At 46.8% G+C, this 71,337-nt stretch overlaps 3 protein-coding genes across 3 annotated transcripts; 1 reads left to right on the top strand and 2 right to left on the bottom strand.

Annotated features, from left to right (window-relative positions):
- Positions 1–41,752: 41,752 nt before the first annotated feature.
- On the top strand, positions 41,753–44,204 carry LOC123141400 (adenine nucleotide transporter BT1, chloroplastic/amyloplastic/mitochondrial). Its single transcript, XM_044560560.1, has 4 exons — positions 41,753–41,836; positions 42,498–43,079; positions 43,168–43,329; positions 43,422–44,204. Exons 2-4 carry the CDS (start codon positions 42,498–42,500, stop codon positions 43,965–43,967), a joined length of 1,290 nt encoding a protein of 429 aa, XP_044416495.1. The 5' UTR covers positions 41,753–41,836; the 3' UTR covers positions 43,968–44,204.
- A 2,404-nt stretch (positions 44,205–46,608) lies between these two features.
- Positions 46,609–49,015, bottom strand: LOC123144360 (uncharacterized protein At2g34160). The gene is made up of 5 exons (XM_044563462.1): positions 48,699–49,015; positions 48,407–48,455; positions 47,138–47,200; positions 46,997–47,061; positions 46,609–46,905 (listed from the first exon to the last, which is right to left on the bottom strand). Exons 1-5 carry the CDS (start codon positions 48,840–48,842, stop codon positions 46,807–46,809), a joined length of 420 nt encoding a protein of 139 aa, XP_044419397.1. The 5' UTR covers positions 48,843–49,015; the 3' UTR covers positions 46,609–46,806.
- A 3,429-nt stretch (positions 49,016–52,444) lies between these two features.
- LOC123144359 (uncharacterized) lies at positions 52,445–56,580 on the bottom strand. Its single transcript, XM_044563461.1, has 9 exons — positions 56,237–56,580; positions 55,712–55,838; positions 55,484–55,612; positions 55,269–55,384; positions 53,781–53,862; positions 53,548–53,607; positions 53,353–53,460; positions 53,203–53,248; positions 52,445–52,980 (listed from the first exon to the last, which is right to left on the bottom strand). The coding sequence occupies exons 2-9, from the start codon at positions 55,805–55,807 to the stop codon at positions 52,763–52,765; spliced, it is 855 nt and encodes a 284-aa protein (XP_044419396.1). The 5' UTR covers positions 55,808–55,838; positions 56,237–56,580; the 3' UTR covers positions 52,445–52,762.
- Between the last annotated feature and the right edge of the window lie 14,757 nt (positions 56,581–71,337).

Below are 71,337 nucleotides of genomic sequence, written 5' to 3'. Positions count from 1 at the left end.
TCGACAATTTCGAGACTCCTCGTCATGTCTATGATCTCATCCGGGACTCCAAACAACATTCGGTCACCAAATCACATAACTCATAATACAAATCGTCATTGAATGTTAAGCGTGCGGACCCTACGGGTTCGAGAACTATGTAGACATGACCGAGACACCTTTCCGGTCAATAACCAATAGCGGAACTTGGATGCTCATATTGGTTCCTACATATCCTACGAAGATCTTTATCGGTCAAACCGTAATGACAACATACGTCATTCCCTTTGTCATCGGTATGTTACTTGCCCGAGATTCGATCGTCGGTATCTTCATACCTAGCTCAATCTCGTTACCGGCAAGTCTCTTTACTTGTTCCATAGTGCATCATCCCGCAACTAACTCATTAGTCACATTGCTTGCAAGGCTTATCATGATGTGCATTACCGAGAGGGCCTAGAGATACCTCTCCGATACTCTGAGTGACAAATCCTAATCTTGATCTATGCCAACCCAAGAAACACCTTCGGAGATACCTGTAGAGCATCTTTATAATCACCCAGTTACATTGTGATGTTTGATAGCACACAAGGTATTCCTCCGGTATTCGGGAGTTGCATAATCTCATAGTCAAGGAATGTGTATAAGTCATGAAGAAAGCAATAGCAATAAAACTTAACGATCATTATGCTAAGCTAACAGATGGGTCTTGTCCATCACATCATTCTCCTAATGATGTGATCCCGTTCATCAAATGACAACACATGTCTATGGTTAGGAAACTTAACCATCTTTGATTAACGAGCTAGTCTAGTAGAGGCTTACTAGGGACACTGTGTTTTGTCTATGTATCCACACATGTATCAAGTTTCGGGTTAATACAATTCTAGCATGAATAATAAACATTTATCATGAAATAAGGAAATATAAATAACAACTTTATTATTGCCTCTAGGGCATATTTCCTTCATCCATAAGCTCGAGTGACATTTCCGTTGGATTTGTCCCTGTTCATGCTTAGGTACACAACATCTAATAATACCATCTACTCCTTCTTTATAAAGATGTGGGTCATCCCAAAAGTAATGTCTTAAATCATAGAATAGTTTTTTCTTTTGTTGATATGTGAAGCTAGGTGGTATATATTTAGCAACAATGTAATTACCATAGTCAGCATACCAAGGAGTATTATGAGAAACATTTATTGTAGCTAATTGCTCATCGGGAAAACAATCATTAATAGGTTGTGGGTCATCAAGAATATTCTCAAGCCTAGACAAGTTATCAGCCACGGGGTTCTTAGCTCCCTTTCTATCAGTGATATGTAAGTCAAATTCTTGTAGCAAGAGAACCCACCTAATGAGTCTAGGTTTAGCATCTTTCTTTTCCATAAGATATTTTATAGCAGCATGGTCGGTGTGAACAGTTACCTTAGAATCAACAATGTAAGATCTGAATTTATCACAAGCAAACACCAATGCTAAGAATTCTTTTTCAGTAGTAGCATAATTTCATTGAGCACTGTTTAGAGTTTTACTAGCATAATGAATAACATTTAATTTCTTATCAACTCTTTGTCCTAGAACAGCACCAACATCATAGTCACTAGCATCACATATAATTTCAAAAGGCAAGTTCCAATCAGGTGGTTGAACAATAGGTGCGAAAATCAAGGCTTTCTTAAGTGTTTCAAAGGCTTCTACACAATCATCATAAAAAAGAAATGGAACATCTTTTTGTAAAAGATTTGTAAGAGGCCTAGAAATTTTAGAGAAGTCTTTCATAAACCTCCTATAGAAACCAGCATGATCGAGGAAACTATGAATACCTTTGATATCTTTAGGACAAGGCATTTTCTCAATTGCATCAACTTTAGCTTTATCCACCTCAATACCTCGTTCAAAAATTTTATGTCCCAAGACAATACCTTCATTAACCATAAAGTGGCACTTCTCCCAATTCAAGACAAGATTAGTTTGCTCACATCTCTGCAAAACTCGATCAAGGTTGCTTAAGCAATCATCAAAAGAAGTTTCGTAAACGAAGAAATCATCCATGAAAACCTCAACAATCTTTTCACAAAAATCAGAGAATACAACAGTCATACATCTTTGAAAGGTATCAGGTGCATTGCATAAACCAAAAGGCATACGTCTATAAGCATAAGTTCCGAAAGGACAAGTAAAGGTAGTTTTCTCTTGATCAGGTTGTGAGACATGTATTTGAGAAAAACCAGAATATCCGTCAAGGAAACAAAAATGTGTGTACTTTGATAGTATTTCTAGCATTTGATCAATAAAAGGTAAAGGGTAATGATCTTTTCTAGTAGCTTTGTTTAATTTTCTAAAATCAATTTTCATTCTATAGCCAGTGAAAATTCTTTGCGGAATAAGTCCATTCTTATCATTAGGAACAACAGTAATGCCTCCCTTCTTAGGGACACAATGAACAGGACATACCCATCTACTATCAGCTATAGGATAGATTATACATGCTTCCAAAAGCTTCAGTATTTCAGTTCTTACCACTTCTCTCATCTTACGATTTAAATGTCATTGGTGATCAACAACGGGTTTAGCATCAGGTTCCATATTAATTTTGTGCTGACAGAGAGTGGGACTAATGCCCTTTAAATCATCAAGATTATACCCAATAGCAGCTTGGTGCTTCTTCAGAACCTTTAATAATCTTTCTTCTTCATGTTCTGAAAGGTTAGCACTACTAATAACAGGATATATCTTTTTCTCATCAAGATAAGCATATTTCAAAGTGTCTGGCAATTATTTTAATTCAAACACAGGATCACCTTTAGGTGGAGGACCTCCTAGAGTTTCAATAGGCAAATTGTGTTTAAGTAGAGGACGTTGTTCAAAAAAAATCTTATCTATTTCATTTCTTTCATGCATATGCATATCATTCTCATGGTCTAGCAAATATTGTTCTAGTGGATCAGTAGGAGGTACAGCAATAGAAGAAGGACCGATTATTTCATATTACTAGGCAATTCTTCCTTATGATGCTTTCTACTAAACTTAGAAAAATTAAACTCATGAGACTCATCACCAAAACTAAGACCGACAGTTTGTTTTTCACAATCTATTTTAGCATTAACAGTGTTCAAGAAAGGTCTACCAAAGATAATGGGACGAAAGTCATCTTGTGGGGAAATAAGAACAAGAAAATCAATAGGATATTTTATTTTCCCACACAAGACTTCAACATCTCTAACAATCCCAAGTGGTGTGATGGTGTCTCTATTAGCAAGTTTAATAGTAACACCTATGTCTTCTATTTCTGCGGGTGCTATATCATTCATAATTTCTTGATATAAGGTAAAAGGAATAGCACCCACGCTAGCACCTAAATCACATAAACCATGATAACAGTGGTCTCCTATCTTAACTGAAACAACGGGTATGCCAACAACGGGTCTATGTTTATCCTTTTCATCAGGTTTGGCAATTCTAGCAGCTTCATCATAGAAATAAATAACATGCCCATCTATATTTTCAACCAGGAGATATTTAACCATAGCAACACTAGGTTCTACCTTGATTTGCTTAGCTGGTTTAGGTGTTCTAATATAGCTTCTATTAACCACAGTTGAAACTTTAGCATGTTCCTTTATCCTAACAGGAAATGGCGGTTTTTCAATATAAGCAGTAGGAACAACTGGATCAACATTATAGATAATAGTTTCATCTTTAGCTATTATCGGTTCTTTAATAGTGGGTGATATTTAAACCACTTCTCCTTAGGGAGATCAACATGAGTAGCAAATGATTCACAAAAGGAGGCCATTATCTCAGAGTCAAGTCCATATTTAGTCCTAAACTTTTGAAAAGCATCGGTATTCATAAAAGATTTAACATAATCATACTTAAGCTTAATACCTGACTCTTTACCTTCGTCGAGTTCCCAATCTTCAGAATTGCGTTTAGTTCTTTCTAAAAGATCTCACCTGAATTCAATAGTATTCTTCATAAAGGAATCAGTACAAGAAGTATCGAGCATGGATCGATCATCATGAGAAAGCCGAGCATAAAAATTCTGAATGATAATTTCTCTTGAGAGCTGATGATTGGGGCATGAATATAACATTGAGTTAAGCCTCCCCCAAGCTAGAGCGATACTTTCTCCTTCATGAGTCCAAAAATTATATATGTAATTCCGATCACGATGAACTAGATGCATAGGATAATTTTTTTGGTGAAACTCCAATTTCAATCGATTCCAATTCCAAGATCCAATATCATCGCATAGCCTATACCATGCCAATGCTTTTCACTTCAAAGATAAAGAGAAAACCTTCTTCTTAGCTTCATCTCCGGGTAAACCTGCAAACTTAAATAATCCAAAAATTACCTCCACATATATCAAGTGCATATCAGGGTGTTTGGTTCCATCTCCTGCATAAGGATTAGCTAGCAGTTGTTCTATCATACCCGAAGGAATTTTATAACCAATATTTCCAGTAGGTGCAGTAGGTTGAGGGGTGACTAATTGTGGTTTTGTTCGAGGTTAAGATACCCCGAACAAACCCCTCAAAGGATTGTTTTCCATAGTCACAAGTGACAGTAAATTTCAGCACATAGTAATAATTTTTCCTTACCAAGAGCGCTTCAGTCCCCGGCAAAGGCGCCAGAAAAGAGCCTTGATGACCCACAAGTATAGGGGTTTAATCGTAGTCCTTTTGATAAGTAAGAGTGTCGAACCCAACGATGAGCAGAAGGAAATGACAAGTGGTTTTCAGCAAGGTATTCTCTGCAAGCACTGAAATTATAAGTAACGAGAAGTTTGATAGCAAGATACTTTGTAACGAGCAAGTAATGATAGTAGTAACAAAATTGCAGCAAGGTAGCCCAATCCTTTTGAGGCAAAGGACAGGCTAAAACGGTCTCTTATGATAAGCAAAGCGTTCTTGAGGGTACACGGGAATTTCATCTAGTCACTTTCATCATGTTGGTTTGATTTGTGTTCGCTACTTTGATAATTTGATATGTGGATGGACCGGTGCTTAGGTGATGTTCTTACTTGAGCAAACCTCCTACTTATGATTAACCCCCTCGCAAGCATCCGCAACTACGAGAAAAGTATTAGAATAAATTCTAACCATAGCATTAAACTTTTGGATCCAAATCAGTCCTTTACAGAATAGCGCATAAACTAGGGTTTAAGCTTCTGTCACTCTCGCAACCCATCATCTAATAACTACTCCACAATGTATTCCCTTAGGCCCAAATATGGTGAAGTGTCATGTAGTCGACGTTCACATGACACCACTAAGGGAATCACAACGTACATACCATCAAAATATCGAACACATAAAATTCACATGATTACTTGCAACAAGATTTCTCCCGTGACCTCAAGAACAAAAGTAACTACTCACAAATGATAATCATGCTCAAGATCAGAGGGGTATTAAATAGCATAATGGATCTGAACATATAATCTTCCACCAAATAAACCATATAGTAATGAACTACAAGATGTAATCAACACTACTAGTCACCCACAAGTACCAATCTATAGTTCTGATACAAAGATTGAACACAAGAGATGAACTAGAGTTTGAGAGGAGATGGTGCTATTGAAGATGTTGATGGAGATTACCCTCCCCAATATGGGAGAGTTGTTGGTGATGATGATGACGATGATTTCCCCCTTCGGGAGGGAAGTTCCCCCGACGGAATCACTCCGCCGGAGGGAAAAAGTGCCCCCGCCCAAGTTCCGCCTCGAGACGGCGGCACTTTGTCCCGAAAGTCCTCCCCTTTTTTCTAGGTCAAAATGACTTATATACCAGAAGAGGGGCACCGGAGGTGGGCCGAGGAGGGCACAACCCACCAGGGCGCGTCTGGGCCTCCTGGCGCGCCCAGGTGGGTTATGCCCACCTGCTGGCCCCCCTCTAGTACTTATTGGCTCTAATATTTCTTATATATTCGATAAAAATTCCCCGTAAAGTTTCAGCTCATTTGCAGTTGTGCAGAATAGGTAGCCTGACGTAGCTTTTTCAGGTCCAGAATTCCAAATGCCGGTATTTTTCCTCTTTGTGTGTACCTTGCATATTATGAGAGAAAAGGCATTAGAAATACTCCAAAAAGCATTATTATACATAAAAAATATGAATAACAGTAGGTAAACATGATGCAAAATGGACGTATCAGGCTCTGATATGTCTCCAATGTATTGATACATCTCCATTGTATCTATAATGTTTTATTGTTCCATGTTGTTATATTATTATTCTTGGATGTTTTACAATCATTTTATAGCAACTTTATATCATTTTTGGGACTAACCTATTGACATGGTGCCTAGTACCAATTGATGTTTTTTCTTGTTTTTTACTTCGCAGAATATCAGTACCGAACGGAGTCCAAATGCAGCGAAACTTTTTGGAGAATTTTTCTAGACCAGAAGACACCTGATGGGCCAAAGAAGTACTAGAGGGTGGCTCCTGCCCACCTCAGTGGACTCCTACACCGCCTCTTCGCCCTATAAATTTCCAAATATTCCCAAAACCCTAGGGGAGTCGATAGATCAGAAGTTCCGCCGCCGCAAGCCTCTGTAGCCATGAAAAAACCAATCTAGACCCCATTCCGGCACCCTGCCGGAGGGGGAAATCATCACCGGCGGCCATCTTCATCATCACGGCGGCCACCATGATGAGGAGGGAGTAGTCCACCCTCGGGGCTGAGGGTTTGTACCAGTAGCTATGTGTTTAATCTCTCTCTCTCTCTCGTGTTCTTAATCTGTCATGATCTTGACGTATCGCGGGCTTTGTTAATATGGTTGGATCATATGGTGTTTCTCCCTCTCTACCTTGTTGTGATGAATTGAGTTTTCCCTTTGATATTTTGTTATTATCGGATTGAATACTTTTATGGATTTGAGAGCACTTGATGTATGTCTTGCTATGAATACTCGTGGTGACAATGGGTATCATATTGATTCACTTGATATATGTTTTGGCACTCAAGTCGCGGATTACCGAGGTGACATTGGGGTAATCTATGCATAGGGGTTGATGCATGTTCTCATCTTTGTTTCTCCGGTAGAAATCTTGGGGCACTCTTTGAGGTTCTTTGTGTTCAATTGAGTATTATGAAATTGAAATTGTTTGATGCGTATCGTATAATTAACTCATGGATACTTGTGGTGACATTGGAGTATCTAGGTGACATTAGCGTTGGTTGATGCGTATCATATGGTGTTATTTTAGTACGGACTCTTGGATAGATCGAATGGAAAGAAAAACTTTGCATTGTTTTAGTACGAACTCTTGAATAGATCAAACGGAAAGAATAACTTTAAGGTGGTTTCGTACCCTACAAACAATTCCTTCTTATGTTTTCCGCTAGATAAGAACTTTGGAGTGATTCTTCATCACATGTTGAGGGATTGTTATATGATTCAATTAGATTAGCATTGTTGAGAGATTGCACTAGCGAAAGTACAGACCCTATGCCTCATTTTCAAGCATTGCAATACCGTTTGTGCTCCATTTTATCAATTGCAACCTTGCTGTTTTTATTGTTCCTATTACAAAAATCAATATCTACTATCATTACTACACTTGTATCACCATCTCTTCGCCGAACTAGTGCACTTATACATTTTACCATTGTATTTGTTGTGTTGGGGACACAAGAGACTTTTTATTATTTGGTTGCAGGGTTTTTCGAGAGAGACCATATTCATCCTACACCTCGCACGGATTGATAAACCTTAGGTCATCCACTTGAGGGAAATTTTCTACTGTCCTACAAAACTCTACGCTTGGAGGCCCAACACGAGTCTACAAGAACAAGTTGTGTAGTAGACATCGTGTATCTATATTTTTTATTGTTCCATGCTATTATATTATCAATCTTGGATGTTTTATATACATTTACAAGCAACTTTATATCATTTTTTGGAACAAACCTATTTACTTAGTGCCTAGTGCCAATTGCTGTTTTTTGCTTGTTTTTTTACTTTGCAGAATACCAGTACCAAACGAAGTCCAAATGCCACGAAACTTTTTGGAGATTTTTTTCTGGCGATAAGAGACCCTAGGAGCTTCTAGAGGCCACGAGAAGATGAATGTGGGGCCCACTAGGCACCAGGGCGCGCCAGGGGCCTCTGGCATGCCCTGGTGGGTAGTGGGGCCCACAGGCACCGTATTGACCTACCTCCGCCTCTATAAATACTCTAAAATCCCAAAACCCTCAGGGGAGTCCACGAAATACTTTTTCCGCCGCCGCAAGTTCCAGAACAACAAGATCCAATCTAGATGCCTTTTCCGGCACTTTGCCAGAGGGGGCAGCGATCACGGAGGGGTTCTTCATCATCCTTCCCGCCCCTCCGATGATGCGTGAGTAGTTTACCACAGACATGCGGGTCCGTAGTTAGTAGCTAGATGGCTTCTCTCTTTTTTATCTTCAATACAATGTTCTCCTCGATGTTCTTGGAGATCTATTTGATGTAATGACTTTCTGCAGTGTGTTTGTTGGGATCCGATGAATTGTGAGTTTATGATCAGATCTATCCATGAACATTATGAGTTTTCTCTGAACTCTTTTATGCATGATTGTTATAGCCTCGTATTTCTTCTTCGAATTATTGGTTTTGTTTGGCCAACTAGATTGATTTTTCTTGCCATGGGAAGAGGTGCTTTGTGATGGGTTCGATCTTGCGGTGCTCAATCTCTAGATTGATTTTTCTTGCCATGGGAAGAGGTGCTTTGTGATGGGTTCAATCTTGGGGTGCTCGATCTCAGTGACAGAAAGAGATATGACACGCATGTATCGCTTCTATTAAGGGTAACAAGATGGGGTTTATTCATATGTGAGTTTATCTTGTCTACATCATGCCATCTTGCTTAAAGCATTACTCCATTTTTTCATGAACTTAATACACTAGATGTATGCTGGATAGCGGTCGATGTGTGGAGTAATAGTAGTAGATCCAGGCAAGAGTCGGTCTACTAATCTTGGACATGATGCCTATATACATGATCATTGCCTTGGATATCGTCATAATTATCTGTTTTTCTATCAATTGCCCAATAGTAATTTGTTTACCCACCGCATGCTATTTTCTCGAGAGAAGCCTCCAGTGAAAACTATGGCTGTAACATCCCAAATGTTATACATTAGATCATCATTGCATAGCATATTTTATTGCATTTTGGCAAATCCTCGAAAAATCCTAAGCAACTCAAGGACCCTCGGAGAGAGTTGGGGATTTCCAGGTTTTCATATTTGATTTTATCAAATAATAAGACGAGGATTTTTTTTCGTTTTAATTATTTTCCCTCCGAGAAATATTTCATATTAAAATAAATGAGAGGAGAAAATATGACTTCTCCAAAATAATTGAAATATTGGAGAAAAAATATTAAATTCAAATATTTGATTTTATTCGGATTTTATTTGCAATTTTAATTGCATTAAAAAAATTGCACGTTTTCAAAACTGCATTTTTTTGGGCCAAGAAAATGTTCATCTTGTTCTAATTATTTTAATTATACGGTGAAAATTTGTTTAGCATTTTTGGATTTTTATTTATTTTTCTATGATTTTTTTTAGATTTGGCGAAAATTATTAAAAAAAAGAAAAAAACAGCCGAGCGCGCCGACTGGGCCGAAGCCCAGCCGACGGCCCAGCCAGCCCCGCGCCTCGTCTCCCTCCTGGAGTCGAACGCTGCCGCCGCCGTGTCCCGCTAGGACACCGCCGCCGCCGCCTTGCCCCCTCCCCCACGCCACCCCTCCCCTCCTATAAGTACCCCCGACCCCGCCCCCTCTCCCTCACCCCGTTCCCCACCCCGAGGAGCCCGATGCCGAGCCGAAGCCCAACGCCGGAGCCGAGCCGCCGCCGCCGCGGGAAGCCCCGAACGCCGCCGCCCTCGTCGCCCCTCGCCGCCCCCGACGACCCCGCAGCCCCGCCGCCCCTCGCCGCCCTCTCCCGAGCCCGCCGGAGCCCCGCCCGACCTCGCCGGAGTCCCGCCGGACCGAGGTAGCCGAACGCCGCCGCCGTGCCGGTTTTTAAAAAAAACCGCTCGGTTTATTTTTTTTCTGAACCCTAGATTTTTTTAATATATCGGGTTATTTTTTTCCGGTTTAATTAATTAGTGAACGTTCACCGATCCGTTCGTTTTAACGAACGCGTTCGTCGGTTAGTCGCTGTTAACGAACGTCCGTTCGTTTAACTGTTCGTCAGTTTTCTTTTTCGTCGGATTTTCCGCGATTATTCCAGATCGCGATTTCTAATCGGATCTTCGTTCTGGTCTATCTTTTCGCTCGTTTATCGGAATCAGGCGATTCAAGCGCCTAGAGTTTCGTCTCGAAATTCTCTTTCCATTTAACCTACTCAAACAAGTTTTTGCTACTGTAAAATTTGACCTAGATCCAGATTAGTAAACGAAGCTTGTTTCTTTCGCCGTTTGACTTTCGTTGCTTCGTTCGATTTGTTTCTTTTTGCAAACCGGAGTTCTTAAGTTGAACTTTCTGGTTAGATTGTTATTTGAGTTTTACATGTGCATTTGATGAGTGCTTATTGTATGCTTGTTTGTTTGCGATAGAGTACCCGGAGTGCGCCGCTTGCTACTTCGAATCGCTAAGTTTCACGGATCATCAGCAAGGCAAGTAACACGTTGATCATACCTCTTTTACTACCCAGTTTTATTGCATTAGACCAACCCTCAAACATTGCATGGTTAGGATCTAATTAAATTGTGGGTATTGGGAAGTAGTGAGGTAGTACCTATTGCCCTGTTTATTATCAAACCCTTGGGAGTTACTTCTACGTTTGCTTATATTGCTATGCTATGCTCGTAGACGTGGATTGGGTTTGAGTGAATTTCCATGACAGATGTGAGATTGTTAATTAATGGTTTACTTAAGGTGGCAACTAAAACTCACATCTGGGTGGATTGAGGCACCTGGAGAACCCAGTGTTGCCTGTTTTTCTAAGGACCGCCACCCAGGCTCAAAGGGATCATAAGATTATTCATGCTAGAAACTTCCGTGTGCAGCCACAAGCTATTATGGGCTCTAGCATAGTTGAGTAGGTTACATGATCTCTTGAAGAGGTGGGCTAGCAGATGTAGGGGAAAGTAGGTGTAACTGTCCACCCGGAGTAAAGAGTTATTGTTTCTGAAAGACTGTGTCTCGGTCATCCGTTTCTCAAACATCATGTAGTGCGAGAATCAAGCGGAGGCGATCGAGTCTTGTGGGAAAAAGTGGGCAAACCTCTGCAGAGTGTACAAACTAATCATGGTTAGCCGTGTCCCCAGTTATGGACATCTTGAGTATCTAGTACTTGGATTATCATGTGAATCTCATCACCATGTTACTTTAATTAATTTTGTTGGGTTAATGATGATACTTAATTGGGATTGAGATGCTGTCAACCATCTCAATGTTTAACAACCACCATGATAGTTAAAGAAAATTTATTCCTTTGCAGTAGGGAAAAATTGGCTTTTCGCAAAACTGTAACCATAGAGCCTTCTACCAGCCATATATGCATGTAGTATAGCATTATTATGCTCATTACTCTCTATGTGTTACATTGCCAGCATATTCCATGTGCTGACCCGTTTTCGGGCTGCAACGTTTTATGTTGCAGACTTTTCAGACGACGAGTAAGGTGCCTTAGGTCGTGGTCTTATACTCAGTGATGCCGTTGGAGATGATGGACTCACTTATCTTCCAAGTCTTCCGCTGTTATCGTATTTAGATGGCCTTAAGCCATAATTATCATACTTATTTCTCTTTTGAGATACTCGATGTAATAAGTGTGTGATTGCTATTCTGTTATAAATCCTCCATTTGTACTGTGCGTGTCAGCATTACTGATCCAGGGATGACACTAAAGCACAGAGCACAGACTGTTTGAGGTCTGGTCGCTACAAAGGTGGTATCAGAGCACACGTTGACTGTAGGACACGACCACTAAGCTTAATCCCTAGAACACTATTCTCTTCTCATTTCTGACTCCTCTCCACTTTCTACTCTTTTAGGAATGGCGGATGCAAGGAACAAGTTCATGCAACCGAATGAAGAAACACCTTTTGGACGACACTTGAAGGAAGTCACTAAGTACCTGAACATCGGAATACCAAACTTCACCGGGACCTACAACGCCACACTACCAGAAGAGGAGCGCTGGAAGATTCAAGTTCAAGTTCCAGGAAGGACGTTTACGCCAGTCACTGAACCTATAGAGCTTTCCTTTGATGCACCAACCTGGAGTTTAGGGAAGAGCATGGCAGCCCACATCTCTATGGGACGCATTGGAGAAGTCTACCACAAGGAGCTTAAGGATACTATTTATCAGATTTGTGGACGCCGAGATGAGCAATGGGAGATGATCAGCACCAAGAGGGATGGATCAATTGCAGCTTTCATCCAGGAGCAAAACCAACACATTCGTCGCCAGGAGAACCAGATGTGCTCAGACATGATATATCTGAAGAAGGCATTGACCAAGATCACGGAGTTGGAGGAAGAACTCAAGTCTACGCGCGATGGATATGAGGAGGAGATCGCCACGTTGTTGGAGAAGAACGGCGAACTGACACAGAAGATCGAAGTATTCATGGGAGACCCATCACCTGGAGGACAAGACGACGATTCTACTTGCCGGGATAACTACATCCTCATCGACGACACCGACTCAGACCCCAGTGAGGATGACTTTGTTGATGAAGCTGGAGCAGATATCATGGAGTCTTCGACCGATCAAAATTTCTAGTAGACCACCATAATCAGTAGTAGTATTCCCCCATGTATATAGTATAGTCCGAGCACTTTTGTAACGATAGTTAGATCGATTGTATGCCTTGTTTGATTTGATTGAGTGATATTGATTGTGTTTGTCTCATGAGCATATGGGTAGTGTTTTCCCTCTAGACCTCATTCTATTCTAAATTCTCATCTTTTCTAAACCTATCAGATGCCTCCTAGACGCGACACCGGATTTGTTTTCCCACCGGAGATCACTCAGTTGATTCAGCAGCAGAATGCCCTGATGCAAGTGTTAGTACAGAACCAAGGCAACAACAACAACAACCCACCACCACCACCTGTTGATCACTTAGCCCGTTTCTTGAGGTTGAATCCCCTTGATATGTATGAATGGATTTGTGGATAAGTATAAATTGCCCACCAAAGTTCTTAGAACACCTATGTTAGTAACCTCGCCAGGAGCAGAGTATATGGCAAGCCAAGGATGTTTTCAGATGCCATTGGCCATAGGTAGGCATGTTTTCCCCTCAGACCTAATAGTTTTGTTGTCGCAAGGTTTGGATGTGATTTTGGGAATGGATTGGCTATCAATGTATGGAGGAAACATCGATTGCACCAGTAAGACGATTTTGCTTACCACCCCAGAAGGAAGAAGGATTAAGTATGTATCCCGGCATATGCCGAAGAGGACTCAGGTGAATTCATTATCAGGAGTTGTACAAGAGGAAGTACCAGTGGTGAAGGATTACCCGGATGTATTTCCAGAAGAGTTGCCAGGCATACCACCAGATAGAGACATTGAGTTTTTGATTGAACTTTTGCCAGGCACAGGGCCAATATCTAAGAGACCGTACAGGATGCCCGCAAAAGATTTGGAGGAGATTAAGAAGCAGATTAAGGAGTTACTGGATAAAGGCTATATTCGCCCAAGTTCGTCACCTTGGGGATCACCAGTACTTCTAGTGGAGAAGAAAGATGGATCGTTGAGGATGGTTGTTGATTATCGTGGATTGAATGAAGTGACCATCAAGAACAAGTACCCACTGCCAATGATCAATGATCTGTTTGACTGATTACAAGGAGCTAAGGTATTTTCCAAGATCGATCTACGATCAGGATACCATCAGTTGAAGATTCAAGAGCAGGATATACCTAAGACGGCTTTTACCACCAGGTATGGGCTATCTGAGTATACCGTTATGTCATTTGGTCTGACTAACGCACCTGCCTATTTCATGAACCTGATGAACAAAGTGTTTATGGAGTTTTTGGATAAGTTCGTCGTGGTGTTCATTGATGACATTTTGGTCTACTCAAAGAATGAAGAAGAGCATAAGGAGCATTTGCGTTTGGTACTTGAAAAGCTCAGAGAACATCAGTTATACGCCAAGTTCAGCAAATGTGAGTTTTGGTTGAAGGAAGTTGGATTCCTCGGACATGTTATATCCGGAGAAGGAATAGCCATAGACCCCGCCAAAGTTGACACAGTAACAAACTGGGAATCACCCACGTCAGTTGGAGAAATCCGGAGTTTTCTTGGACTTGCAGGATACTACCGGAGGTTCATTGAGAATTTCTCGAAGGTTGCTAAGCCCATGACAGAGCTGTTAAAGAAGGACACCAAATTCAATTGGACTGAGGAATGTGAAGCTAGTTTCCAAGAGTTGAAGAAACGTTTGGTTACATCACCAGTGTTGATTCTGCCAGATCAACGCAAGGATTACGAAGTATATTGCGACGCTTCACGTCGAGGACTTGGAGCAGTGCTAATGCAGGAGGGAAGAGTTGTTTCATATGCTTCTCGAGAACTTAAACCCTGTCGGGTGGTTGGTGCGACATATGCCAACGGGTGGCTTATCATTGTGGGTGCCAATAAGACGTCGTCGGTGCCTGGAAACGGGATGAGGCGAAGACATGCACGCCGGCGGATCTTACCCAGGTTCGGGGCTCTCCGAGGAGATAACACCCCTAGTCCTGCTCTGCGGGGTCTCCGCATGATCACTAGATCAGTAGAAGTAACTACAATCGCTCCTAGAGCTGTTGGGTTCAAGGGAGAAGAAGAACAAGGCTAGCTCTCACTTCTCTCTCTCTATGGTGTGTGTGCTATGCTTAGAAGCCAACCCTTTGCATGGGTGCTCCGGGGGGTTTATATAGGCCTACCCCCGGGGGTACAATGGTAATCCGGCTGGGCACTGGTCCCAGCCGTCAGTGTCTACGCTCGCCGGCTTCTCCGCCGGCTGTTGGGTCCCGCCGACTGGTGGGTCCCGCCGGCTGCCGGCTTCTTGGTCGACAGGCCGGCCCCACCGCCTAGGGTCTTGTCGGCGGCTGCTTACTGTAGCCTCGCCCTTGATGATGAGGGCTTCGTTGAGGTAAGCGTGGCTACAGTGGGCCGCCTCGGGGGCTCTCACTGTAGCCTTACCTCGTCTTGTCTCCTTAATGTGGTGCATACTTCGAGGGAGGGGGTAGCCGGCTTCTGGGGGCCGGCTACGCCCTTGGCCGACTGGGGGAGGCCGGGCCGCCTTCACGCCTCTCTCTGGCTGAAGGGGCCCGCCGCCCGTGGGCCGTACGGGAGTCTGTCGTGGATGACGTTGAGGCTAGCATGGCTACAGTGCCGAGCCGAACGGGAGACGGCCGTCCCGTACGGCCTCCTGTGGCCATGCCTGCCTCGGGCTTCGGGGGTAGTGGGCCGCACTATGGCCACACCCCGTCTTGTCACCGTTATGTGGGTGTAGCTTTGGTGGTTGTGGTCTCGGCCGGCTTCTTGGAGTCGGCGCTCTTCGAGGCCGGCTTCCTGGAGTCGGCCACCCCGCGGATATCCTGGGAGGTTGCTGAGGCTGGGCCGCCTCCCGTGAGTCGGCTTCGGGGGTAGCCGGCCAGGGGAGGCGGTCCAATGCTTGGAGTGCTTGGAGGCCCAAAGGCCTGATAATTTTTTAGAAGAACCAGGGGCAGTCGGTTAGGCTACCCGTGGCCATTTACTCCGACAGTAGTCCCCGAAGCTGATTGGGCTTCGAGGTTGAGTAGGAGTTGAGAAGCTCGATCAGCTTCCTATCTTGACAAGCCGGCAGCTGGGAGCCGGCTTTGGTTAGGCGTGCCGCCTTGGTCGAAAACTCCGGAGTCGGAGGGCGGGAGCTCGCCAGTGCGTGCACCGGGCCGCGGGCCGGCCACTTGCCGTCTGCGAACCACGTGGCCCCTCTTGGCCGGAAAGCCTGCCAGCCCACGCGCGCGACGGGACGTCGCCGCAGGGCAGGGGCCCGCCACGTCCACGCCCGGGCCCAGGCGCGGATTGTCTGCATCCCGAAGCCGCCCGCACGTCTCCTTGCGGCAGTTTCGGCTCGCCTTTAGGGCGTAATAATCGCGAGGCATGGGGGGAATGGGTGCAGTTAATCCCATGACTCCCCCCACGTTCGGCCTCCCCGGCCTCGCCTCGAGAAGCTATAAGTAGGGGGGATGGAGGGCGGCAGGCTCTCGCACGCTCCTCCTCCCTCCACCGTCTTCCTTCGCTCGCCGTTTCTTGCAGCAGCGCTTCGCCGCCGCGCTCTTCCACCACACGCTCCTCCGTCGCCGTGCTTGTTTTCGCCATGCCTCCCGCCGCGGAGCAGTATGGCGGGGATTGGGACGGCTCCAACGTCCACGATGATCACGTAGAGTTCCTCCGCAATACGCGGCGGTTGCCCAGCGCGGACAAGGTGGAGGTCCGTCTTGCGCCGGCGAAGGAAATTACGCCGGAGCCGCAGGAGGGCGAGCGGGTGGTCTTCCGCTCGCATTTCTTGCGCGGCATCGGCCTGCCGGCGAGCGCCTTCTTCCGCTCCTGGCTCGACTTCTACCAGCTCCAGCCGCACCACCTCACCCCGAACGCGGTGGTGCTGCTGTCAGCCTTCGTCACCCTGTGCGAGGGCTACCTCGGCGTCCTCCCCACCCTCGAGCTCTGGGGGGAGTTCTTCCAGTCCAAGCTGGGCACGCGCATGCAAGGCGTGCCGGCTCAGACTAGCGCCTTCATCGCGTCGCGGAGGTCAGTCGCCGACAACCCCTTCCCCGTCATCCCGCTGATCCAATCGGTGAAGAAGTGGCAGAAGTCGTACTTCTACGTGCGGAACATCGCCCCACGGGGCGACTACATCAACCTGCCGGCTTACGTAGCTGGCCCACCGGCGGGCAGGCGGCCCCAGTGGTCCTTCCGGGCCGTGACTCTGATGCCGGCTGGGTCCGCAGCCGTCGCCCGAGTGCGAGTGATGACCTAGTCGGAGGGCCTAACGGGGCCCGACCTTCTGGCCGCCTTCGTCACGCGCCGGGTTCTTCCGCTCCAGAGCCGTCCTCATCTGATCTGTCAGATGAGCGGCCAGCTCGATCCGAGCCGGATGTGCACCAAGGACATGCCGCGTGAGGAGGTCGCCTATATGGTGAACTACCTCGCGAACTGCAAACTCTCTGAAGAGTGGCAGTTCGGCAAGGAGCCATACAGCCGAGCCAATCCACCGCCCACGGTATGCTCTCCTTGTTTCTTCTTTTTCTCTTAACTTCGTTGCCGAGTTCCTCTTGGCCGACTCTAACTTAGTCGGCTTGTTTTTCGATAGAGCCCTCTTCTTCGGCCGGCCGGCGGGTCAGACGCGGAGCGTCGATTCGTCCCCGACCGGACGGAACACGATCTGGAGGACCCCGACTTGGGGGCGGCCGGTATGGACGACAACATCGAGCCGGGTGGTGGCCAAGCCGGCGGCGAAGCAGGCGGCTCCGGGCTCGGAGTCACCTTCGACGACTGGCCGGACGACGATGAGGCCGAAGTCGCCCCGCGACGCCAGCCGGCATCTGGACGCGGCGCGGGTTCCTCCGTTGCACCGCCTGCTCGGGCGGAGGGCAGAAGCATCGCGCCGCCCAGGGTCTGTTCGGCAGTCGGACGAAGAAACCCAGGGGCGGGGCGGCAGCAACCAGGCGGGAGGAGGCGGCCGCGAAGGCGGCTCGCTTCCGCAAGACGGTGAAGCAACCGCAGACCGTGTCGGCGTAAGTTCGAATTTTTTGTATACTCTTTTTCTTTCTTTTCTCTGGTGGTTCCTGAACCCTTGTCTTTTTCTCCAAACGATCAGAGCTCCGTTGTCGCTTGAGCGGGCGGCTGCCGCCTCCGTCGCCGAGGGGGTCTGGGAGCACCACCCGCCGCGTGGATCCCCGTGCCGACCTTCAGGAAGCGACAGAACGGAATGCGCGGGAGGCGCGGGCGGAGCGAGAGGCGCGAGAGGCGGAGGCACGGAAGGCGGCCGCCGCTCAGGCGGCGCGGGAGGAAGAGGCAGCGAAAGCGCTCGCTGACGCCGCTGCCAGGGCCCAAGCGGAGGCTGCGGCCACGGCGGCGGAGGAGGAGGTTTTGATGGTCACCCCGCTGCGCGTCATGGCGCCTGGGGACATTGAGCCCTCGCTAGAGGGAGCCAGCGGCGACCAGCCAGGGCTGGGGAGAGACGACGACGTCATTATCCTGGAGAGGGCGCCGGTGCCGACCCCGCCAACTGGGGCGGCTCAAGGCGGCCGGCCTGATCCGCCGCCTGTACAGTCGGCGAGGGGCGAGCCGGCCGCGAGGACTGAGATGGCGGTCCGGATTTTTTCCGTCGAGCCGGCGCGCGGGGAAGGCTGCGTCGGAGCCACAGAAGACCGTGTCGGAGCCGCAGCCGGTCGTGGGCTCCAGCTCGTTGGCCCAGGATGCGGAGGCGGCCAGCGCTACCTCGGGGTGGACGCCAGGCGGAGGGACGGCCGTGATGAACGTGGCTGCGCAGGACGTCCGGACCCGGCTCCAGGGCCAAGCTGCGGCGCTGAGGCAGTTCACCGACGAGTTCCTTGCGACGCGGGCGGCCATCCGGGTTAGTCTTCCCATCTTGCTTCTTCTTGATCTTGATTTCTTCCGTGGGGGCGCGTCAGCGCACCCACTGGGTGTAGTCCCCGAGTTCCGAGTCGGCTGCTGAGCAGGCGGCTTGGAACTTCTTAGTGGATTTGTCTTTGCTATTCTTGTTCTTACTTCGATCTTTTGTCTATCTTGCAGGACTACCACAATCTTCGTGCGGCCGCCTTCAACTCTCAGGCTCGGGAGCTGACCCAGAAGACCGCCGACCTTACTGAGAGCCGAGGTACGTGCTTTGTTCTTTATCTCATGTGGGGGCGCGTCAGCGCACCCACTGGGTGTAGTCCCCGAGATTCGGGCCGACTGCTGAGCAGTCGGGTCGGATCTTCCTTGACGACTTCCTCTTACTGTTCTTTCTTTTTCTGCCGTCTCCACAGCGGCCAACGCCAGTCTGAGGGCACAGCTGGGGGAGTCCCAGACTGCCCTTCGTGCCAAGGACGCCGAGCTCGCCGCCTTGATGCAGGAAGGCGACCACCTGGCCAAGAAGTTGGCCGACCAGGAGGAAGGCCACAAGGCGACTCTGAAGGCAGTGCAGGACCACGAAGCCGCCCTCCAGGCCGAGTACGAGACGGAGGCGGCTGGCTGGGCTGAGGCCAGGCAGACTCTGATCTCTGGCTATGGTCAGATCGAAGATCTGGTTGACGGTAAGCCGCCTACCTCTTCGTCCTTTCTTGCCATCCGCCACTTTTGGCTCGTTTTCTGATTTGGTGCTCTTTCCTTCTTTTCTTCTTCTTTCCTGCGCAGAATATTTCCCTGGCTATTCTACTGCCGCCAACCAGACCATCGAGGCCCGCCACCAGGCGCGGAGGCAGGCTGGCTTCGAGATTTCGCCAACCGCCGGCCATTCGCTGGAGGAGCAGCTCTTGGCGATCCAGGCCCGCATCCAGCCGGCTCACCGACTGCTCCGCCGGCTTCAGCGTGCCGGGGCACAAGTCTTGGCCGCCCTCTGGCCCGGCCAAGTGGTTCCTCGCACCCCCAGTCAGACTGCCGACTGGCTGGAGGTGGCAGTCGGCCGCTTCGAAGCCTGGAAGGCCTCGGCAGCTCGCTCGGGCGCCAGGCGGGCGCTGGAGTTCGTCAAGGCCTGGTATCCCGGCCTGAGCCTGGATCAGCTGGCTACCTGGCGGCAGCAAGCCGACACGGAGCTGGAGCCGGCGCGGCCGGCTATCATCCGACGGGCTTCGGCGATCGCCGACTACACCGACACCAGCGTCTTCGCCCCCGAGGTAGACGACAATGGTGTCGCCCAGCCGGAGGAGTGGTTCGGGCTGAACCCGGCGGACGGTGAAGATTCGGCGGAGGAGATCGACTCCAGCACTACATCGCGCGCGAGTGCGTCGCCTGCCGTTGGTGGTGATCAAGCCGACACCCGCTAGGCGGCCACTCCTTCAGCCGGCGAGGCCGCCTTCACCGACCAGCTCGGCTTCCGCGCCGCGCCCTAGTCTGCCATCTTTTGTTTTCCTGTCGTGTTACTTTTAGAACAATGTTTGGTTAAGTCTGCACAATTTCACCCACTGGGTGTATTCGAACTTATGTCTGTTGCCAGCCTGTTGGGGGCTTTATATGTATATATAACTTATGCATGCATTTGGCCTTTCCTTGTACTTTGCTTTTTATCCTTCCGCTGTTTCCTTTGCCGCCCTTCCTTGGTTGCCGCCTCCCCAGTCCAACAGTTGCTCTGCAATCTGTAGCTGGAGGAGTGCTTGGCCAATTGGGGGGGGGAAGTACTCTAGCTTTGCTGGACTAAAGCTAAGTGTGGAGGAAGCCGGCCAGCCGGCTGTTCTGACAGCCGGCAGGCATGTTTGGAGGCCGTCTCTTTGCTATATAGGTTCGTTGTTCCTTAGCCATCTTTCGTGTGGGCACCCTTTCTGCCTTGCCTCTTGCTAGTCGGACAGTCGGTTCTTCGAACTGCAACTTTCAACAAGAGAGGGCTTGGGAGCCGGCACACTACTTTTCTGACTTTAGGTAGAACTTTCCATATAGCTCAAGGCGGCCAGTCCCCGGGCCGACTAGTCAAACCCGGTGCCAGACAAGAAATCAAATGTAATAATACATTCATGGATATGACAGTTGTCATTCATAGATAAACAAAGGCAGTCCCCGAGTACTGTTCGGGGGGCTTGTTGGTTTGTACTTAATACAAAAGGGTAGCATGATACATACTGCTTTCAACTGTAAAATCGTCTCAGGAGGTTTGCGTTCCATGGTCGCTCCGACTCCTTGCCGGAGTCGTCTCTCTTGCGTGCTCTTGGTTTTTGCGCGTCGATCAGGTAGTAGGAGTCGTTGCCTAGTGCCTTGCTGATGACGAAGGGGCCTTCCCAAGGGGCCGAGAGCTTGTGCTAGCCGGCTGTTCGCTGGATCAGCCGGAGCACAAGGTCGCCCTCTTGGAAGGATCTTGGCTTGACCTTGCGGTTGTAGTAGCGGCGCAGCCCTTGCTGGTAGATGGCGGACCGGCTGAGTACTAACAGCCGGCCTTCTTCCAGTAGGTCGACGCCGTCTTCTCTTGCTTCCTTGGCCTCCTTCTCCGTGTACATGGTGATCCGAGGTGAGTCGAACTCGATGTCTGTTGGGATGACAGCCTCGGCACCGTACACGAGGAAAAATGGAGTGAAGCCGGTTGACTTGTTGGGTGTAGTGCGCAGGCTCCAGAGGACAGCCGGCAGCTCATCGAGCCAGCAACCGGCCGATCGCTCCAGTGGTACAACCAGTCAGGGCTTGATGCCGGAGAGGATGAGTCCATTTGCTCGCTCTACCTGGCCGTTTGACTGCGGGTGGGCAACAGACGCTAAGTCCAGTCGGATGCCCTGCGTCACGCAGAAACGTGCCAGTGCTCCTTTGGCGAAGTTCGTGCCGTTGTCGGTGATGATGCTGTGCGGCACGCCGTACCGAGTAGTGATGTCGGTGATGAATGTCACGGCAGTCGGGCCGTTCAGCTTCTTAATCGGCTTTGCTTTGATCCACTTTGTGAACTTGTCCACAGCGACCAGTAGATGTGTCAAGCTGCCGCGGGCTGTCTTGAAAGGGCCCACCATGTCCAGTCCCCAGACGGCAAAAGGCCAGGTGAGGGGAATGGTCTTGAGTGCAGAAGCCGGCAGGTGTTGCTTGGAACTAAAAACTTGGCATCCTCTGCAGCTCTTGACTATTTCTTTAGCATCCTCCAAGGCAGTCGGCCAGAAGAAACCATGGCGGAAAGCCTTGGCCACAAGTGATCTTGAGGCTGCGTGGTGGCCGCATTCGCCTTGGTGGGTGTCCTTGAGGATTGCCACTCCTTTTTCTGGCTCGACACAACGCTGGAAGACTCCAGTGACGCTGCGCTTCACAAGCTCTCTGTTGATTATTGTGTATGCTGCGGCTCGTCGTTGCACTAGTCTTGCTGAGATCTCATCAGCCGGCAGCTCTCTGCTAACTAGGAACTTGAGGATGGGCTGGGCCCATGACGGAGCGTGACTTCTTCTTCTGTTAGTGTAGCCACCATGACTCGGGTGGGTGGGTTGGGTGGCGTAGAATTGGAGTCGGCCCCCGCTTCTTGTGTCGTTGCAGTCCCCGGGCCGGGTTCTGAAGTCCCCGGGCCGGGTGCGACTACGGCAGTCCCGGGGCCAGTTGTCGAAGTCCCCGTGCCGCCTGCGGGGTTTCTCCAGTCGGATCCGGCTGTATCTGGCGCAGGCGGTACGAAGATGGAATCCGACTCTGGAGACGGCTTGATGGATGGCTTGAGGAGGCGCTGGAGGGAGACGCCAGTCGGTATGGCTTGTCGGGTGGAGCCGATCCATGCTAGGGCATCCGCTTGGTCGTTGTCGGCCCTTGGCACATGAAGGAACTCGCACCCTTTGAAGTATCCGCTGATCTGCTGGACGAGGAATCGATAGCTCGCCATGTTCGCGTCCTTGGCGTCCCAGTCGCCAGACGATTGCTGGACCACCAAGTCTGAGTCGCCGTAGCACAGGATCCGGCGTATGCCGAGCTCTTTGGCTAGCCGGAGCCCATGTACGAGCGCCTCGTACTCGGCCACGTTGTTGGAGGCGGCGAAGTGGATCTGCAGCGTGTACTTGAGCTTGTCGCCTTTGGGAGAGGTGAGGACGATGCCGGCTCCCAAGCCGGTGCGCATCTTGGACCCGTCAAAGTGCATCCGCCAATGGGTAGAGTCGGGAGCCGGCGGTAGGTACTGGGTCTCGGCCCAGTCGACGAGGAAGTCGGCCAATGCTTGCGACTTGATGGCGGTGCGGGGTTGGTAGAAGATTGTGTAGGGCGCCAATGCAATGGCCCATTTAGCCACCCGGCCGGATGCATCCCGGCTGCCTATGATCTCGGCGAGCGGGGCAGTGCACACGACCGTGATGGGGTGCTCTTGGAAGTAGGGCTTCAGTTTCTTGGCAGCGAAGTACACCCCATAGCACATCTTCTGGTAGTGCGGGTAGTTTTGCTTTGAGCTGGATAGCACTTCGCTGAGATAGTACACCGGCCTCTGGACTAGCTGGGCTCGGCCTTCCTCCGGGCGCTGGACCACAACAACAGTGCTGACGACTCGGCTAGTCGCGGCGATGTAGAGGAGCATGGGCTCCTTCTCAGTCGGCGCCGCCAGGACAGGCGGAGTGGTCAGCATTTTCTTCAACTCATGGAAGGCTTGGTCGGCTTGGTCATTCCACTCGAAGTGAGTGGACTTCTTCATGAGTCGGTACAGGGGGAGAGCCTTCTCTCCTAGTCGGCTGATAAAACGATTCAGGGAGGCTAAGCAGCCAGTGAACTTCTGCACATCTCGCAGTTTGGTGGGAATCTCCATCCTCTCGATGGCCTTGATCTTGACAGGGTTGCATTCGATGCCGCGTTCGGAGACCAGGAAGCCTAGCAGCTGGCCGGCTGGCACTCCGAACACGCACTTCTCGGGGTTGAGCTTGATTTGGAATCGGCGCAAGTTGGCGAATGTTTCTTTCAGGTCTTCCAGCAAGGTACCGCGCTTCTCTGTCTTCACCACAATGTCGTCTACATAGACGTGGGCATTTCTGCCGAGTTGTTTCAAGAGGCATTTCTGCATGCAACGCTGAAAAGTGGCACCGGCATTCCTCAAGCCGAATGTCATAGTCAGGTAGCAGAAAGCTCCAAAGGGTGTGATGAAGGCAGTCTTCAGGCGGTCAGCTGGGTCCAACTTGATCTGATGGTACCCTGAGTACGCATCCAAAAAACTTAACAGCTCGCATCCGGCTGTGGAGTCTATTACTTGGTCAATCCGTGGCAGAGCAAACGGATCCTTTGGGCAGGCCTTGTTCAGCTGGTGTAGTCTATACACATACGCCACTTGTTATTCTTCTTCAGAACCAGAACTGGGTTGGCAAGCCATTCTGGAAAGAACACTTCCATGATAAAGCCAGCGGCAAGGAGCCGGGCTATCTCTTCTCCCACAATTCTTCGCTTCTCTTCGGACAGTCGGCGGAGGGGTTGCTTGACCGGCTTCGCGTCGGCTCGGACATGTAATTTGTGCTCGGCGAAATCCTTCGGGACACCCGGCATGTCCTTTGGGGACCATGCAAAATGTCTCGATTCTCACGGAGGAAGTCGACGAGCTCGCCTTCCTATTTACTGTCCAAGTTCGCCCCAATGACAGCGAACCTCTCCGGGTTCTCCGGGTCCAGAGGTATCTTCTTCGTCTCTTTGGCAGGCTGGAAGGAGCCCTGCGCATCACAATCTTTGGGGTTGGGGGACAGGGCCGGCTGCTTGCCGGCCATGGCCACAACCCGTTCCAACATCTTCTTCTCTTCTGCCACCACGAGGGACTCGGCCAGCCGGCTGCTGGCCATGGCGCACTCGATGGACTTCTTGTAATCGCCGGCTACCGTGATGATCCCCTTCGAGCTCGGCATCTTCATCTTCAGGTAGGCGTAGTGGGGCACAGCCATGAACTTGGCCAGAGCAGGTCGGCCAAGCAGAGCATGATAGGGGCTTTCCAAATCCACTACCTCGAACCAGATTGCTTCTCGGCGAAAATGATCTTTGTCTCCGAAGAGAACATCCATTTTAATCTTGCCGATTGGGGAGCAAGACAAGCCGGGGACGATACCATGGAAGACGGTGCGGCTCGGCATGAGCTGCTTCGCTTTGATGTTCAGCTTCTCCATGGTATCGCGGTACAGTATGTTGATACTGCTTCCGCCATCTATCAGGACGCGGGAGAATCGGGCAGCTCGCCTCTCCGTCACGAGGGTGACATCCAAGACCATTGCATAGGAGCCAGGAGAGGGCATCACCTCTGGGTGGTCGGCCTGGCTCCAGCTGATTGGCTTCTCTGACCAGTGCATGAACTCGGGGGTGCTGGAGGCGACTGCATTAACTTCTTGATGCTGTCGGCGTCGACTGCGCTTGTCGTCGGCTTGACTGGTGAAGACGACGTAGGCGGCGTGCTCTTCGGGGAATTCGTCTTGGATGGCGCCGACTGCCGGCCGAGCCGCCGGCTGCTGGGGGGCTGGAGGCGGCGGACCGGGAGGCGGCAACATCCCCTCGCCCTTGGTGATACGGGTGAGCCAATGGCATTTCCGGGTTGTGTGGTTGGACGGCTTCGCGCCGCTGTGGAATTTGCAGGGGGCATCAAGAGCCTGTTCGTAGGAGAAAGCCGGCTGCCAAGGCGGCCTGCCACCCTTCTTCTTGGGAGCGGGCCGTTCTTCGGGCTGCTCATCTTCAACGGTGGCCACCTGCCAACTGGTGGAAGTCGGCATGGGGGCCTTGCGCTTGTGGTCGTTCTGGTAGGGGCGCCGATTAGGGTCGCCAGCCGGCGTCTTAGGAGCCGGAGCAATCACCTTCCCCGAGGCGTCTACTCGGAGCTCGGTCTTCATTGAGGAGTCGGCTGTGGCGTACTTGTCCGCGATGACCAGTAAATCGTCGAGGGTAGCCGGCTCGTCGCAGAGGAGTCGGTGCTTGAGGAGGGTGCCCTCTTGGCACCCGGCGGTGAAGTACTCGATGGCCTGGACCTCATGCACCCCCTCGCAGGAGTTGCGGAGCTCGGCCCACCGCGTGAGGTAGTCGCGGGTCGACTCGTTGGGCCCTTGGACGCAGAGGGAGAGCTGGCGAGGCTTGGAAGGCCGCTTGTAGGTGCTGGTGAAGTTGCGGACGAAGACTTCTGTGAAGTCCAGCCAGCTGTTGATGCTGTAGGGCTTGAGGCTGTTGAGCCATGTGCGCGCCGTGCCTTGCAGCATGAGGGGGACGTACTTCACGGCGACGCGCCGATTGCCGTTGGCTATGCTGACGGCCATGGAGTAGTCGATGAGCCAATCTTCCGGCTTCACTGAGCCGTTGTACTTGGGCGTGTCTCTGGGGAGCGAGAACCCTTTGGGGAAGGGCTCGTCGCGGATGCGGGGGCCAAAGCATGGCGGGCCGACATCGTCTTCTTCTTCTAACGCCAAGGATCGAGCAAGGCGGTCGATCCGGTGGCGGGCGTCGTTCTCGCCGACTCCTTCTCGGCGGCCGAGTCGATCGCCAAGAGTCGGGTGCGTGATAGGCGGCGGGGTGAGACGTCTTTCTCTTTGAGGCGGAGGAGGAGGCAGATTTCCTTGGTGCTCTACTGCTCGAGGGCGGCCCTCCGCGTCGCGCTCGATGGTGATGCGAGTCCGGCTGCGGCTCGCCGCCGGCTCCTTGTCTTTCTTCTGGCGCGCACCGCTCGCAGTCGGCGAGCGGGACGTTGCGGCGTGCTCCCGACGCGGGGGGTGACTATCAGCACGGGCGCCGGCTTCGTACCGTTCTGCGGCCGCGTCGATCAGCTGCTGGATCCGTCTTGTCATGTAGGGGAGCTCATCGGCTCCCAGCCCATTGAGCTCTTCTGCGGCCGCCTGAGCGGCTCGAGAATTTTCGAGCGGGGTGGCGTAGACGGGGCGATCTGCCCCCAGCATGCTGGCGACGGCCGCGCCGCGCTTCTGGACGAAGCCGGCTCGGCTCGGGCCGCTAGGCGGCGGCGCGGCCGACTTCGCGCTGGTGGGCCTCGGTGAGGCGTCTCATGGAGGCTATCTTCTGGCCCTCCGCGATGAGGGCGAGGCGGCGTGCCTCCAGGGTCTCGGCGTCGGCATCGGCCGGGATAGGGACGGAGAGGTCGTGCATCGCCGCTTGCAGGGCGTCGCGGGCGTTCTCGCCCGAGTTGGCGACGTGGCTGATGACCAACACTTCGGTGACAGCGCTGCTGCCGCTGTCAGCTCGAGGGAGGGGATCGTCGAAGACCACCACGTCGGAGGGGTAAGCGTCGAGCGATGCCGTGTCGGAGTCGACAAGCATCGGGTCGGTGGAGCCGACCGACTCCACATCTGCAGCAGGCTCGCTGGAGACGTGAAGCTGGTCGAGGAGGCTGACGAGGCGGCTCTCGGGGTAGTCCGTGCCTGCGTCGGACGCAGGCTCGTCGGAGATGCGAGTCTCGCCGAGCAGATCGGCGAGGCAGCTCGCTGCGCAGGCGTCGTCGACGCCTTGCAGCGCGTCGAGGCAAACGCCATCGGGCGCAGCAGGCTGGCTGCGCTCGCGGGGGAGGAAGAGGGTTCCCGTCCAGAACAGGTCTCCGGACGACGGTGCACCTGGCCCCACGGTGGGCGCCAAATGTCGGGTGGTTGGTGCGACATATGCCAACGGGTGGCTTATCATTGTGGGTGCCAATAAGACGTCGCCGGTGCCTGGAAACGGGATGAGGCGAAGACATGCACGCCGGCGGATCTTACCCAGGTTCGGGGCTCTCCGAGGAGATAACACCCCTAGTCCTGCTCTGCGGGGTCTCCGCATGATCACTAGATCAGTAGAAGTAACTACAATCGCTCCTAGAGCTGTTGGGTTCAAGGGAGAAGAAGAACAAGGCTAGCTCTCACTTCTCTCTCTCTATGGTGTGTGTGCTATGCTTAGAAGCCAACCCTTTGCATGGGTGCTCCGGGGGGTTTATATAGGCCTACCCCCCGGGGGTACAATGGTAATCCGGCTGGGCCCTGGTCCCAGCCGTCAGTGTCTACGCTCGCCGGCTTCTCCGCCGGCTGTTGGGTCCCGCCGACTGGTGGGTCCCGCCGGCTGCCGGCTTCTTGGTCGACAGGCCGGCCCCACCGCCTAGGGTCTTGTCGGCGGCTGCTTACTGTAGCCTCGCCCTTGATGATGAGGGCTTCGTTGAGGTAAGCGTGGCTACAGTGGGCCGCCTCGGGGGCTCTCACTGTAGCCTTACCTCGTCTTGTCTCCTTAATGTGGCTCATGCTTCGAGGGAGGGGGTAGCCGGCTTCTGGGGGCCGGCTACGCCCTTGGCCGACTGGGGGAGGCCGGGCCGCCTTCACGCCTCTCTCTGGCTGAAGGGGCCCGCCGCCCGTGGGCCGTACGGGAGTCTGTCGTGGATGACGTTGAGGCTAGCATGGCTACAGTGCCGAGCCGAACGGGAGACGGCCGTCCCGTACGGCCTCCTGTGGCCATGCCTGCCTCGGGCTTCGGGGGTAGTGGGCCGCACTGTGGCCACACCCCGTCTTGTCGTCGTTATGTGGGTGTAGCTTTGGTGGTTGTGGTCTCGGCTGGCTTCTTGGAGTCGGCGCTCTTCGAGGCCGGCTTCCTGGAGTCGGCCACCCCGCGGATATCCTGGGGGGGAGGTTGCTGAGGCTGGGCCGCCTCCCGTGAGTCGGCTTCGGGGGTAGCCGGCCAGGGGAGGCGGTCCAATGCTTGGAGTGCTTGGAGGCCCAAAGGCCTGATAATTTTTTTAGAAGAACCAGGGGCAGTCGGTTAGGCTACCCGTGGCCATTTACTCCGACAAACCCCATGAGAAGAATTATGCCACGCATGATTTGGAGTTAGCAGCCGTAGTGCATGCGTTGAAGACATGGAGACATTTTCTCATTGGAAACCATTGTGAGGTGTACACGGATCACAAGAGTTTGAAGTACATTTTCACGCAGAAGGAGTTGAATCTCAGGCAAAGGAGATGGTTGGAGCTCATTAAGGATTATGATATGAGATTGCATTATCACCCAGGGAAGGCTAACGTAGTAGTTGATGCGTTGAGCCGCAAGAGCCATGTTAACACCCTCATGACCGGAGAGTTACCGAAATTATTAGCCAAGGATCTTCGCGAGCTATGTTTGGAGATAGTTCCAAGAGGCTATTTAGCAACATTGGAGATTCAGCCTACCTTGATGGAAAAGATCAGAGAAGCTCAGAAGACAGACAAGGAGATTGACGAGATAAAGGAAAGGATGAGCAAAGGAAAAGCCAAGGGATTTCGTGAGGATGAGCACGATACCTTATGGTTTGAGGACCGCGTTTATGTGCCCAATGATTCGGAGATCAGGAAGTTGATCTTGCAAGAGGCCCATGATTCACCGTATTCGATTCACCCAGGAAATACCAAGATGTATTTGGATTTGAAGGATACTTTCTGGTGGACCGGAATGAAGAAGGATATTGCGGAGTATGTAGCAGTTTGTGATGTATGTCAGAGAGTGAAGGCAGAGCATCAGAAGCCAGCAGGATTGCTACAGCCATTGCCGATACCCGAATGGAAGTGGGATAAACTAGGCATGGATTTTATCACAGGATTGCCCAGGACTCGTTCAGGCTATGACTCAATATGGGTTGTAGTCGATCGTTTGACGAAAGTAGCTCATTTCATCCCAGTGAAGACCACTTACACCGGTGCTAAGTTGGCAAAGATATACATGACCAAAATCGTATGTTTGCATGGAGTTCCGAGGACCATTGTATCAGACAGAGGAACCCAGTTTACCTCGAAGTTCTGGAATCAGTTACATGAAACTTTGGGAACCAGGCTAGAATTCAGTACAGCCTTTCACCCACAGGCAGATGGACAGACCGAGAGAGTCAATCAGATTTTGGAAGATATGCTGAGAGCATGTGCGCTAGCTTATGGATCCAGTTGGGACGACAATTTGCCATATGCAGAGTTTTCTTACAACAACAGTTATCAAACCAGTCTGAAGATGGCCCCTTTCAAAGCTTTGTACGGAAGGAGGTGTAGAACACCATTGTTATGGGACGAAGTTGGAGACCGCCAGTTGTTTGGACCAGATTTGATTAAGGAATCAGAACAGAAAGTGAAGTTGATTCGCGATAGGCTCAAGGTAGCCCAGTCCAGGCAGAAGAGTTACGCGGATTCTAAACGTAAGGAGACAGTTCACGAAGTCGGAGACAGAGTTTATCTTCGAGTATCACCACTTCGAGGAGTGAAGCGCTTTGGAGTTAAGGGAAAGTTAGCGCCCCGTTTTATCGGACCATACCGAGTTTTGGAGCGTATGGGAGAAGTTGCTTACAAGCTGGAATTGCCTGAAGGATTGTCAGTAGTTCATGATGTATTTCACGTTTCTCAGTTGAAGAAGTGCCACGCAGAGATGGCTGAGATACCACTGAGAGATACCGTGCCGCTGGAAGCGATTCAGTTGGAAAGTGATTTGACCTATGAGGAGAAACCAGTTAAGATTCTTGATTATGCCAGTCGAGTCACCCGCAGCAAGGTTATCAAGTTTTGCAAAGTTCAGTGGAGTCACCACACTGAAGATGAAGCCACCTGGGAACGAGAGGAAGATCTACGGAAAAACCACTCTCACCTATTTTCTAGCCAACCTGAATCTCGAGGGCGAGATTCATCTTAAGGGGGTAGGTTTGTAACATCCCAAATTTTCAATTTGGAATGTTATACATTAGATCATCATTGCATAGCATATTTTATTGCATTTTGGCAAATCCTCGAAAAATCCTAAGCAACTCAAGGACCCTCGGAGAGAGTTGGGGATTTCCTGGTTTTCATATTTGATTTTATCAAATAATAAGACGAGGATTTTTTTTTCGTTTTAATTATTTTCCCTCCGAGAAATATTTCGTATTAAAATAAATGAGAGGAGAAAATATGACTTCTCCAAAATAATTGAAATATTGGAGGAAAAATATTAAATTCAAATATTTGATTTTATTCGGATTTTATTTGCAATTTTAATTGCATTAAAAAAATTGCACGTTTTCAAAACTACATTTTTTTGGGGCCAAGAAAATGTTCAACTTGTTCTAATTATTTTAATTAGACGGTGAAATTTTGTTTTAGCATTTTTGGATTTTTATTTATTTTTCTATAATTTTTTTAAATTCGGCGAAAATTATTTAAAAAAAGAAAAAAAACGCCGAGCACGCCAACTGGGCCGAAGCCCAGCCGACGGCCCAGCCAGCCCCGCGCCTCGTCTCCCTCCTGGAGTTGGACGCCGCCGCCGTGTCGCGCTAGGACACCGCCGCCGCCTTGCCCCCTCCCCCACGCCACCCCCTCCCCTCCTATAAGTACCCCCGACCCCGCCCCCTCTCCCTCACCCCGTTCCCCACCCCGAGGAGCACGACGCCGAGCCGAAGCCCAACACCGGAGCCGAGCCGCCGCCGCCGCGGGAAGCCCCGAACGCCGCCGCCCTCGTCGCCCCTCGTCGCCCCCGACGACCCCGCAGCCCCGTGGCCCCTCGCCGCCCTCTCCCGAGCCCGCCGGAGCCCCGCCCGACCCCGCCGGAGTCCCGCCGGACCGAGGTAGCTGAACGCCGCCGCCGTGCCGGTTTTTTTTTAAACCGCTCGGTTTATATTTTTTTTCCGAACCCTAGATTTTTTAAATAGATCGGTTTATTTTTTTCCGGTTTAATTAATTAGTGAACGTTCACCGATCCGTTCGTTTTAACGAACGCGTTCGTCGGTTAGTCGCTGTTAACGAACGTCCGTTCGTTTAACTGTTCGTCAGTTTTCTTTTTCGTCGGATTTTCCGCGATTATTCCAGATCGCGATTTCTGATCGGATCTTCGTTCTGGTTTATCTTTTCGCTCGTTTATCGGAATCAGGCGATTCAAGCGCCTAGAGTTTCGTCTCGAAATTCTCTTTCCGTTTGACCTACTCAAACAAGTTTTTGCTACTGTAAAATTTGACCTAGATCCAGATTAGTAAACGAAGCTTGTTTCTTTCGCCGTTTGACTTTCGTTGCTTCGTTCGATTTGTTTCTTTTTGCAAACCGGAGTTCTTAAGTTGAACTTTCTGGTTAGATTGTTATTTGAGTTTTACCTATGCATTTGATGAGTGCTTATTGTATGCTTGTTTGTTTGCGATAGAGTACCCGGAGTGCGCCGCTTGCTACTTCGAATCGCTAAGTTTCACGGATCATCAGCAAGGCAAGTAACATGTTGATCATACCTCTTTTACTACCCAGTTTTATTGCATTAGACCAACCCTCAAACATTGCATTGTTAGGATCTAATTAAATTGTGGGTATTGGGAAGTAGTGAGGTAGTACCTATTGCCCTGTTTATTATCAAACCCTTGGGAGTTACTTCTACGTTTGCTTATATTGCTATGCTATGCTCGTAGACGTGGATTGGGTTTGAGTGAATTTCCATGACAGATGTGAGATTGTTAATTAATGGTTTACTTAAGGTGGCAACTAAAACTCACATCTGGGTGGATTGAGGCACCTGGAGAACCCAGTGTTGCCTGTTTTTCTAAGGACCGCCACCCAGGCTCAAAGGGATCATAAGATTATTCATGCTAGAAACTTCCGTGTGCAGCCACAAGCTATTATGGGCTCTAGCATAGTTGAGTAGGTTACATGATCTCTTGAAGAGGTGGGCTAGCAGATGTAGGGGAAAGTAGGTGTAACTGTCCACCCGGAGTAAAGAGTTATTGTTTCTGAAAGACTGTGTCTCGGTCATCCGTTTCTCAAACATCATGTAGTGCGAGAATCAAGCGGAGGCGATCGAGTCTTGTGGGGAAAAGTGCGCAAACCTCTGCGGAGTGTACAAACTAATCATGGTTAGTCGTGTCCCCGGTTATGGACATCTTGAGTATTTAGTACTTGGATTATCATGTGAATCTCATCACCATGTTACTTTAATTAATTTTATTGGGTTAATGATGATACTTAATTGGGATTGAGATGCTGTCAACCATCTCAATGTTTAACAACCACCATGATAGTTAAAGAAAATTTATTCCTTTGCAGTAGGGAAAAATTGGCTTTTCGCAAAACTGTAACCATAGAGCCTTCTACCAGCCATATATGCATGTAGTATAGCATTATTATGTTCATTACTCTCTATGTGTTACATTGCCAGCATATTCCATGTGCTGACCCGTTTTCAGGCTGCAACGTTTTATGTTGCAGACTTTTCAGACGACGAGTAAGGTGCCTTAGGTCATGGTCTTATACTCAGTGATGCCGTTGGAGTTGATGGACTCGCTTATCTTCCAAGTCTTCCGCTGTTATCGTATTTAGATGGCCTTAAGCCATAATTATCATACTTATTTCTCTTTTGAGATACTCGATGTAATAAGTGTGTGATTGCTACTCTGTTATAAATCCTCCATTTGTACTGTGCGTGTCAACATTACTGATCCAGGGATGACACTAAAGCACAGAGCACAGACTGTTTGAGGTCTGGTCGCTACAATGGCCCCCGACTCTATTTCCTATCATATATTAAAACCAAAAATACCCTGCAATTTTATTTTATTTATTTTATTTTATAATTTAGTTATATCTATTTACCAAAACCCATACAATTTAATCTTTCTCAATACCGTTGAGGGATTGACAACCCCTCTACGCGTTGGGTTGCAAGTATTTGTTGTTTGTGTGCAAGTGTTGTTTACATAGTGTTGCCTGGTTCTCCTACTGGATTGGTAACCTTGGTTTCATAACTGAGTGAAATACTTATCTCTCCTGTACTGTATCATTCTCTCCTCTTCGGGGAAATCCTAACGCAGCTCACAAGTAGTAGGTTCGTTTGACCTAGCTTCGCCTCTATAAATTCTCTAAAATCGTGAAACTAACAAAGGAGTCCACGAAATACTTTTTCCGTCGCCGCAAGTTCCAGAACCATGAGATCCCATCTAGAGGCCTTTTCCGGCACTCTGCCAGAGGGGGATTCAATCACGGAGGGGCTCTTCATCATCCTTGCTGCCCTCTGATGATGCGTGAGTAGTTTACCGCGGACCTATGGGTCCATAGTTAGTAGCTAGATGGCTCATTCTCTCTTTTTGATCTTCAATACAATGTTATCCTCGGTGTTCTTGGAGATCTATTTGATGTAATGCCTTTTTGCGGTGTATTTGTTGGGATCCGATGAATTGTGAGTTTATGATCAGATCTATCCATGAATATTATTTGAGTTTTCTCTGAACTCTTGTATGCATGATTGTTATAGCCTCATATTTCTTCTTCGATTTATTGGTTTGGTTTGGCCAACTAGATTGATTTATCTTGCCATGGGAAGAGGTGCTTTGTGATGGGTTCGATCTTGCGGTGCTCAATCCCAGTGACAGAAAGGGACATGACACACATGTATCGTTGCTATTAAGGGTAACAAGATGGGGATTATTTAATACGTGAGTTTATCTTGTCTACATCATGTCATCTTGCTTAAGGCGTTACTCCGTTCTTCCATCAACTTAATACATGCAGGATAGCGGTCGATGTGTGGAGTAATAGTAGTAGACGCAGAATCATTTCGGTCTACTTGTCTCAGACGTGATGCCTATATACATGATCATTGCCTTGGATATCGTCATAATTATTTGATTTTCTCTCAATTTCCCAATAGTAATTTGTCTACCCACCATACGCTATTTTTATGAGAGAATCCTCTAGTGAAAACTATGGGCCCCGAGTCTATTTTCTATCATATATTAAAACCAAAAATATCTTGCTGCAATTTACTTTTATTTATTTATTTTGTATTTTTTCCAATCTATCTATCAAAAACTATGTCATTTAATCTTGCTCGTAACCGTTGAGGGATTGACAACCCATCTACGCGTTGGGTTGCAAGTATTTGTTGTTTGTGTGCAGGTGCTATTTACGTAGTGTTGCTTGGTTCTCCTACTAGATTATAACCTTGTTTTCATAATCGAGGGAAATACTTATCTCTACTATACTGCATCATCCTCTCCTCTTCGAGGAAATCCCAACGTAGCTCACAAGTAGCAGTACTCAGGAGGCACGGAAATGGAAGCAGAATATCTCCACAGATTCTGCTGGTTCTGATAGTGCAATAGAAGGTCGAAGTCCACTGGATAAATGTACAGACACAGTATCCCCTGCTACACCAGTTGTAAAACATACCAAAGACAAACGAAAAGTTGCCACCAAACAAGCAACGACAGCCCTAGCGGATGCAACACCTTCTTCCACAGTACCAACATGTACACGAGTTAGTCGTTCATTAACTTTGCTAGCGGAAAGTTCCCAAGCTCCTTTGCGACCTGACACTACTTCTGAAGCACTCTTGACACAAGAGGACTTGGCAAGATCATATGAACCTTGTGAGCTTCAACACCAAGAAGGTAGTTGATCGAGTCAAGTTACAGTTGCATGCTTCTTTATATGTAGTCTCGCAGTTTGATGTACACTAACACTACCCATGTTCGTTGTTGAACTAGCACCTAGGCGCAAGAGGAAACATACATCAGGGATAATGCTCGATAGGTTAACTAAATCTGAAGGAGGAAGAATGGAGATCTATTTTGAGGCAGGTTTAAAAAGGCCACGTGATGCTACAGAGTCAGACAAGTTAGTATCAGAGGCAGCCGTTGTCGTTAGGTATCATGCACATATCCTCCCAACATGGATTCAGTACAGGAATGACAAAGACAAAACCCAGTTTAACACCTTCCTCGACCATTTATCTGTAATTATGGTTATTTGTGGAAATTAGTAATATCGCCTTGCTCTGTCCCATACTTTCTTGGTCGCTGGTAATGAGACTCCCATAACTTTCAACAGATGAGGTTTAAGTTGGATCGGCAAGATGATGCACCCAGACAAGCATGCACTCATGTTTTCAAGTCTGCTCTACGACAGTATTGGTACAACCTGAGGAGAATTCACTTTGAAGGCAAGGCAAACAGTGAACTTACCCAAACATCTCCAGTGGAAAATATAACGCATGAAGACTGGAGAGCCCTTGTTAAACACTGGTCTGATCCAAAGTATCAAGTATGTTATACATATGTGATCAGATCACATGTTGAACTCATATTTACACATGCGCCTTACAAATATATCTTCTTATAGGTGAGTTGTTCAAAGAACAAGGCCAACCGTACGAAAGTGAGATTCCAACAGATGACATGATCTCGTAGCTATATTGCACACTGCGAGGCTCTTGTAACTAGCTGTTGTTTCACTCTTTTGGCTGTGCCATATTATCATATATATATTGACTTGTTCCAAATGTAGAGGAAGGCCCGCAAGGACCAAAAAGTACTTGAACCATATGCGGTGGAAATCTTGAAGGACTGTCACACCAGCAAGATGAAGGGCATGAGTACACCAGTCAAAGCCGCTATTGTAAGTCCTTAATCCTCATGCCTTCGAACAACTAGTTACTCTGACTTGTGCATTAAACTGCATGATTTGCAGCCAATGTCAATTACTCTTTTTCAATTTATACACAGTTGTCTTAACGTATCATTGCATCTTACAAGGTTTAAAAGAGAGGAATGATGTTCCTTTGCTCTTGATCTGTAATCTAGTTCCGTGCTGGACTTGCCCACACAACGTTACAATTGTCTATTTGTCTCATCTCAGTTGTTTTGTGATATAAATGATGTCATACTATGCTCATCGTATTATAAACTTTGTCTCTTTATCCTTAGTTGTCAATACAATGTGAAGAAATAGACAATACATTAGCCATGGTACATGGTCATATGTTTGGAACCTGGTTTTATTATGTACTTTGCAGTAAAATACAACTCATATTTTACACGGCTTCACCAAAATAAGTTCTGTATATAGACCAAAACTATTCTGTTTGGTTTTGCTGTCTCATTAATAACTTCTATTCTGGTACTACTAGTGTACAAACTCAACTTTTCAGCAAGCTGTGGAACAAATGGTGGAACCGCCATAGCCTCCTGAAGGTGATGAGGCAACCATAACCGCAATGTCACCTCTTGCTGTAGTGGGTCAGTATCTCTCCAGTAACAGTGCCAAAAGCACCTTCCTGGGTAGTACTGGGTTGGTTGTTAAGGCAACCTCGTCCAAACTGCCTCATGAACAAGATCTGCAAGCTCGACAGAATGATATATCTGTGCTCTAGACACATGTCCAATCCCTAACAGAGAGCCTTTGTGAAACAAGGACAACCATTGTTCGATGTCGTCAAGATATGCATGGTTTTAAAACCAGACTATCATACATTTCCTATGTTGTTCAGGAGGCTAGGAGAAACTAAGGTGAATGTTATGGTGCTCCATCAGACACTACAGCATGAAAATGTACCAGTCAGGTCAAATGATCTGAGTTTCTGAACTTCTGATGGTGCATTTATCTGCCGGACTGTAAACTTTTATGTCAGCCCTCCTTTTGTTATATGGTTGTAATTTGTGTTGTTGCGATGCAACACTTGTTCTTAACGAGCAGCGATCGGCTGAAGAAAATAGCAAGCCATTTTTGTATAGTATAGGGTCTTCCCTATATTTGCACTGGTGGCGAACTTTGATGCCCAGTGGATGTAATCTGTGCAATTGCCATAATAGCCTAGCGTTAGTTGCTTGCTTATTTATTTCCTTAGTCTTCTTTTTCCTTGGTTTTCTAGTGGCCACAATAACCATGGGCCACATACGGACTGTGGTAACCATGGGCCTGCTACCTGCTGTTAGTGACCATGGGCAATCTACGGGCCGTAGGATCAATGGGCCTCCTACGGGTTGTAGGATCCATTGGCCACACATGGGCCCTACAATTCGTGGGCCAAGACCGGACCGCAATTTGGGCCGTAAATGGTCCAAATTGGTAACGTTAATGGGCCGGAATACATGACGGGATGAAAATAGCCCAATGGGTAAACATGCCACAAACGGGCCGATTATAACCACAGGCTGAATTTGGCCCATTAGCAGAATGGGCCAGTAACGGACCGTAAGTAATCGAGGGCCGAAAATGAGCCCAAAAATTTATGGGCCCTTAGAAGGCCGAAAGATAACATGGGTTGGAAACGTCCCAACTGAATCATGGGCCATTAATGGTTCCAAAGCAATGTACTATTCATTATGGGCCAGAATCAGCACAGGTCGTTAAAGGGATACAGATGGCCTCATATGGGCTGAATAACATCACGGGCCATATATGGACCCAAAGTGACAACGGGCTGGATTCATATTGGACGGCCCATATGACTGGGCTGAATTCGGGAAGGCCATAACGGCCTTGAGTTTCCGGGCCGTAAATGGGCTACATGCATACTCGCCGTTAATAGGCTTTCCATTGGCCGGCCCGCTAACTTTTTACCAAGTCAAACGGCTGGTCCTTTTAACCTAAATGGGTCACTGTTGGGCTGTTCCACGTGTCGACGTATAATAGGCGCATCCCGTCCATTGGATGAATGACATTTATCGCGATTCCAGCTGACACGTGGATCCTCTGGCCAATGAAAAGTTTACACATGGAAAATCCCCATTGGTCGAGGGTGTTAACGGGTTATCGGATCCAAACCGAAACCCGATAGCTTAACGGCGACCCATTACGGTGGATGCCACATGTCGGTTACCCTTCACGAAAGCACTTCCATGACACGCCATTTATCTTCATGGAAGTGGACACTTTCGTGATGATAATTTGAGTATTCTCATGGAACACTTCTACGACAGCACTGGTATGACTATCTTGATTCTGTCATAAAATCATCACGGATGTACATGCATGACAGAAAATGTGACCTACTGTGACAAAGACGTATCGTCACGAAAGTGTTCTTTTTCTAGTGAGAGGCGGTATCTTGTCGCAATCACGATATCAAACCGACTTGGTTTCCAAGTCAAACTTACCGGACAAGTAAACAATGAACTTGTCTGTCAAGACACCAAAAAATAAAACGGCAAAAGGAAGTTGCACCCTGCAAGGCAACGGACTGGCACACGCATGTGGTCTTCTCTTTCTCTTCTCAACACACCACTTAGAGTGGTGGAGAGAACCCTCTATAAAAAGAGGCCCAACACTTCCTCAGCTAGTGGTATGGGACTAAACTTTAGCACCACACCACCACTTTCCATTTTTCTCATGGGCTCATTTGAGATTCCAGAATTTGTTAGAGCGTCTACAACCAGACTTGGCAAATCCGACCCCTCAAACGTTCGCGGACGTGCCCAGGCGCGTCCCCGGACGGTGGCCGGTCACGTCGCAAATATTTGATTCTACAACCGGATACCCCAAATTAGAAATCTCAAATCCATATTATTACATGCAACATAAACCGATCTTTAAGCGGAGCTCGTCCGGCTCCGCTGTGCCCACATCTGGCGGCCGACTGCGCTCCATAGAGTGTTGGTCTGGTCGTCGGCAAGGTAGAGTAACGCATGGGACACGAGCCGGCTCACGGGACTCAAGGCTTCTCCGTCTCCCATGCATGCCCTACTCTTCCTCGTCAGAGCCCGGAACCCGGACAGTACCGGTGGACGTCATATCGATGATGGATCCGTCCTGGGATGGGCCGGCGACATCCACCATGACGTGGTTGCGGCGCCCGGAGTGGTGCACCATATAGGGTGCCGGAGAATGTGACTCCGCCTCGCCAACGTCCATCGCTGCGAGGGCTACCACCGCCTCCCGTGCCCGCTGCCTCGCACAGTGGCACATCGCGCCATGTTTGCGTCGGACGACGCCCATGGTGCACCCATGGCCTCGGCGCACCAACGGAGGGGTTGCGCGTCCGCCAGTGCGTTCGGACGCCAGCCGGACTGCACCGCCTTCGGTGAGGCGGCGATGGCACACCTAGCGCCTAATCCATGCGCCATATGGGCGGACACAATGGATTCCCAACAAAAGGAGTCTGAGCGCTGCCGTCGAGCGGCCTCCTCTTGGGAGCGGCGGAGCGCAAGCCGGACGACCATCTCCTCCTCGGGGCCGTGTGGGATGAGCTCGAGATCGACGGATCTGGAAGTGTTGGACTTGGATCCACTGCCTGCCATTCCGGAGAAGGCCGGAGATCGCCAGATGAAAGCTTGTGTGGCAGAAGGGAGTGAAATGAAGTGGCTAGGGTTTGATCCGTCAAGCGGATGGGAAGGAATATATGTGGGGTCGAGTGGGTCAAGGTGGGCGGGCTCCGACGTGGTGGACGCGTCCGGGCGCCCCTATATCCGTCCCAGATTTGGGCTGGATATTAGAGGTGTCGGTCAGTCCTGGGCGTTTGAGGTCCGTTTGAGGCGGGTTTAGGGTGGCCGGCTGTAGATGCTCCACTAGCGATTGCGACCTCATAGCCACTCGACCAGGCAAGTTTCTTGATTAAAATTGCAGCGCACGACCTAATGAACTGATGGTAGCATAGAACCGGGCTGTTGTACTCTAGCGAATTTGAATCAGGTACTGTAGCGAACTAGAATAATTTACTGTGGTGATAGTTTTTGTTTGAAAAAAGTGTACTTTTTTAAAAGTGTATACTTTGGAATTGTGCAAGCATTTTTAGAATTTATGAAAAAATTGTTGGCAACAGGAATATATTTTTCGAATATGTGAACAAATTGTGAAAACACGAACATTTTTAAATGTTTTGAACAAATATTTGGAAAATAGCACATTTCATGAAATTCCGAACAAAAATTCATGACTACGAACATTTTCAGAATCTATGAACAAAAATTGAAAATTTGAACTTTTCATCAAATTCCCCAAAAAATAGAACAACGAACATATTTAAAATTTTGACCAAATTTTAAAACCGTGAATTTTTTGAATTTTTAACAAATTCTAGAAGAACAGGAACAGTTTTTGAATTTTTTTAACAAATTTTAGAAATTGCGAACAAAATTGTGAAAAAGAGAACATTTTTTGAAACACGAACATTTTCAATTTTTTTGTGAACAAATACTTGAAAAAATGGAACATTCCATGCCCGAATAAAAAATCATGACTACGCACATTTTTAGAATTTGTGAAAAAATAGAAAATTGGAACTTTTCATCAAATTCCCAAAATAAATTGGAACAGCAAACATATTTAAAATTTTGACCAAATTTTGAAACCGTGAACATTTTTTGTATTGTGAACAAATTTTAAAAGAACGGGAACTATTTTTTGAATTTGTGAACAAAATTTTGAAATTCCAAACAAAATTATGAAACGAGAACATTTTTTAAATTGTGAACAAATTTTGAAAATGAGAATATTTTTTCGAAATTGCTGAACTTTTTTTGAAAAAGGTGAACAAAATTTTGAAAAAGAGAACATTTTCTGAAATTCTGAACAATAATTGAATTTTTTGAACAAAATAAACAGGAAAAAGAAAAAATAAAAAAGGGGAGAAAGTGAAAAACTAAAGGGAGAAGAATAAAAAATAATAAAAAGAAACATAAATAAAAAAGAAAATAAACTTGGAAAAAGGACATAAAAATGAAAGAAAATAAAAAAAGTAAAGAAAAGTAAAAAAGAAACATAATAAGGAAAACGTAAAGAGAAATAAACAGCAAAATGAAAAACAAGCAGGAAAAAGAAAACAAAAAAAATATAACAAGCAAAACAAGGAAAATCCCGGTTCAGGAACCTTCTAGAAGGTTCCTAAAACCGGAAAAACCCTGGCCGGAAACCTCGAGAAGTTCCAAAAACCAGGATTGCTGAAGCTATTAAACGGGCCGGCCCAAGCAGATTGGTAGCTCGATGTCCCTGCGGGAAACAACGACAGTTTGACGCAGCGAGCGTCCGTTAGGGAATTCCCCATGTAGACTCCTGGTTAATTACATCTTGATACATCAGGAAAGATCTAAAGCAGCGTGTGTGCCTGGCGGTCTGGCCAGCGTGACCCGGCTGCTGTGTGCACCCCTCGCGGCTACCCACCAGTTTCTGTCGCCTTCTTCGTCCGCGAGAAGGAACTGAACTGGCAAAAACAAAGGCTGTTGCGGCTGGCGAGTGCGGATCCATGCACGCATGAGACACACGCATGTCCGAAGCAGACGAAGCCATTCTTCTTCTTTTTGATGGAAGCAGACGAGGCCATTCTCGCGTATGCACAGATTGGCACAGACGGCTCCAAATCCACTTCGACGATTAGACCGGATTGCCCTTCATGTCCGACAGATCTGGCAACCGTGTGCGGTGGTAATGTGGTGCGGTTGAGGGGCAAAGATGGCAGAGGCCATGGGAAAGGCCGGGCTTCGTTGCTCACTGGACACGCCAACTGATGGAGAGAGTGCTAAAACGGGTATAAAATGGCCGTCGAGCCACCCCCATTCCCAACAACGAGAGAGGCCAGTGAGGGAGTGAAGGACTGAAGAACTCCTAGCCAGGGCACGTATCAGTTCTGTCTTCCTTCCTCGAGGTATGCGTATAACTAGACTGCACAACAGTCTCGATATTCGTTTTTCTTATTCATGACTAGGGGTTGGCTCAAAGAGAAATAAGCTGAATATATTTTACTCGCTCAGTTTATAATAAAGCACGTTAATTTTAATGCATAGAAATGAACTTTATGTCATTCGTATATATAACCGGGTCAAAAATAGTACTGGTTCATATAATTTTCATTTAAATAATTTGTTACCTTGAATAGATGCGTGTGTGAACGTTTTTTGTTTCCTTTTTCTTTTCAAAAGTACGCAAATTACGTACTATATTTTTATAGAAGGATGAAGTTTGATTACAAAAGACCCAACGAGATGCGCGTGTGAATGTTTTCGGTTTTCATCCAGCTTAGATTCTGTCCTTTTATGTACCTGATGCGTGTGTGAGCGTTTTTAGTATTGTTTGTCAGTACCTCAGTGTTAAATTGGATTATAACCAAATCTGCTCTTAAGATCTACTAATTCCATCACCATAATGCCATTTTGAGTGATCTTGGTGTTCCCTTGTGTGTTTTATGGCTTGCATGGACATTTTTAGGTTTTTGTGATATGAATTGAGCTGATCTTAGTCTTGCTCACAACTTACTAGCTCTTTCGCCCTTGCATATAATAATCCTTTATGTGTTCGAGTTGAATCAGATGGCGGCGGCAATGGCGGCAACGACAATGGTGACCAAGAACAACCGCGCCTCGCTCGCCATGGACAAGAAGAACTGGTTACTGAGGCCGGTCCCTGAGATCGCCTTCCCTTGGAGCTCGAAGCCCGAGACCAGGAGCTTGGACTTCCCACGCATGGCTCTGTTCGCCAGCGTGGGACTCAGCCTGTCCCACGGCGCCCAGCCGGTGGCGCGCGAGCATGACGGGAAGGCTCGGCCCGCCGACGACGTCGCGCACCAGCTCGCAGCCGCGGGCGAGGCGGGCGTCCAGAAGGCCCAGAAGGCGAAAAAGGCCAAGAAGCAGCAGCTGGGTCTGAGGAAGGTGAGGGTCAAGATCGGCAACCCGCACCTGCGGCGGCTGGTCAGCGGCGCCATCGCCGGCGCCGTGTCGAGGACTTTCGTGGCGCCCCTGGAGACGATCAGGACGCACCTGATGGTGGGAAGCTCCGGCGCCGACTCCATGGCCGGGGTTTTCCGGTGGATCATGGGGACGGAGGGGTGGCCCGGCCTCTTCCGCGGCAACGCCGTCAACGTCCTCCGCGTCGCGCCAAGCAAGGCCATCGAGGCAAGCCAGCCACCTCACGTGTTTTTCGTTCAAATTTCGTACTGTGATGCGACATGCAGTGTCCCTGACTCCACATGGCGCGGTGCAGCACTTCACTTACGACACGGCGAAGAAGTACCTAACCCCGGAGGCCGGCCAGCCAGCCAAGGTCCCCATCCCCACGCCGCTCGTCGCCGGAGCGCTCGCCGGAGTGGCCTCAACCCTGTGCACCTATCCCATGGAGCTCGTCAAGACCCGTCTCACCATCGAGGTGAGAACACAGAATTCCAGCACGTACAGTACTGTATCTCAACCAGTAGTGGCAGTGCCATCTGACTGACGACCCCGTTGCGTTGCATGCAGAAGGACGTGTACGACAACCTCCTCCACGCGTTCGTCAAGATCGTGCGCGACGAAGGCCCCGGGGAGCTGTACCGCGGGCTGGCGCCGAGCCTGATCGGCGTGGTGCCGTACGCGGCGGCCAACTTCTACGCCTACGAGACGCTGCGCGGCGTGTACCGCCGCGCGTCGGGGAAGGAGGAGGTGGGCAACGTGCCGACGCTGCTGATCGGGTCCGCGGCGGGCGCCATAGCCAGCACCGCCACGTTCCCGCTGGAGGTGGCGCGGAAGCAGATGCAGGTGGGCGCCGTGGGCGGGAGGCAGGTCTACAAGAACGTCCTGCACGCCATGTACTGCATCCTCAAGAACGAGGGCACCGCCGGACTCTACCGCGGGCTCGGCCCCAGCTGCATCAAGCTCATGCCCGCCGCCGGCATCTCCTTCATGTGCTACGAGGCCTGCAAGAAGATACTCGTCGACGACAAAGAAGACGAGCCCCAGGAGGAGACGGAGACCGGACAGGCAGGAGGACAGGCGGCGCCCAAGAGCTCCAACGGTGCTCGCCCATGAACGCGATGAAGCATTATGGTGACCGTCAAAATCAGAAGAAAATGCGTGATTTGAAATTTTGAAGTGTAGAGCCTAGTGCGATTGAATCCTAAGCTGGAAGTGGCGCCTTAGAAGTTGAATTTCGTTTTGTTCAGGGAACATGCTCTGTTTCAGTAATGCCGAAGATTGATTTATGGCACCTTTCTGATCAATTCAATAAGAAAGAAGTCCACTTTTGGACCTTCAACTTTGCCCCAATCTCACTTTTGGCCCTAGAACTTTCAAGCAGTCCAAAGCATAAAACTGAAACTGAGCTCACTAATGCCTACTTCTTTTGGCGGTTTCTAAAATAATCCCCCCTCCCTAGCTTGTTACAGAAGCCGGTAACTAATTTACAAGCCCCAATAAATATGAGGCCGGCTTCTAAAATAAGTTGGGGAAGGGGTGGCTTATGACGAGCCTAAGTAGTTTATCTTTTTAGGCCCTACAGTGGTTTTAACATGAAATCCTAGGAGGACACCAGAGCATATCAAGTACTCCCACTAGTGAAATACTCCCAAGTGTTTTTGTCTGTTAAAAAAAAGGTTTTCATCCGTACATAGGTTTCTTTAAATTGTAAAATAAGTAGTTCACAATGTATGGAATTTCAGAACCAACTTCACTGTGTTTCTCGAGAAAAACAAATATACAAATTTACCGTTAATAGTGTTAATGGGCCGAATTAATATCACAATTTAAACTAGATACTATTTCCTTTTTTGTTTCTAGAGAATTTAGATATGAGACTCTGAAGGTGTTTGGATCGGCAACGTAAACACGAACTTAAAGGGTATCAAATTGCATTACTAATAATCACAATCCAGGCCCCTAAAAAAATCACAATCCGGGTCCTTAAAAAAATCACAATCCATACCAAAAAATTTGTAATAATCACAGTCTTCGTGGCTTATTGTAAACAAAAACAGTCTCTATGACTTGATCCAAGAAATGACCATAGGCGATCGGACTTTTTCTTCCTCCCGCAGCGCCGCCGCTGGTCCTCCCCACCTTCAATGGCCATTTGGGCCACAGAAGTGCGGAGCACCTCTGGCACCGCAGGCGGGAGGGACCCTGCTCTCGTTCTTATTAGGTGTCTTACCTTCGATGGCCATTTGGGCCGCAGAGGTGCGGAGGACCTTTGGCAACGCAGGCAGGAGGGACCCTGTTCTCGTTCTTATTAGGTGTCTTACCTTCGATGGCCATTTGGGCCGCAGAGGTGCGGAGGACCTCTGCCACCGCAGGCGGGAGGGACCCTGCTCTCGTTCTTATTTGGTGTCTTGGTTGGAGTTGTGCAGCGATGGTGATGTTCCTCGAGCTATGTTTCGTTACTAAGGATTTGACCCCCTAGAGGATCCAATCCACACACGTGTTGGGTTGACCCCGCGCCCTTCACCCCTTCCCTGCAGCAACGGCGGGATTAGTTCCACGCATATGGAGGTCGTTTTTTCGGTCAAAACCATAGGGTTGCGAGGGGATTTGACAGGGTTTCTATCCCCGTCGGGTATATAATGCACTGTATGAAGCAGACAAGGATAAATCCCCGACCGCGACAATCCTGGCCGATCCACGAGGTTTTGACCCCAATCCCTGGGGGTGTGGGGGAGTAAGAATAATGTCCCTCACGTTCAATCCTCTTCCCGGCAACGCGTGTAGCATCGTCGAAGGGCGTGTGGTGGTGACCTCGCGGGGATCAGTGCTGGTCTCAGGTGGATCTGTTTGGATCAGGTCTTCATTTGTCTTTGTTTATGTGTTTAGGTTTGATCCTTTTGATCTACGACTATAGATCTAAAGTTTCTCTCGCAAATTATTATTATTATTGCATTGTTAATGTAAAGATAACAATGGAGTAAAACAGAACATGTTGCCGCTGCTCGATTTCTTCTGAACCGCTAGTTTCTCGCCCCAGCGGCGTCGTCAACGACGGACACGCTCAGCTTGACAATGGCGGCCCCCTTGATCAAGACAATCCACCGGCACGAGAAAAACCCAGCAGCGCCTCAACACAACAAGGGCATCAGGGATTCGAGCGAAAGAAGACAAGGCAGACACGTCAAGGGGATGCTGCAATTGCAACGGCTCAGACAGCTTCGACTGATCGGCATCATCGTCGGACGGCGCATCCGAGGACGGCGGCGTCAAGAAGAGGCTGTGAGGAATTCCTGTGAATTGTACCGTGAGTAGAGGATAGCTTCTCATGAGGCTCGTTGGCTATCTAGTTCGGCAACGAATGAAATGGAATAAAAGAAGACGGCTTTGGCCGATATTGCTTACTCTTGTCTGTGGCGACTACATCGATAAAACCAGCTGACATAGACCCTGTCAACAAAAAATAAAACAGCTCACATTGACGGTATATTAGCCAAAATCCTGGGGAGTCCAAACCTGAACTGCGACAGTTTGAAAAACTGAAGGACCAGAAGTGAACTTGGGGCAAAATTTTGTTCATCCAATAATGATCTAAGCTGCATCTGCAACGTGTGTTGTACTACTAAGAGATCTTTTTAGTTGATTATATCTTGAAATTCACTCCTTGGTAAATAAACCTCGCGTGACTCTGAATGGGTATGGCACACCACACGCGTAATAGGAGAAACGGCCAACCAAAAATGCACGCGAGGACAAATGAAGAGCGTATCAGACTCATAATCCCATTATCACAAGTTGCCATGTAACCCTAACAAATCAACAAAAAGCGCACTAAAATAAGCTGCGCCCTTACTTGATTATGCAAGCACTTGTCTCTTGTCGACACAATAGACTAAAACACAGCAAACAGCAGAAGAACAGTAAAATTAAGCTACAACAGGAACCTTCCAAGTGTTCAGCTTTGCTCTTCCTCAGCGCCCGCTGCCTCCCTCTCCTCTGCAGCGGCAGCCATCAGTTCATCGAATTTCTCCGTCTTGCCAATCAATATTTCGATCTGGCCAGTACAGGTTATGAGAGTAAGGAAAAACAGTCATGTGGATAAATCATGGTAAGTACGGTCCGTATGTCATCCGAAGAACACTAACCTTGGCCTTCTGGATAGGGCGGTTCCTTGTATCATCTTTGACATCGACAGTAGATGTCATTATTTCTGCAAGTAATTTCGACCAAGTTATAAAACTGAAAAGAGGACATAATCGAGCAGAATTATGAGAAACGAGACTCACTCTTCTCAACAGCAAGGCCGTTATTTTTTAGAATTTCCGCAACAGTCACCACAGTCGCAATAGCTGAAAGGACAAAGTTTAAAATAGTTTCATCACGACAAAAAAAGGAATGTAGATAAATAACAGACAGGCAGACAGTAACAAAGGGTCATGCTGACCAACTTAGAAAATAAACCAAGCATCCATACACAAGTGTTGTAGCATTATTATCATGAGTATATGACACATCCATGTAAATTTAACCTTACAAATAGTCTAACCAAAATTAATATCATATTAAGGCGCCTAAAACCACTGTAACCCAAGGCTTAAATAGCAACACACAGGTGCAAAAGCTGGCTACTAGACTTCAGCTACAACTGACAGCAGAACGCTATGATGCAGAAAATAATTTTTGGAGAACAATGTCATCAGCAGTTTCTGATTTAATGTAATTATTACATGTCCAGAGCTAGATGACTGTTGGCTGGACATATTATTACATCAGCACAAACTTGCCCATACAAGCAATATCGATTTGATGATCAATGAGCAATGAAAACTGTTTTTAGTACTCCCTCCACCTCTATTTACGTGAGGTCATCGTTTCTCATGATCAAAGTTTGACCATCATTTTGACCAATAATATGTTGGTCGTATGTCACAAAAATTATACCATTTGAATTTTTAATACGAATGTAATGGTATAAATTTAATGACACATGGCCCATGTTTTGTTGGTCAAATCAAAGGTCAAAGTTGAACCTAGAAATACATGAGTGCCATGTAAATAGAGACAGAGGGAGTATCAATTGTCAGTTCTTTGCATGGCAGGTACTTTATTCTTGAGCCTAGTCTTTTGCGAACTTCCCAGAATAGTATAATTTACTTTTCCACAGCCTTTATGAACAGAATAGGCAAGTGTAATCTTCCCACAACCAGGTGGGAGATCGAACTTCAAATTCTTATTAGTAAAAAAAGTAACATAAATTGCGGTATTAAGCTAAAGGGCTCAGACTGAGATGAAGGAAGAACATCAATTGTAGGCAAGCAAGAACTATGTGACATGAATGTAGACCCCCCCCCCCCCCCCCCCCCCCTTTAAATGAGCTGCAACAACCACAGTTAGCAGGTAATAAAATGCCGCTCATGGACAAGCAGAAAGATACCCATCACAGTATAACAAGTCGTCAACATTCATACGCAAATGCATACGGCAAATCATTGCCAAAGTAACATAACAGAGGCCTAAACTGATACAAAAATACGCTTCAGCGAGTGAAGATTTACCCATGCCGAGGGCCGAGAGCTCCACCTCTTCGTGCAGCTGCATGTACCTCTGCACACAAACAGCATCATAAACCAAATTAGTCTTGTTGATTTCATGGTAAATGTTAGCAGGACACCCAAATCCAATCAAATCACTCGCAAAGATATCTCCTCGGCGGACCCCTCCTACGCAAAGAGGACAACCCTCTCTAGAGTTTAACCCCCCAACAGATGTGCCCCTAAAACCCGGAAGAAATCCCCAACCAACGGCAGGCTTCTCTCATCCACTCGTCCACAGGACTTGATTCCCTACCTTGGCGAGGTTGACGTAGAAGAAGAGGGGCTTCTTGGTGTTGGAGACCTGGATGCGGTTCTTCTTGTGCCCCTCCGCTCCCGCCGTCGCCGCTGCTCCTTCCGCTATGGTAAGGTTGTTCACCGCCTCCGTCACCTCCTCCATGGCTGCCGCCGACGCCGCGCGAGAACAGCAACACTGGCTGGCTACGGGGACTTGAGGGGAGCACGAGTAGAGAGATTTCGGCGGCGACGGAGGGGGGGAAGCCCTGTCTCAGCTTCGGGGTTTTATACGGGGTAGGGTTACGGGGTTTGGGGCTGTTCCGGTTTTTCCCTCTTCTTGCAGTCGGAGTCTGGCCCTAGCAAAACCTTCGGTGAACAAGCGAAAGACTGAAATAGACGGTGTTCAGCTAGATTTTCCCCAGTTTTTGTGACGTTTCCCACCTCAACATTGCATTTTGTGTTGCATTTGTTATTATTATTTTTGAAATGGCCTAAGGCCGTATATACTATCACACGCAAACTTCATCATGTGCCGGGCTGGGCCGGATTTCAGACCGGGCTTGTGAAACTAGAAGACTAAGTCTGGCCCAAGACCAAATATAGCTATTTTCTCATGTCCGAGCCCGGCCTAAAAAACAGCTTGAAGCCTGAAAACCTGCCCTAACACTATTTTTTAGCCTACGCATGTGCAAGTCTGGTCGAAAATAAAAAAATAGAAGCTCAAGCCCGGCTCGAATCCTCTTTCATGTTGTAAAATGAAGCCCGGGCCCCACCCGAAAGGCAAACCCGGGTTGGGCTGCTCATGATCAAGTTTAATCACAAGTCCTTACAAACACACTCATATAGAAAAATAAAATTGCATTCAAAGCCTTAAGGAGGGGATCCAGTTCCTAACTCATAAGGACCATGTCGTTGTGAGCGGAGGGCATCTTATGTTAGGACCAGTGGTGATTTTTCATGTAGTTGTTGATCAACAATTGTCGGTTTTTTTATTCTGTCTTTGCAAAACGGACTGTAGAAACTTTAAGGGCCCATATGTTCGGAATGGATGTTTTCTGAATAAGTACATATTTTTACTATCCTTTTTGCCTTGTATAAATACTGCAAAATCACTTATCAATAAATGACACACAATTTTTTGTTCATTGTGTGATTATATTACTTATACTAATCTAAACATGTTGCCTCGGAGTACCCGATACTCCATATTGTATATCTTAGTGTCATTAGATCTAGCAAATCCAATGGGTTGGGCGTACTTTATTTATTTTTGGGTATCTCCAAAGCACCAAGGATACTAGCCTATTCTTGTAAATTCACGAATTTTGGACATCAATACTATGGATCATGTTTCTAGGGACTATTTCTATTGTTCATGAGATTATGATGTTGCATAAATCAAATGTGTTTGTATTACTTGATTCGCAAAAAAATGTTTGTATTACTTAGGAATGAAGGACCTCGTAAATGGCGGAGTGTTGGAGCATAACCAAATATGGAGATGAAGGCAAACGCACAAGGAATGAACATGGAAATTCAAGCACAAATATCAGGACGTTGGAGTCAGCATAATGCATAAATATGTATAGGTGTTGCGGCACTTTATCTTTGGGCTAGGCTCATATATTTTGAAATGTCACTCCAGGCAACTTTTAGAGTCCATGACCATGGAGAAAACCAAATATGGTTGGATTCGACCCTCATATTGGGTTGGCTGAACCACCGGCCATTTTCTTCTTAAATACACCCTAGGCACCGTTTGAATTAGGGTTAGTTAAGAATTAACTATTGCTACAACTTTGTTTATCTAGATTTCATATTATAGTTCTTGCTTGTTACTACTTTTGTTTAAAAATATAAAACGCTTTGGCAGTTTAAATTGAACTGTTAAAACGTCTTATATTTAGGAACATGGGATGTATTTAATTGCTTACATGGATAAATCTTCTTGGTCTGATTGATAATGCCCCGACATGATCAATAACCTCTCGGGAGTTGGTTTATAGACTACTAAGGTGTGTCGTCCTCGCATATGTTGTATCGAACCATCAAAGTTGACTCCACCCAAATTGCTGAAATATGTGTCCTATTAAAAGATTGGGACACCATGGTGCTATCATGTTCCATTAAATCACCATCCATATTTCTCACTCTGTTCCAGAATATAAGGTGTATTGATTTTCCAATAAGTCAAACTCATGTATATTTGACCAAGATTATAGAATAAACTATCGACGTGTACAATACAAAATAAACAAAATATGAAGTATCTTTTGTGATGGATTTAATGATACAGATATGGTACTGTAGGTATTGATTTTTTTTTAATGGTCAAACATGCACATGTTTGACTTTTGAAAATACCAGTACACCTTATATTTTAGAACGGAGGGAGTATCTACTAATACAATGTGCTATGTTGCTCATAAATAGACAAGTTATATAAAAAGCAATATCACTAAGTACATTGCCCCTAAATGTGCTAAGTATATTGCCCCTAAATCATTTTATCCCTTTGAGTTACACTAAAGTAGAGAAATAAACACTTCTGCAAGCCAAATCTTGCGATAAGCTCACCGACTTGTTAACAAAGACCTTACCAATTTCAAAAAATTAAAGATATGTTCATTGAAAATATGCGATGACTTTGATATTTGCAAAGGTTAGAGAGTGTCTCTTCGTGAATTGTAACCTATTCAAACATCATATTTTATATTCTTTTACCTTTTTGAGTTTGTTTTCAAGGTTCCCATGAGAAAAAAATTGTGCAGTAGTATCAACACAAGATTATATGTTATACCTCATATTTCCCCACTCATGGGTTTAAAGGAAATATACAAAACACATTTATTATTCTTAAACTCACTTTTTTCATTTTTAGTTTTTTCTCATGTGAATTACCAAAGGAGACAATAATCATTGTATGTTATATCTTTTTTCCCTTTGGGCTTAAAGAAGTTTTAACATGTTAAATATAACCCAACTCATATTATCCCAAAAGTTTTTTAGAATAACTTTTTCAAGATGATACATATATATGAGGAGCAGCAACATACAAGGAGTGGTATTATTAATGGAGCTGCCAGGCAATTGCTACTCCCTCCATACCATAGAATATGTTTTGGACAAGTCTTCAGTGACTAGAAATATCATTTTAATTATCTGGATTGAAACTTTCAAAGTCGCATATGTACATTGATCTTCTTCTTTTTTGCTAGAATATTCTAATTTCTTGGGTTTTACACATTTTAATAGCAAATAATAGTCAAATTTTTATACCATGAAGAACGTGATAATACCAAAGATGCCACTTATTTGTGATATGGAGGATAATTAACAACTGCCTATCGCCAACAAGACCACCCCCCCCCCCCCCCCCCCCCCAAAAAAAAATGCCTATTTATTCAAAGGGTGATGTTCATGACGAAATGATATTTACTATGCTGTCAAAAATACTAGGGTTGTTTACTAGGAATAAACACCCGAAATTATTCATTAAAAAGTGAGACGCAATTTTTTATCCATATCATATCACGCAAATGGCAACAATTTACCTGATCACAGCCACCTATCAAGATCTTGGAAAACAAAAGAAAATAAAATCATTTTCTCAATGATATTCAAGTACAGTTGAAGAATTGAGGGAGAAGTAATGCCTCCTTACCTACCAGGACTGTTTACTATGCTGTCAAAAATACTAGGGTTGTTTACTAGGAATAGCTGGAGTAAGAATTTTTCAAAAGATCACCTAGGAGCAAGAAAAGCTTACAGAAATAGCGATTTTTGTTGTCTTATTACTCAGGCCATCAGCATAATTGTCATGGTAAAGCCAGCAGTATAATTGTCGTGGTATGCAAAATCCTTAGTGACAAAAATAGGATAAATTTGGTCCTGCAATTCAACCTGCTAATCTAGAAACCGATTTGACCACAAGTTAGGTTGGCATGAACGCTCCTATAATAGAAGATATGGTTATCTCTACATTCTGAAGGCAGATGAAACATGAAGCTCTCTACTAATGTGCAGCAAGAGCATTGCAACATCCACTAATTGCCAAATGCAGCGGTATTCTTTCGCTGGAGGTCATTGCTGGATTTGCTTTAGCTCTTCGGGCTGTTTTTCGTAATCTCCAAGCCTCTTCAACCACCGTAAACCAAGGTCAGATCCAGACTCAGCTGCTATCTGGAACTGCTCCTTTGCCAGCTTTACTGAGTCCTGCTGTATGGTCCTTTTTCGCACCTTCCCAGTTGACGGACTCTTGCCTGAGTTGAACCTGGTAATGACTTCAGGCACTTCAGCACCTGAAACAACCACACGGTAAACATAAACAGATAGGCCTGGAGTCTGGAGTAATCTAACAATTCCAGCCAAAATTAAACAAAATCAGTTGATCAAGAGCCGTCCAAATTAATGGTGAAACCATAACTTCACAACCTGTTTACTCTAAAATAGACATTACAAGAAGGATAATATAAGGACACATGATTATCTCTTGAAACGTTAAGAGTTACTTGTCTACAAACCTTTCAGAAGAAGGGAACCATATGCAATTGCAGCTCCAGCATGTCCCTGAGATGTTCAAAACTGAGATGTCAGAAAAACAGAAATAACAACGTGATTCATGGGTTGCAAGTAAATAAGATAATTTTGAGTCGATCTATTTCATTTACTACCTTTTCTGAAGCTCTATGGAAACACCACATAGCTGAAGCTATGTCCCTCTTGACGCAATCCCCAGTTATATATACAGCACCAAGAAGATACAAAGCACCAGGATGCAACTGCATTCAAAGACATGTAATAGCTGAATATGCTTATCAAGAAGCATAGTGGAAAATATATGATCAACATTCAGGTGGCGAGCATACCTGGTCAACAGCTTTCTCTATATAATGGAAGGCCTGTTGATCAGACTGAACATGATCATTCTACAAGCAACAAAGGTAACCATCAACTGAGGTGAAGAAATATTCCACAGAAATGGCATAAGGAATGAAACTATCATTTGCCCAGCAAACAACTAATATTCAATTAATAAAGTGCCCCGCAAAAAAAAAAAAGTGGAACAGAAAGATGCCAAAAGCAGATGAAGAGTGAAAACCTCAACTCTTAGCCGACATCCAAGTTCATACTGTGCCTCTGGATCACCCATGTTCGCAGCTTCAACAAGCAAAGCAGCACCACTGTACGCATGAAAAGTGAGAGATGAGCATAATTCACATGAAATGTGTACTGAAGGCAAGTTTTGCTTCATGTGGAGGTAGCGGAATAAATGTTCCTACTAAAACGCAGCAAAAGAAAAGGATGGTTTGCCTCACTCACTATTTTACAATTTAATTGAAGGTCAAAAAAGTAAACATCGTTCCCAATTTTCGTTTCCAATCAAGGAGCTGCTAATATCGTTAATCTTCTGTCCTAGTAAGTACTAATGCAGCAATTATTGCTGACTAATTGGACACATAATGTTGTTAGTAACCACAATTCAGATATATTGCCAGTACAAATTATCTCAAAGCGCCAAACTCGAGGCATACCAGTGGTTTATTAAACATTTTGACCAAGACAATAAAGTTCAGTTCCAGTTAGGATTTTGAAGAGGTTCACCCGCAAAAAAAAAGGATTTTGAAGAGGTTTTGACCCACAAAATTTCAAGTTACTCTTTTCTATTCCCTCTGTTTCTTAATATAAGACTTTTTAGAGATTACAATACGGACTACATACAGATGTATATAGACGTATTTTAGAGTGTAGATTCACTCATTTTGCTCTGTATGTAGTCCATAGTGAAATCTCTAAAAGGTTTTATATTTAGGAACGGAGGGAGTATTAGATAGTAGATACCAATGCCCATCAGGCCATTACCCCATTTCCCAAATGCTGCATACACCTTATAAATATCAACCGAGATTCATAAGCAAAGCTGTGTGACATTCACACGAACTTCTAACTTTGTTGGGGGAACTAGTATTTCTCATGAGCTGCTAAGCATAGTTGCTACAAGAGTAACGAGACCCATACAAGTAGCGGTGACTTGGACATCAACAAAGACACACTTTTATGGAAGATTTCTTCACACTGCCTGATATGTAAATATTACTAAAGCACTTAATTAACAAGGTATACCTACAGCGCTAGCCAAATTATATGCAATGTAAACAAAATTATCCTGCAGCTTTAGCTCTGTCAGATAAAACAAACACGGTATTATCTGCAACTGGTCCGTCAGATAAAACAAATACTAAGAAGCATCGTCCCTAGGATCTGATATATCATCCAGAAATAATTCTGGTATGCAACTATCTAACTGAGGCGCAATGGTATCCAGTATTCAGAATCATGGCACTTACAAACTAGCCAGGTCCTTATAAAGGATAGTTCGCAAAAAAAAAGGTCACTTACAAAGGATTCAAATTGAGTCAAAACAACAACATAACTACATAAGCAACAATAAAATTAGTTGTTTGCATCACGTTTGCAGATTCCTGGAATAACAGTGAAACAACAAAGTAGTGTACATGCCATATGAGCAGGTTGAACGACACAGCAAAGTAAATTAACACTAACATCATGGGAGGTAAAATTAACTCACATTGCCTTGCACGCCCCGGGAACATGGTACTTGAAATGCATCTTGGCCAGCCAACATCTCGCATGAGTATTCATATTGTCGATCTCTAGAGCCAGCTCAAAGTTCTCCTTTGCGCCCTTCGACACCGAGAAAGAATCGCACAACAAAAAGTTAAAACCCAACAACAGAGTGGTTCCGAATGGGGGAAGAGAGGGAACGCGAATCCAGAGCTTTACCCTGAGAAGTGGGATTAGTCGCTTGTCGTTGCGGTCGGCGAAGTCGATGACGCGATCGACCTCCTGTAGGGCGCTCCAACCCTTGGCCACCAACTCCATTGCCTTCTTGTTCCGGTCGTGAATCCATCTCTGCAACCACAAAGAAGTTTATTCACCGCCTGGCAACATACTAGAGCATGAAATCAAATAGATACGAAGATGCGCGCGTCTCATCCGCGCCACACTCACCTGGTGATTCAGCGTCGAGGCCAGCTGGGAGACACGGCCGGACGGGGAAGAGGAAGCGGCGGCGGCAGCGACCCGCCGCGCCGATGCGGCAATCATGGCGGGGTGGCGCCCTTCTCCGTGAACCCGGCTGCAGATGGGATGACAGGGTGGTCCGCCCCCCAAAAAAATTATAAGCAATATGACATGTGAACATTCTAACTAATTACAAATATCACAAAGAAATAGATCAATATGGTCTTACAAACACACTAAAATTCTCAATTAAATCTTAGTTTTGCATAAAGAAGCCTACATATTACATACTACATGGAACATAGTAGATAGTGCATACCTTGAGAAATTCAAAAAGACTATGTTTCTGGCCTACGTTTTTTCATTGCATGAAGATATCAATTATATCATCTTCATTCACCTCTGAGAAAGCATCCCTCTCAATGTATGTGACTAGGCCGAAATGATGTGCAAAATTATGTATGGATAGTGCAAAAATGAAACCCTAAATCAGAAATTAGGGTATTTCGGTACCTTCAATTCCGGAGGCTGGTGTGGTGACTGAGCGGCAGTGGCTGCCGCCAAACTTGCAGGGGGGCGAGGGCAGGGGCGCCAGGCTTCCGGCCGGCGGCAAGGGCGCGGCCGCGCGCAGGGAGGGGCGTGGGCAGGGAGGCGCGGCTGGACCAGAGGGCCGGCCGGCCGGGCGGGAAGGAGAGGCGCGGGCGCCGGGAGGCTGGGATCTGGGCTCCGGCCGGCGACCGGCGGTGAGGTCGCGAGGAACGGCGACGGCGAGGCGGCTGGGCGTCGAGGTCGGGCAGTGGCGCAGTGCTGTGCGAGGGCGTCGCCGTGTCGGGAGGAAGGGCTCTGCTCGATGTGGACCGGGCTGCGAGGACTATTTCTCGCATTCAGCAGCCCGCAGGTTTCTCTCGCTGAAGCGTTTCACCTTGTCGGGCCGGCCCACTCGCGCCATAAAGAAATACTCTAGAAAAAGTAGAGAAAATGAGGGAAACCACTAGTCGAGGAGTACTCATTGCGAACATCAATCCAACTTCCCCAGGTTGCGACAAGTGACACGCTGTATGTGCGCCACTTGTCGCAACTTGCGAGTTTTCTCTTTTCTCGTAGATCCGTTTATTCAAAACGTTTTATCTCTTAAACCGTGCGTCTAAATCTTGAACCGCTTTCACCGTTGGATTCCTCACGTCGAGATCTTCAAAACTAGATCCCATGTTGATAGGTTTTGGTGAATTTTTTTCAGAAAAAACGGACGAAAATACCAAACCGGGAGCGCGGGTTTTTTCCCTTTCCGAAAGAGGCACGAAATCACAACCGTGCCTTTCGCGGAAGCAAAACCGTGACTCTCGCAAAAAAAAGAAGAAGAGAAAACGCGTTATTTTCCGTTTCCGAGGAGGCACGGCCGTGACTCTCGCGAAAGCACAACCGTGCCTCTCGTGAAAAAAAATTAGAAAACGCGTTTTTTTCGTTTCCGAGAGGCACGACCGTGACTCTCGCGAAAGCACAACCGTGCCTCTCGCGAAAGCAAAACCGTGACTCTCGTGAAAGGAAACAAAAAACAGAAAACGTGTTTTTTTCCTCTCCGAGAGGCACGGCCGTGACTCTCGTGAAAGCAAAACCGTGTCTCTCGCAGAAGCAAAACCATGACTCTCGTGAAAGAAAAAAAACGCGTTTTTTGCGCAAAAAAGTTTTTTTTGAAAAAAAAAATTGATCGAAAAGCTAGGAAAGACCGGTGGAAAACTAAAACGTCGAAAAAAACCCGGAAAAAACCGTTAAAAAGCCGAAAACGTGCGTGGAAAAATAAATAAAATAAAAAACGGAGGGAGCGCCCAGAGCGCGACACGTGACGAATGGCTGAGAGCGCGCCAAGTGGTGTTGATCGTTGTGAGGCTCCCGAAGGAGCGCTCGTTAATTAGTTGAGGCCGAGGGATTTGAAGTTGGATCGTTTCTTTAGAGCTGCTAGCCACTAAGCCACTTATTAATAGGGCATGCTTTAGATAATTACTGCACTTCCCTCTCGTTTGGGTTTTGGTCCTCACGGGGCGATTTCGCCGCCGTCGAGACTCGTGGTTCACTACCTAGTTCACCCGCCGCCGCTCGGTGCGATCAATCGGGGGGCACGCCTCCTGGTCATCGTTGGGGTGCAGGGACCGGGGTTTTGGGTTTCTGCAGCAAGGCCCGATAGATTCACTTCGATCGGGTTAGGGTTCTCAAGATGTCTTCGAGCGCGGCCAAGAACTCAGCAGCGACTGGCTCATCGGAGACTGATGATGTGAGGAAGATGATGGAGGAGCTTGGACTGAAGGAAGAAGACTTGGATGACGTTGTCTTTGATGAAGAGGAGGCCCCCCTGGAGGCGGCTCGTTGGCTGGCTATCACTAGGGTTCGCTTGGAGAAAGCCTACAGCCAATATTGGTTCTTCCGGAACATGAGATCAGCATGGGATCTTGCGTAGACGGCAAACTTCAAGCCGCTTGAGGATAACTTGTACACTATCCAATTCTCTTGCTTGGGGGATTGGGAGCGGGTCACTCAGGAGGGACCTGGCACTTCAGAGGGGATGCGGTGATCAAGCCATATGATGGAGTGGCGAAGCCGTCTACAGTCAGCCTTGATACAATTGAGATTTGGGTACAAATCCATGATGTACCTCAGCTTTACGCCACCTGGTTCCATCCCTAGGTGCAAAGATTGGGGAAGTGCTGTTCACAGAGCCACAATCGCAAGACTTCAAGGGTAACTTCCACCGAGTTTGGGTGAGAATCAATGTAACAAAACCTCTGAAGAATGCATTTTCAATGATCCGTGATGGGAAGAGGCAGATTTATAGGGTAAAATATGAGAAGTTGCCCGAATGGTGTGCCGTCTGTGGAATGTTGGGTCATCAGTTCAAGGAGCATGGAAGTGGGATACACCCACCCTCCGCGATGATCTTTAAGGACCTGAGGGCGTCCTAGGCAATGAGGACTGGACGTGGTCCTGGAGATGGAGGAGGCAGAAGAGGTGGAAGGAGAGGAGGCCGATCAGGAGGAAGGGGACGCAATGATCAGTACAACACGCATGTTGGAGGCGATGGCTATGGGGAGGTTGAAGTATCTGATAGAGATCTAGAAATGGAGGAAGCAGAGTTGAATAGAAAGAGAGGTTCAGAGCTGACAGCAATCCAGAACAAGCCAACGGTAGCAAACAACACCGTTGTCACCACATCTGTGCCGAGCAACGCTTTGGCTCTCCCTGCCGCTTCAGCCCCACAGAGCCCGAGTGGCAAACAGGATCCAAAGAGGCCAAAGTTGATTACAGATTCTGAGAAGAATACCACAGAGAAGAACAGAGTACAAGGAAATCTTGAGCAGAAGTTGGCGGGCCCCGATGGGCACCGCCGAGCCCAATGAGTGCCATATGTTGGAACTGCCGTGGTGCGGGCAAGGCCACGACAGTTCGCGAGCTTCGCGATTTTGCGAGGCAATTTGCCCCTACCCTCTTATGTATTGTAGAGACACAAATTAAAGGAGATAGGAAGAAGCTCTATCTAGTACTCTTGGATATGATAATGCTTATGCCGTTGATAGTAATGGTAGGAGCGGTGGTATTGGTCTTTTCTTGGAACAATTCAATAAAAGTTGAGATTCTCGGCTACTCTGTATATCATCTAGATGTCTCAGTAGAGGATAATGCTCAGGACAAGTGGACGATGACTTGTGTTTATGGAGAAGCACAGACACACTTGCGACACCAGACATGGGACGTGTTGAAAAATATCAGTACTTTGAGCACACTTCCATGGTTGTGTTGGGGTGATTTAAATGAAGTTTTGCGTCCAGATGAACATGAGGGAGTGGGGCAACGCAGCAATGCTCAAATTCAGGCCTTCAGAGATGCTACGGACATTTGCATGTTGCTAGATTTGGGGTATAAAGGCACTTTTTGGACTTTTGTAAAGAAGGTTTCTGGAGGTAGCTACACACGATGCAGACTTGAGAGAGTAATGGCGAACGCTGATTGGATGGCTAGGTTCCCCTTAGCCTCGGTCACACATCTTACAAGTAGCACTTCCGACCACTCACCAATTCTCTTGGAGTTTGGGGATTCAGCCCAAGTGCGTACAGAGAGATCCTTCAAATATGAGCTTATGTGGGAACAACATGAGGGTCTCAAACAGTTTTTGACGGAGGGGTGGATGGCCGGAGCACCATGCACTTCGGTTGAGCAAATTAGACAGAAGCTAAGTAACCTAGCGAGGGGTCTGGACAGATGGAGTAGAGACACATTTGGTAGTGTAAGGAAGGAGATTAAACATTGAAGCGAGTTCTTGAGGAGCTACGAGGAGATCCGTTGAGGACTGCTCCGTCCCATGCCGAATTAAAAATAAACGAGCGGATAATTGAGATGTATCATAGGGAAGAGATCATGTGGAGACAACGCGCTCGAATTCAGTGGCTATCGGAGGGCGACAAAAACACTAAATTTTTTCATCTTAGAGCCAGTCTTCGTAGGAAGAAAAACATGGTCAAGGCACTGCAAAACTCACTTGGTGTGATTGTTTCTGACCCGGTGGAACTAAGGGAGATGGTAAACTCCTTTTACTAGAATATGTATTCTTCGGAAGGGGTTCAACAGGTGGAAGCGGTGCTTGGGCATGTCCTGCGGAAAGTTACGGAGGAGATGAATGCCTCCCTTTGTGCACCATACACTAATGATGAGGTAAAGACCGCTTTATTTCAAATGTTTCCAACGAAGGCCCGGGACCAGATGGATATCCCGCTCACTTTTATCAGCGACACTGGGATATAGGTGGTGACGAGGTCACTAAGATAGTTCTGAGGATAGTCCGAGGAGAGGAGAGCCCGGAGTGCATTTTGATACCATTCTGATTGCAGCAGAGGGCCTTTCATGCCTTCTGAAATCCAGTTCTCAGTCATCATCTATGGCAGGTATTAAGGTGGCCCCCACGGCGCCATCCATTAACCACCTTTTATTTGCAGATGATAGCATGTTGCTTTTCAAGGTCAGTGTAGAGGGGTCAGTTGCAGTGTCAAACCTACTGAATATTTATTGTGGAGCTTCAGGACAAAGGATAAACCATGACAAGTCATCCATATTTTCCAGCAAGGGATGTCCAGTACCTGTCAGAGTAGAGGTGAAGAATTCTCTTCAGGTCCATAATGAATCTTTGTCTGAGCATTACCTGGGAATGCCAACTGATGTTGGTCACTCAAAAAACGGAACCTTCAAATATTTGAGGGACAGAGTATGGGAAAAGATAAAGGGGTGGATGGAGAAATTGTTGTCTACTGCGGGCAAAGAGGTGTTGATCAAATCTATAGCGCAAGCTATACCCGTCTTTTCTACGTCCTGTTTCAGATTGCCTAGGGGTCTATGCGACAACATCACATCTCTTATCAGACAATTTTGGTGGGGAAGCAAGCGCGGAAAAAGGAAACCCAGTTGGGTGGCATGGGACATTATGACTATGCCAAAACACATGGGCGGCCTTGGTTTTCGGGACTTAGAGATTTTTAATCTTGCGTTACTGGAACGACAGGCTTGGAGAACTTTAACTGATGATTCATCACTAAGTTCAAAGATCCTCAAATCAGTGTACTTCCCAGTTCATTACTCGAGGCTGAGTTGGGAGCGCAACCCTCCCAGATTTGGAGGGCTATACTGCATGGCCGGGATGTACTGGTGCAGGGCTTACTTAGAAGAATAGGAGATGGTGAAACAACGAACATATGGCCACAACTGGATCCCGAGGAATAGTTTTAAGCGCCCAATTACTTCCCTTGTACAGAACCTGCCAATACTTGTAAAATAGCTCATCGATGCCACCACAGCCTCATGGAATGAGGGTCTGATTAGTACTGTTTTCACCCCTTTTGACGCTCAGGAAATCCTCAAGATATCCCTATGTACACGCAGAGTAACAGATTTCTGGGGCTGGCATGAAGAAACCCGCGGAATTTTTAGTGTCAGGTCAGCATACCGTATGATCCTAAGGACAAAGATACACAGGGAGGCTTGGTTACATGAGTCTGAAGGTTCCTCGCACACCCAGAATGAGAGTAAGCAGTGGAGCAATATCTGGCACATACAAGTACCATCTAAAATCAGAGTGTTCGTGTGGAGATTAGCCAGGCAGTCCATGCCTACTGGCGAACTCCTGAAGCACCAAAATATGTCTCCACAAAACACTTGCAATCTGTGTGGGGCAAAGGACACTTGGCGGCATGCTCTCTTCACCTGTCCGATGTCCAGTAGTGTCTGGGCTTTGGCGCCAGAACACCTCGTCGAAGCTCTGGTCCAGGAAGAATGCTCCAAAGAATGCTCCAAGGATTGCTTGTTTGATATACATGAAAGAATGAGCAAGGATGATATTGTGAGGACAATTGTCACGGTGTGGGCAATTTGGAGTGCACAACGAAAGCCCATTCACGAGGATAATTTTCAGTCACCACTGACCATAAACAGCTTCATCACCAGATTTTTATCCGAGCTCCAAGTGGATCATACACAGAAACTAAGGACGGCAACAGACAGGGCCCCCAGGCCGAAGTAGTGGCAGCCACCAGTTGTGAACTGTACAAAAATTAACGTCGACGTTGCGGTATCTCGCCATGGAGGCTATGGAGCAGTAGGGGCGATCAACAGAGATGCAACGGGAAGTTTTTTGGGAGCCTCAGTACTAGCTTTTCGACACATTGCTGATCCTCAAGTTCTTGAAGCCCTGGCTGTGCGGGATGCACTAGCCCTCTCTGATGATCTATACCTAAGGCGTATTCATGTGGCCTCGGACTTCAAAGTTGTCGTTGAAGACATCCAGAAGGAGAATGCATCCAGCTATGCAGCAATTATACATGAAATCTTTGATCACTCTTCGTGTTTTGAATTTTGTAAATTTAGTCATGAATTTAGGAGCTCAAACTTTGAAGCTCACAATCTTGCGAAGCATGCACTTTCTCTTGGGGGTGGCCGCCGTGTCTGGTTAGGTCATCCCGAAGATCTTCCATCCGTCCCTGTAAACATTGTGACGGCTTAATAAAGTTTCACGAGATTGTCTAAAAAAAAACTTATCAGTATGAGTCGCACCCCAGTCGAGGGAGAATATCTGGTGCTCCCACCAATAGGGTGTTCCCGATGCTCCCAACACGGTAGCGCATTTTTAAATGTTCGAAAAATTCTTTTAGAAAAACAAGCACATTCACGCAACATCAATGTATGTTGTCATAAAATTTGAAATCAAAATTCAAAACAAAGCTCGAGAAACATAAATGACAAATTCGACAGTAAATAGTACATAACATAATACGGGCTTTAGAACTGGCCCATTATCATATTGATATCAAATTTGTCATTTTTATATCTCGAGCAATGTTTCGAATTTTTATTTGAAATTTTGTGACAACATACATTGATGTTGTGTGAATGTACTAGATTTTTTTTCAAAATGTTACAAACATTTCAAGATGTGTGGAGCACCAGGAGCACCCTAAGGGTGGGAGCACCCGATACATTTCCCCCAGTTAATGTAAAACAACGAAGTTTTTTTAAATTCTCCTTTTTTTAACACTTACTAATTTTTCTTCTCCATTTTCTTCGTTTTCTTTCTTTTCTTTTTTCTTCTCCATTTTTTTCATTCTTTTTGCATTTGTTCTTCGTTTTCTTCCTCTTTTTTAGTTTTTAGTTTTTCCTTTTTCCTTCTTCATTTTTTGTTTTTCCTTTGTTTTTCTTATGTATGTTTTCGTTTTCACTCTACATTTTCGTACATGTCAAAAACATTTTTTGTAACAAGTGATCAAAATTTTTTGTATACATGTTCAATATTGTCCGAACGCTATTTCAACATTTTTCAAAAACTTGTTCAACATTTTCATAGTTATTAAAAAACTCAAATGCTTGATCAACATTTTTAATACTTATTCAACATCTTCAAATACTTGTTCAACATTTTCTAATATCTATTCAACATTTTTTATATACTTGTTCAACATTTTAATACTTATTCAACATTTTCAAATACTTGTTCAACATTTATCAAATTCTTGCTCAACATTTTTAAATACTTGTTCAACATTTTTCATATACTCGTTCAATATTTTTTTATACTTATTCAAAAAAATTAAAATACTTGTTCAATATTTTTAATACTTATTTAACATTTTTCAAATACTTGCTCAATATTTTACAAATTCTCGTTCAACATTTTTCAATACTTATTCTACATTTTATTAAGTTTGTTTTTGAAGAGTGTTTTTTGTAATATATTATTTAGAACTAGTAGAACGCCCGTGCGCTGCCACGGGCTCTTAAAAATTTATAATCAGTATCTTTCATTTATCATCCCCTCATATTGGGTGAATCTTGAGGTGCTCTTTAGAAACACAACAATGAAATATTAGGAAATTTCACCGAACGAACAACAATGAATAATATGATATCTATCAAACGAATAATATGATATCTATCCTACTAATAAAGGGAGGTCATATTTTTGGTCTGTCGTGCACTTCTGCAGAAAAGCGCCTATCCCTTTTAGAATAAACCCACTGTTTGCTCGCACGCGAAAAATTACATCTCTAAAGTGGGGAACCGGTCGGTGCCAAAAAGAACTCAAACTCATATCCAACCTCGACTTCGTGCTCTTCCACTTCCATTGATAAAGATGGGACGTCAAGGCTTTCATCATGATGACCTCGAGCAGCCGCCGACATCCCTCCCCACATCTACCCCTACCCCTGCTGCTACCTGCACTGTCCTTGCTCCTCGAGGGAGGGCCACAATGTTCTCTACGATGGCCATGACCAGATACACGGGGAGGCCACATTCTTCCATGGGAACCCAACCAAGCACACCACCCTCCGCAACCATCCAATCCCAGCCTAACAACGTCAAGACTCGCCATCGATCCACAAATCAGGCTCGCCGCATCCAAGTTCACTGCAAGTCTGCGACGAGTCTGTAGTCGACGTATTGACTTTGGCTATCCCCACGGAAGAACCATTAGATCCTGCTTGCTTTTGTTGGAAAATTAGGCAAGTTCATGATTAATTCCAGTAAATAATTCATGACTAAGACAAATACTAGCATGCAACAATCTAGCAAACTAGAAGAACAGCAAAACAGCAGCAGCATCGCACATGAAACAACAGCTGTAGAGATAGACATGAACAGATGATGTTGGACGTACTGTTCGTTAGCTATTGTGGGTGCGACTGTGTTGATGACGATGCTGGCTACGATCTGTTGTTGACGGGATGAAGATGATGATGAGTAGCACCGCCCGACTTGGACCGAAGACGACCCGTGATGACGAATTTGAGTAGTCACGCAGAGCGCTTCCCAAAAACCTAATTCGTCCTCTCCCGGTGCAGGATCGCAAGGACGAACGGTTCCAGAGACCTACTGTCCCACGCGCCGATGCACGCCGGCGTTTGGGATGGAGTAGACTACGACGGCGGCGCAAGTTTCGAGATGAGGCAAAACCCTAGGTGTTTTCGATGTGTCTTTGGCCGCAGCCGGTAGCTGTATATATATTAGGACCAGAGGCGGTATTGTGTCACGATCACAATCCCAAACCGACTTGGTTTCTAATTCGTATACTTACCGAACAAGAAATCGTAAACTTGTATGCCAAAAAATAAAACGGCAAAAGGAAGCTGCGCCCCTGCAAGGAGACGGACCGGATTTCGGCGGACCATTCACACGCATGTCGCACTTATGCCTCGCCTCGCCTCGCCATGCCACGGCCCGACCAGGCGAGGCGAGGCGAGCGAGCGCGCGCGTGTGGTCTTCCCTTTCTCTTCTCACACGCCACTTAGAGTGGTGGAGAGAACCCACTATATAAAGAGGTCCAACTCTTCTTCAACTTCCGAGGTGGGACTAAACTTTAGCACCACCACTTGCCATTTTACATGGGCCACTATTTGAGATTTCAGAGATAGCTATGGGCCTAGCCCATTAATTCTAACAATCCCCCACCAGATCTCAAATACCCATTTAGAGATTTGCCTTCTCTCACCACTTGTTTAATATACCAGTGTTTCAGCAGAGACTGTTAAGTTGAACTTCTGCCTAGAACTTAAGCTACATCCATTCACAACTTGACAATGGACTATGCCTTGAATTGCTAGTTTTGTGTGAACAGGTTTCACTCAAAGTCTTAACCAGTACCTGGCCGCCAGTAGGCTACCCCGCGGTTTGGAGCTTATACGTCATACTCCCTGGTCTCTTCGTGAGCTTACTAGAGATCACCCAAATCTCATAGATTGCGACTTTTACAGTCAAAACTCATATAGGTGTGTTCTTTCAAGACTGCTCTGTAGGACAGCATATTTGCTAATTATAGCCAATAGAACCACATTAAGGCATGTTGCCAACCTTCCTTACAGCTCTGAGAGTTTTGCATCTTCACTTGGAGACGGTCATTAGTTATTACTCTCCTCAGTTAACCATTAGCTTGTTCTTCCCAGATCCTAATTCACGGGATCTCTAATCACAAAGGTTGGGTTACTACTATGGTGTAAAATCTATGGGTCTCGTACCCATCTCCCTCGATGCAATATCTATCACATTTCGTGATAGTCCCTTTGTAAAGGGATCTGCCAGGTTTTTGTCTGTTTGAATATATGTGACAGTTATTACTCCGGAGTTTCTCAACTTCCTGACAGACTTCAAACGTCTCTTCACGTGTCTTGATGACTTCGCATTATCTTTAGAATTGTTCACTTTAGCGATAACCGTTTGGTTGTCATAATTCATAAGAATAGCCGGTACAGGTTTTTCAACCACAGGCAAGTCCATCAAGAGCTCACGCAACCACTCTGCCTCAACAGTAGCTGTGTCCAAAGTAGTTAGTTCTGCTTCCATAGTTGACCTCGTCAATATGGTTTTCTTGCAAGACCTCCATGACACTGCGCCACCTCCATGAGTAAATACATACCCACTTGTTGCATAGAGTACATCAACATCAGAGATCCAATTTGAACCACTATATCCTTCTAGCACAACAGGATGCCCTAAATAAATAATTCCGTAACTCATAGTACCTCTCAGATAGCACAAGACCCTTTCTAGTGCATGCCAATGATCATCACCCGGGCAGGACATGAACCTACTCAGTTTGCTCACAACAAAAGAGATATCTGGTCTTATAGCGCTAGCTAAGTACATGAGTGAACTGACAATTTGAGAGTATCTTAATTGATCTCTCGTTTCTTTCTTGTTCTTTCTGAGTGTCACACTGGGATCATAAGGTGTTGGAGAAGGCTTGCTATCCATAAAACCGAATCGGTTCAAGACCTTCTCAACATAGTGAGATTGCGTTAACGTAATCCCACTCTCATCCTTAATAAGTTTGATGTTTACAATTACATCGGCTTCTCCCAGATCTTTCATGTCAAAACTTTTTGATAGAAAAGACTTGACCTCATTAATTGCATTAATGTTTGTACCAAAGATCAGTATGTCGTCCACATACAAACATAATATGACACTATTGCCCCCACCATGGCGATAGTAAACACACCTACCAGCCTCGTTAATGACAAATCCTGCAGAAGTCAGAGTTCTTTCAAACTTCTCATGCCATTGCTTAGGTGCCTGTTTCAGACCATACAAAGATTTTAACAACTTGCACACCTTTCTCTCTTCACCCTTTACTACAAACCCGTCAGGCTGATCCATATAGATTTCCTCTTCCAACTCTCCACTAAGGAAAGATGTCTTTACATCCATTTGATGAATGATAAGACCATAAGAGGCAGCCAAGGAAAATAACACTCGAATGGTGGTCATTCTAGCAACGGGTGAATAGGTGTCAAAGTAATCTTCGCCTTCTTTCTGAGTGTAGCCCTTGGCCACTAGCCGTGCCTTGTACTTATCAATAGTACCATCAGGCTTTAGCTTCTTTTTGAACACCCACTTACAGCCCACAGGTTTACAACCATATGGTATATCAGTTAGCTCCCAAGTTCCATTAAAAAGAATTGAGTCCATCTCATTATGAACAACTTCTTTCCAATCATCTACATCCGGAGATGCATATGCCTTTGCAATCGTCTTGGGTGTGTCGTCCACAAGGTATACAATGAAATCATCACCAAAGGATTTTGCAATCCTTTATCTCTTGTTCCTTATAGGAACTTCACCGTTATCCTTCTCAAGGACTTCCTCATGTGATTGTTCGAAATATTCATCAGTTGTACTAGATTCAGGAATTATCTGAGAAGAAAATCTAGCAATGCTATGCATATCTTTCATTGGAAATATGTTCTCAAAAAATGTTGCATCACGAGATTCCATTATAGTATCAACATGCATATCAGGTACTTCAGATTTTACCACTAAAAATCTATAAGCAATGCTCCGTTGAGCATACCCTAGAAAGACACAATCCACTATCTTTGGTCCAAGTTTGCGTTTCTTAGGAATAGGAATATTGACCTTTGCCAAAAATCCCCAAGTGCGCAAATAAGAAAGTGATGGTTTTCTCCCAACCCACTCCTCATAAGGGGTTTTCTCCTTATTATTGTTAGGAACTCTATTGAGGACATGACATGAAGTCAAAACAGCCTCCCCCACCATGCCTTAGATAAACCAGCAGTGTCTAACATGGCATTCACCAAGTCAGTCAATGTGCGGTTTTTCCTCTCGGCAACTCCATTTGATTGGGGTGAATACGGAGGCGCCCTCTCATGAATAATACCATGTTACTCACAAATTCATCAAATACTTTGGGAAAATACTCTCCACCACGATCGGACCTAAGACGCTTGATCTTTCTCTCTAGTTGATTTTCAACTTCAGCTTTATAGATTTTAAAGTAGTCTAATGCTTCACCTTTAATTTGCAACAAATAAACATAGCAAAATCTAGTCGCATCATCAATCAAAGTCATGAAATATCTCTTTCCACCTTTTGTCAACACACCATTCATCTCACAAAGATCAGAATGTATGAGTTCTAGAGGTGCCAAGTTTCTCTCCTCGGCAGCCTTATGAGGCTTTCGAGGTTGCTTCGATTGCACACAACTATGACACTTAGAACCTTTGGCAACGGTGAAATTCGGAATTAAACTCATACTGGATAGCCGAGACATTAAACCAAAATTAATATGACATAAATGAGAGTGCCAAATACTTGCATCATCATTAACACTAGCACAAATTTGGTTTACTGACTTATTGCAAAAATCTGAAAGGGAAAAAGGAACAAGCCTCCGCACTCATAGCCTTTGCCTATAAATTGTGCAAACCTTGACACGATTACTTTATTCGACTCTAAAACTACCTTAAACCCATCTCGACGTAGAAGGGATAACTAGATTCTTGTTCATAGTAGGGACATGCTGCACGTTCCTTAGTTGCACGATCTTTCCCGAAGTAAACTTCAGATCCAGCGTGTCGATGCCATGAACAGAAGCATGTGACCCATTCCCCATTAGGACGGAAGAATCCCTTGCGACCTGATAAGAAGTAAACAGGGAGACGTCAGCACACACATGAACATTAGCACCCGAATCAATCCACCACGAAGATGATTGAAATACTGAAAGCACAATAGGTAAATTACCACACCCATCAGTATTGCTAGCGGTCACCATGTTGACAGTCTTGGAGCTTGTTTTCCCTCTGCGGTCTGCACGTTCAGGGCATTCCTTGGAAAAGTGTTCGGGCTTCCCACAGGCGTAGCACTCTAGCTCAGCCTTGTTGAACTTCTTCTTCTTGAAGGTAGTAGTCTTGGTAGGCTTGTTGAAACAGGTTTGTTCTTCCCTTTGTTCTTGTTCTGTGGGTACCTCTGCACCATATTGGCGGTAGGCTGAACCTCACCTCCTTTCTCAGTAGTGTCGTTAGCCCGAGCTTTTTCTTCAACATCAAGAGATTCAATCAGATTTTCAACTGATATCTCCTGTCTCTTATGTTTCAGAGTTGTGGCGGAATTCCTCCATGAAGGAGGCAACTTTGCAATCATGCACCCAACCAGGAATTTGTCGGGTAGAACACACTTAAGGAGTTCAAGTTCCTTCACAATGCACTGTATCTCATGAGCTTGTTCAACCACAGAACAGTTATTCAACATCTTGTAGTCATGAAAACTCTCCATGATGTACAGTTCACTGCCTGCATCTGTTGCACCGAATTTTGCATTTAGTGCATCCCACAGAGTCTTTCTGTCATCTATGTGCATGTACACATCACACAGACGGTCAGCAAGAACACTCAGAATGCATCCCACAAACATAGTATTGGCTTCCTGGAATTTTCTCTGATCTTCGTCAGTCATTCCCTCTGGAGCACCAACACTAACGTGGAAAACTTTCAGAGCAGTAAGTTAGAGCGTGGTCTTCACCTGCCACCTCTTAAAGTGCACACCGGTAAACTTATCCGGCCTCAGTGCATCAGCGAATCCAGCCATAGTTAACTCAGGAAATTGCCTACAATGAGGTTTTTGGATTGTTGGAAAATTAGGCAAGTTCATGATTAATTCCAGTAAATAATTCATGACTAAAACAAATACTAGCATGCAACAATCTAGCAAACTAGAAGAACAGCAAAATAGCAGCAGCAGCGCACATGAAACAATAGTTGTAGAGATAGACATGAACAGATGATGTTGGACGTACTGTTTGTTAGCTATTGTGGGTGCAACTGTGTTGATGACGATGCTAGCTACGATCTGTTGCTGACGGCAATGAAGACGACGATGAGTAGCACCGCCCGACTTGGACGGAAGACGACCCGTGATGACGAATTTGAGTAGTCACGCAGAGCGCTTCCCAAAAACCTAATTCGTCCTCTCCCGGTGCAGGATCGCAAGGACGAACGGTTCCGGAGACCTGTTGTCCCACGCGCCGATGCACGCCGGCGTTTGGGATGGAGTAGACTATGACGGCGGTGCAAGTTGCGAGATGAGGCAAAACCCTAGGTGTTTCCGGTGTGTCTTTGGCCATAGCTGATAGCTGTATATATATTAGGACCAGAGGCGGTATTGTGTCGCGATCACAATCCCAAACTGACTTGGTTTCTAATTCGTATACTTACCAGACAAGAAATCATAAACTTGTCTGCCAAAAAATAAAACGGCAAAAGGAAGCTGGGTGGACCATTCACGCGCATGTCGCACGTACGCGCCACCTCGCCCCGACCCGGCCCGGCCAGGCCAGGCGAGCGAGCGCGCGCGCGTGGTCTTCCCTTTCTCTTCTCACACACCACTTAGAGTGGTGGAGAGAACCCACTATATAAAGAGGTCCAACTCTTCTTCAACTTCCGGGGTGGGACTAAACTTTAGCACCACCACTTGCCATTTTACATGGGCCACTATTTGAGATTTCAGAGATTGCTATGGGCCTAGCCCATTAATTCTAACAGCTTTTACCATCACTTCGTCTCTTCCCAAGGCAGCGACACCACCCAGCCAATCACCACCACCGCTTGCGGCTTGCCTACATAAAATCATGAGAAATCCCCACGGCGGTGCTGTAAGATCACCTTGGCGACCTCGACAGTGACCGACTGGTCTAAGATCTAAGCTAGCTGCTCTTTGTAGAAACCAGTAGAAGTAGGCATGTGACTCAGATTTATTCTTTGGTGTGCATGTGTGCCCTGCTGCCCACCAACTCTTGGTCT

This window comes from Triticum aestivum, chromosome 6D (genome assembly GCF_018294505.1).
Source record: "Triticum aestivum cultivar Chinese Spring chromosome 6D, IWGSC CS RefSeq v2.1, whole genome shotgun sequence".
NCBI classification, from domain to species: domain Eukaryota; kingdom Viridiplantae; phylum Streptophyta; class Magnoliopsida; order Poales; family Poaceae; genus Triticum; species Triticum aestivum.
This window is presented reverse-complemented; position numbering and strand designations above follow the sequence as displayed.

Excerpts from the sequence above, each read along its gene's own strand:
- LOC123144360 (XM_044563462.1), bottom strand. The coding sequence starts at position 48,842 with ATGGAGGAGGTGACGGAGGCGGTGAACAACCTTACCATAGCGGAAGGA. Across the intron at positions 47,201-48,406 it reads GCTCTCGGCCCTCGGCATGG|CTATTGCGACTGTGGTGACT; the intron begins GTAAATCTTCAC and ends TTGTCCTTTCAG. Across the intron at positions 46,906-46,996 it reads GCCCTATCCAGAAGGCCAAG|ATCGAAATATTGATTGGCAA; the intron begins GTTAGTGTTCTT and ends TGTACTGGCCAG.
- LOC123141400 (XM_044560560.1), top strand. The coding sequence starts at position 42,498 with ATGGCGGCGGCAATGGCGGCAACGACAATGGTGACCAAGAACAACCGC. Across the intron at positions 43,080-43,167 it reads CGCCAAGCAAGGCCATCGAG|CACTTCACTTACGACACGGC; the intron begins GCAAGCCAGCCA and ends GGCGCGGTGCAG. Across the intron at positions 43,330-43,421 it reads AGACCCGTCTCACCATCGAG|AAGGACGTGTACGACAACCT; the intron begins GTGAGAACACAG and ends CGTTGCATGCAG.
- LOC123144359 (XM_044563461.1), bottom strand. The coding sequence starts at position 55,807 with ATGATTGCCGCATCGGCGCGGCGGGTCGCTGCCGCCGCCGCTTCCTCT. Across the intron at positions 53,863-55,268 it reads CCCGGGGCGTGCAAGGCAAT|TGGTGCTGCTTTGCTTGTTG; the intron begins GTGAGTTAATTT and ends TCATGCGTACAG. Across the intron at positions 53,461-53,547 it reads TAGAGAAAGCTGTTGACCAG|TTGCATCCTGGTGCTTTGTA; the intron begins GTATGCTCGCCA and ends CTTTGAATGCAG.